This window comes from Wolffia australiana, chromosome 5, assembly GCF_029677425.1.
Source record: "Wolffia australiana isolate 7733 chromosome 5, ASM2967742v1".
NCBI classification, from domain to species: Eukaryota; Viridiplantae; Streptophyta; class Magnoliopsida; order Alismatales; family Araceae; genus Wolffia; species Wolffia australiana.
In genome coordinates, this window is record NC_135839.1 from 21657842 (window position 1) to 21728791 (window position 70950).

At 40.3% G+C, this 70950-nt stretch overlaps 4 protein-coding genes and 1 long non-coding RNA gene across 10 annotated transcripts; 2 read left to right on the forward strand and 3 right to left on the reverse strand.

The window, feature by feature from the left end:
• Positions 1–2659: 2659 nt before the first annotated feature.
• Positions 2660–4377, forward strand: LOC144703870 (uncharacterized). The gene is made up of 3 exons (XR_013581655.1): positions 2660–2741; positions 3789–4108; positions 4204–4377. It is a non-coding gene; the product is annotated as an uncharacterized LOC144703870 (long non-coding RNA).
• EMB2753 (tetratricopeptide repeat (TPR)-containing protein) lies at positions 4353–23546 on the reverse strand. The gene is made up of 27 exons (XM_078576145.1): positions 23418–23546; positions 23266–23337; positions 22345–22423; positions 21854–21936; positions 21624–21773; positions 21231–21346; positions 20290–20395; positions 10995–11066; positions 10780–10895; positions 10422–10554; positions 10116–10193; positions 9832–9885; positions 9652–9722; positions 9511–9562; positions 9324–9419; positions 8738–8866; positions 8576–8658; positions 8263–8493; positions 7651–7783; positions 7461–7580; positions 6851–6982; positions 6526–6582; positions 5644–5741; positions 5509–5567; positions 5312–5423; positions 5141–5241; positions 4353–4819 (listed from the first exon to the last, which is right to left on the reverse strand). The coding sequence occupies exons 2-27, from the start codon at positions 23314–23316 to the stop codon at positions 4611–4613; spliced, it is 2721 nt and encodes a 906-aa protein (XP_078432271.1). The 5' UTR covers positions 23317–23337; positions 23418–23546; the 3' UTR covers positions 4353–4610.
• A 2648-nt stretch (positions 23547–26194) lies between these two features.
• Positions 26195–34882, reverse strand: ATXRCC1 (BRCT domain-containing DNA repair protein). 3 transcript variants are annotated; one of them, XM_078576149.1, is made up of 8 exons: positions 34779–34882; positions 31368–31552; positions 31043–31231; positions 30035–30146; positions 28753–28832; positions 27194–27304; positions 26993–27079; positions 26195–26538 (listed from the first exon to the last, which is right to left on the reverse strand). In XM_078576149.1, exons 2-8 carry the CDS (start codon positions 31524–31526, stop codon positions 26266–26268), a joined length of 1011 nt encoding a protein of 336 aa, XP_078432275.1. In that variant the 5' UTR covers positions 31527–31552; positions 34779–34882; the 3' UTR covers positions 26195–26265. The 3 variants fall into 3 exon arrangements, with proteins under 3 accessions (XP_078432275.1, XP_078432277.1, XP_078432278.1); XM_078576151.1 differs by having other exon boundaries at positions 34776–34875; XM_078576152.1 differs by having other exon boundaries at positions 26313–26538; positions 26993–27075.
• A 173-nt stretch (positions 34883–35055) lies between these two features.
• On the forward strand, positions 35056–45144 carry CENP-C (centromere protein C). 3 transcript variants are annotated; one of them, XM_078576146.1, is made up of 26 exons: positions 35056–35300; positions 35930–36105; positions 36256–36344; positions 36434–36536; positions 36739–36911; positions 37016–37387; positions 37465–37667; positions 37748–37834; positions 38442–38654; positions 38796–38921; positions 39101–39313; positions 39591–39746; positions 39842–39875; positions 40038–40237; positions 40348–40470; positions 40954–41118; positions 41207–41246; positions 41444–41646; positions 41735–41869; positions 41954–41993; positions 42302–42387; positions 42533–42572; positions 42914–42978; positions 44451–44550; positions 44645–44752; positions 44823–45144. In XM_078576146.1, the coding sequence occupies exons 1-26, from the start codon at positions 35148–35150 to the stop codon at positions 44951–44953; spliced, it is 3534 nt and encodes a 1177-aa protein (XP_078432272.1). In that variant the 5' UTR covers positions 35056–35147; the 3' UTR covers positions 44954–45144. The 3 variants fall into 3 exon arrangements, with proteins under 3 accessions (XP_078432272.1, XP_078432273.1, XP_078432274.1); XM_078576147.1 differs by having other exon boundaries at positions 38445–38654; XM_078576148.1 differs by lacking the exon at positions 40348–40470 and having other exon boundaries at positions 40038–40241; positions 40958–41118.
• An 11803-nt stretch (positions 45145–56947) lies between these two features.
• Positions 56948–58888, reverse strand: LOC144703874 (uncharacterized). Of its 2 annotated transcripts, none has more exons than XM_078576154.1 (5): positions 58736–58888; positions 58510–58638; positions 57972–58042; positions 57281–57346; positions 56948–57205 (listed from the first exon to the last, which is right to left on the reverse strand). In XM_078576154.1, exons 1-5 carry the CDS (start codon positions 58788–58790, stop codon positions 57011–57013), a joined length of 516 nt encoding a protein of 171 aa, XP_078432280.1. In that variant the 5' UTR covers positions 58791–58888; the 3' UTR covers positions 56948–57010. The 2 variants fall into 2 exon arrangements, with proteins under 2 accessions (XP_078432280.1, XP_078432279.1); XM_078576153.1 differs by having other exon boundaries at positions 58507–58638.
• Between the last annotated feature and the right edge of the window lie 12062 nt (positions 58889–70950).

Below are 70950 nucleotides of genomic sequence, written 5' to 3' on the forward strand. Positions count from 1 at the left end.
GACTAGGGAAGATATCAAAGTAGCGAGATGAGGCGCCACGTACGTTGGTAGTGTCACTTCTCTACACACTCGTCGGCCTTACCACTACACGCATGCCCTTGGGCCAAGCGCCGCGCGCTCGTGGGCATGGCTCTCGCCCAACAGCCGACTCATCCCAGCCTTGACACTCCACGCGCCACCACCACCCGTGCTGACACCTATTGCGCGTGATCCGTCCAAGCGTTGTCTTGCTAGATGCCTCAAGCTGGGCGTTGCTCGCCCAACATTCCCCTAGGGATGGTAGCTGCTCACGCAATCTTGACCCTCACTATGAGCCAATGCCTTAGTCTTCTAGCGGAATGTCTCTTGCCCTGTAGGATGCCACGTTCACACAACACACAGTTCACACAACGCGCGCGCAACCATGATGCTCACCCGTAGGATGCCACGTGCACATGAGAGATGCGTAGGCGCGCCCAGCTCGCACCCAGCATGCGCGGACCTCCCCTGATCTGCCGCGCTTGAGCACCGACGAGCACACACACCATAAGGGCAATTACTTTAAAGATCAGGGTCGGGCGTTACCACCCACACTGTGTGTTGTAGTGTCGCACTTAAGGACTCAGCCTTCAATCATGAGTCCACTACACGAACATGTCCCCCTAGTTATCACGCATGCCTCTATGGAGGAATGTCGCATACTTTGGGACCATGCATCAGGTCAAAGGACCAGTTTCAGAATTGTGGTCCGAATCATCCTGATAGATAGTTTGGTATAATACCATTTTAATATTCATGTGTCTCAATTCAGTGAACTCTAAAGAGTACCCGCTATCTATCTTTAGTGTCTCCGCACTAATGGCTAGGGAATCGTTCATACTCATCCAATGATCGGTACTAGACAATGTTATTCTATTCAGATACTTTGAATCTTTAAACATCTGTTCTAAATAGGAATATTTAGAACTCATGCTTAAAGACTAACACTCTTTGTAATATGATATCACCATAATTCACTAAATTAGATAATATATTTATGGACTTCATTATAAGCATCAAGGTCAATATAATGAATTTATTGCATTAATGAATAATGAATGAGATTTGGAATATGTGATTGGATTGTCAACCAAATTTATTTCCAATATTTTTGTGGGTTGACTCCTAGGATCTTGATCGAATGATACTTTATTCAAGCCAAAATGTTTGAAGAAAATTATTCCATAAATTCAATGCCAGTGTTCTCATGTCTCTAGACCAATATCAAATCACAACATTGGGAGGAGTGATGTAATGGATTTTGGAAAGATCAATTCCGATATTCATCTTTACTATTATTTGGGAACCAGATGACGATATCATACATCAGTTATAACACTACCAATTTTCAACACATTTATTTGTCCGCATATCTGCAACCAGTTTTGATTCAAGGGATGATGACATCAGATATAAGTGTCAATCATCAGTTTTTTTATATATGACATTATAAATTGAAATATAATGTAATGAAATTTTCATCTCACTTTCAAATATATATATATATATATATATATATCTCTTATTAAGCTATTTGACTTATATTAATTAAAAAATGTTCAATCAAGATGAAGAGGTTGAAATAATAGGAGAAATATCCATTTGAAGTCTGACGTAGCTGATTCTAAGTTTGGATAGACCAAATCAACAGCCTCTACCAAGATACTCCTTGAGTGCAGTTGTTTTCACAATAATTATGTTTGAAAGCATTTACATTTTTTTGTTTTCTTCCATATAGGGAAATACATTTTTAGAAAGTTATATCAATATCTAGATCTTAGATATTGTTCTTCAGGAGCCAATTTTCGGTATGGACCTCAATATTCAATATCAGGTTATTGGTTTCCAATATCCAGTATCAATCTGAACCCTATTTTGTATGTTCCGATATCCATCTGATATCAGATACCTGGTATCTGAAATTGTCTTGATTTCATCCAGATCTCGGACATGCGAACACCACTCAAGTCCTTAATAGTTGTAATAGGTGGACATAGTGGTTTGGGAAAAGGGTGATCTTCATCATCAGTGGAAATGAGGTGACTGATGTAAGAAGGCAATCACACCTGTGCAAAAGAAAGTTTAATCTTGATTTTTATTTTTTCTCTCCCTTATTCAAAAAGCTTGGTCACACTGACAGTGAGGATCTAGATCTGAGGGAATCCAGAAATTAATATCAGTCTTAATAATCATCCAAGCATGTTAATACCTCAAAAACATGTCAATCTAGAAAAAGAAATACCCCAAAAATATGTTTAAAAATCCAACAAAGCCTTTCTCATTTACTTTTCAAAAACTTTTTCTGGGTGTCTCAAAGATATTCATTTTTGCCCATAATTTTTACACTGTGTGATGGTATTAATACACTGTGTGATCAATCTTTTTGTCAAAAAAATTCCGCCCACCACAACACACTTAATATCAAAGTTCTTACCATGTTGTATCCACTCTGGCATGACATGTATTTAAGTTTCTGATTGTTTTCATATAGAAATTTCCATAAAGTTCTGACACAGGTTAATTCAGTTAGGAAAGGAGCAATATGCACAGAATCGAATAAACTAAGTCGTATTTTAAATAATAAAATTTACCTTTTGTGATCTTTAAGTTACCCGCCCGACTACTTATATGTCAATAATGTCATCTCTCTCGCTTTTCATGATCGCCAGGCCGCGAATCTAAATTTCTTGATAGCACATTCGGAGCTCACGACAAGAAAATCGGTACATACCCTTCTGGCCCAGTTTTTTTTTGCTTTTCATGTCAGAATTGTAGTTATCTTTTGGAATTTTTTCCGATGTGTACATGTGAACTGCGCTTCATCTTTTTGCTTTTCTTATCGTCGTATATAGATGATTTGGTTTAATTCTAGGGTTGTGTGGCTCTTCCGAAAGTTCGCGATTCCTTGAATTCCGATTCGTTTTGCCTCTTGTGATCATCTTTTTGGAAGTATTATGTCTGTATGAGTTCCTGATCTTCGCCATTAACCTCAGGCTTGCCAAGATTTTGATTGCTTCTTCATTATCGTGGTGATTACTGTTTATTTTTTGCGACTAGAATCCGGAGGATCGCATTCCTGTTGATTTTCCTTTTGCTACGATGGGTTGAAAATTTTGCGAGATATCATCACCTGAAAAGTTGAAGAAAAAAATAATTGTCTTTTCCATGTCCTTGAAATCTGTCAAATGCTGACGGAAAGATTTCATGAGAATTGGGGGTTAATTCCTAGAATTTTTTATCTTGATGATCTTTCCTGCCCTCGTCTTTGCTTGATTCTTGCAGCTTCGTTATCATTTTTATTAGCGTCTTATTTCTCTTTTTCTTTTCATGAACACAAAGAACCTGAAAATAATTGGAAATTTCTCGCGTCTTACTGCGGAAAAAATCTGATAGGATGAGAAGTTTTTTTCTATTTCTTCTCCCCGTTGCATTTTCAACCTGAAAATTGTTAGGAAGTTTCTGGTCAAAATTACAGATCTGTTGAACTCCGAAATTTCTGGGAAGTTTTTAGGGTAAAAAAAGCTGAACGAAATATGTTTTTCCCCATATCTCCCCTCGCTTTCATTTGAAACCTGATAATTATTGGGAAATTTACTGATCGTATGATCGACGTAGTCAGCTGAATGCAATCTATTAGACGGGCATGGACAAGTGATTCAAAGGAAACAAGAGGGACTAACAACCCTTTACAACTTTTTAAATTTTGGGTAAAGAATTAAATTCCAATAGACTGCTAAATTTTGCCTAATTTATCACATCATTTTCTGCAGACTCTGATCTGATTGATCCAGGTTTTCTCATGGAGAAGTCAGAATCAACCTTGAACCCAAACGCGGCGCCATTCTTTCCAAACACCAAAAACTCAACCGATCAACAGCACAGAATTGCTACCGATCTTAAAGAAGACGAAGGCAAAACAACCCTAATCTCCAAATCTAAACAACCCTCTGAAGATGAACACAAAGAACATGACATTGAGATGGACTACCTCATCTCTCAGTTTCCCAACTTCTCAGAGGAATCAATCGCCGGAGTAATTCAAGCCTGCGGCGACGTCTTCGAGGCGGAGAGACTGTTAATACAACTCGAGGCATGCACCGAATGACTCATTCATTGCCCACTAACCATGGTTAATTTTCTTCATAATCAACGCCATTAACCAGAGTTAAATTACTGGTTTAGCAGGGTGTTGACGCCAACAGCAGCGATGATGATGATCATCTTGACAAGGCGAGCTCCTCTCATCAGGCATAAGCTGTGCCATCAGATGAAGACCCGGTATGAACGATAAATGTGGCTTTCATTTCTTGTTTGTAGACCAGACAAAAGTAACAGATAAAAAACAAAATTTTTTTCCTAGATCAAGGAATTGCAGTTTAGAGATACAACAAAGGAATGAATACCATGAAAGTATCCCACATGAAATGGGTAGGTACTACCTGAAAATGAAAACTCAGCGCCGATTGGGGCCCTGCCAAATTTACATCGATTATGCCGATCAAAACGCAGGAGCCCGTTCTTGAATCTATTTCTTTCGATCTGAAGATGATGAAATCGGGGCTTGAACATTGGAGCTTGAAATAAATCGAAATCTACGCCTTCGCTTCCATGGAAAGTTGATCCAATTTCCCAACCAGGGAAGTTGGATCAACAATGTCAGTTTCATGATGGTGGTTCATCTCAGCAACCCCGTTCTCTGGTGATGTGGATAGCCCTTGATCTTTGTTGGCCACAACTGAGCTGAGTCTGCCTTCAAAGTAAGATGAATAGGGAAAATACTCTGCGCACCGAGCCTTCCATCCTGTATAGGCAAAGATGAGATTTCATCTCCAAAGAAAATAGACATTTAAAAAAAATAGGGGGTCAAGACATGGGTTTGTTTTTTAAGGAAATATTTGTTATTTTTCCCCCCTTGGAGATGATTTGAGGGGAACAAAAGCCCATGGATTTGCTGCATTTAATGTTTTAGGAAAGATATGATTTTTACTTCCATCCTGGAGATGCTAAAAAAGGGGAATTGGTCTCGAAATGAAGAGGACTTCTCGAATTTTTTTATGGAATAAGTCATGGGTTTGGGAGCTTGATATTATTGGAAATATTTGACTTGGAGAGTTATACTCACTTGACGTTGAATCGGAATCGTTGAAGACCGTTTGAAGCAGCTTGTGAACCGAGACGCAGTCTTCCAGATTCCATGTAAGAACCCTACCAAACGCTTCGTTTCTGATCCAAAACCAAGGGTTAGAGAGAGGCAAACCAACTAAAACCTGAGAGTAGCGTTGGAGAAATCTGCCTTTCGAGGGGCTTATTAACGGAGTCCTCAATCAGCTTAATCGCCTCCGACTTCTTGTGAGGTGCCAGCAAATAAAGCATCTCAGCAGCCGCAACTCTGTGCATCAAGGAATCTGCTAGTCGAGAAGTTTTGTGCATTAGAATATATTAGAAAATAATATCATATGATCGGAGTTTATAATTTTTCAGCATACAGACCTTGGTTTTTCTCGAGGAAGTCCTGGTTGGCTTGCTCCATAGACATGCCTTGCAATTGACTGATGACAATATTTTCATTCAGTGGAAAATATTACGAAATGAAGAGGAGAGAACAGGTAAACTGTTCAAGATCACCTGATGTTTGGTCTTTCTGCTTCCAAAACTTGCCAAATAAGTTTCTCCGCATCTGTATCCGGAGCTCCCATGCTACCCAGCTTATGGAAAAATTTTATCTGCAACCAAGAATCACGAAGGACATGAATAGGCGAGCACTTCATAAATCAACAAGTTTTTGAAAACTGTTATTTTGCCACAAAACGTTGCGATTTAAGTTTTTAAAAGCTGAGGTGAAATAAAAAAATCTGCCTGGAACTTTATACTGAACTTTCTGTTCGACGGGCAACACTTTTTAAGGAAAGCATTATATTTTAAACTAATTGAATGTAGATGCTATCGTTAATTTTAATTTGTTTGTCAAGAATTTTAGCGTCTCGTGCAAAAAGACTTTGGGATGATTTTCAACGGATAATTGAGCCGTTTACTAGGGCTTCAAATTCACTGGTGTTTCGATAAACGATGGAAAACATTTGACTGATATCAGCAGTTCATTGCTTAATAACATTTAATAACAAACTGAGTTACTTTGTTATTAAATGTACTCTATTATATTTTAGAGTATTTGAAAGGGGTAATGTAACGACTTGAATGGGTTACAGAAAAATCAAGGCCAACAAAATTCCCCCAAACAAGTAACTGAAAGACCAATTCAGACTGAATCTATGGATAACCAAGTGAAAAAGGAAAATATATCTGGACAAATGTAGGAGAAAAAATCAATTTCCTTTCCAATATTCCCATTATAAATACTCTGCCGTATAGATCTCACTTAACAAAAGTCTAATTTCTCCTCTTCCCTTAGACCTAACAAATATTCTAGTACGCCATCACATCGACCTTCTGCTTCCAATATTCAGCAAAATAAAAGACAAATTTTCAAATAAAAGAAGGAAATCTTACCAAGCAACGGTGCGAATCAGGATCGTTTGCATCTAAAGCTACTAAATGCTTAACAGCCTGCAGATAAAACACAAACAGGGTAAGAGCAGGACATAATCTATATATCTCAAAGTAACTTCTCAAAGAAAAATAATCCATCAACTTGAGCAGATTAAACCATCTTCCTCAGCAGTATATATAAAAGATTGGGTTAATCACCGATTTCAGTTGATTTTCCTCTTTTCTTCAAAAAAACTAACCTACTGCCGACATAAATAAGACAACAATGGTAAAAATCAAAATAAACTAAAATATGAATCTCAAACAGTACAAAGCGTCAAAATACCTGAAGAGCAAGCAAGACCTTCTGCTTTCTCGTATTCAACTCAAAAGAGAGTAAGTGGGTCTCCATGGACTTGGGAGAGCTTTTTTGAAGCAATCTTAAATATTTCGTACCCTCTGCTAATGGATCCTCCACCTGCATCAAGTCATACATGGATCTCTAAGTTGAAAAGACTTTTCACATTTATTATTCCCAAAACTAAGATAGAAATGACTTGGCAGGAAGACAATAGACGGCAAAAAGGTGAAAGGTAATCGAGGTGGCCCTAAGGAAGCACTTTGTCAGGATTCCTTTCTCTCTCTCTTCTTTATTTGAAGAAAAATATGGAAGATCAACCAAGATCGGTAATCAAATCCAAGCTAATAATATATATGAATGTAAAATGCACGAAAAACAAGATTTGTCCTCTTTCCAACCTTCACTCCTTCCTAAATCAATATGAAATAAAATTATCCACATCATCCAGGATGCTGTCAATCGAGACAGCACTTTGTCTCCCTTCTTATGTATCCTTCTCTCTATAAAGCTCTTTCTTTCGGGAAAAAGATTTATTTTTTAAAGAAGCAACCTAATAGCAAAAATATTAGCACAAAACATTAAGAAGAGCCCTCACCTGTACCAACTTCTCACCGCGAGGATCGGGATCAACAGGCTTTGCTTGCTGACGCTTACCTGACTTCGATACGGTAGAAGAACTTGATTCTTCATTGTGTTTTTCTTTTTCTTCAGCCTCCTGAATTACTACTTGTTATATAGCGATAGAAAATATGGATAAGGGTAACAGAAGGGGAATTTATGAATACCTTTTTGGCCCGAGCTTCTGCCTTTCGTTGTTTTTGCCTGAGCTTCTTTTTCTGAGAAGGAAGCATCTGCGCTGCCGCCTCATCCTCTTCAGTTGCGGATTTCAACGGTGAGTCATACAATTTCAAGTAACATCTGTAATGTCACCGCACAAGAATCTTAAGTATTATGACCCAACCTTGAATGCATGGTCAGAAAAGTGATGTTTTGTTTAAAGAGGTGGCCATGTTATGATAATGTCGGTTGAAGCCAATGTCTATGAAATTGTGAAATTGTGAGAAAATCAGATGAGCAAAGCTATTTTCTTGCATTCAAGTAGAAAAATGTACCATTTATTTTATTAGTTTCACATTTAAAATACAATTTAAAATAGGTAAAATAATTTATTTAAAAAAGGTAAAATAATTAATTCAAAAAAAGGTAAAATAATTTGTCCAAAAAGAGGTAAAATAATTTATTCAAAAAAAATATTACGTAAAATAATTACAACAGTTTCTTCGGGGAAAAAATTACAACAGTTATCTTGAAATTTCGAGAAAATCAGATAAGTAAAGCCATTTTCTTGCATTCGAGTCACAGAAAAGTTCTTTTTCAAAGATCACAGAAAGCTGTACCTAATGGCTCCGGCAGCAGCCTTGTGGAAATACGGATGCGAGTGCAGTCTATCTTGAAATCTCAGCATTGCCACATAGGATCGCAGAGTCATTTTACGTAGGCAGTATGAATGGAAGTCGAACTGGTCTTCTGTCATATCGGCATAGTGCTTCTCAACGGCCAAGTATTTCTTTAAAGCTTGGCCAAGTGAGCCTTGACGGAAGTAGCTCTCACCAGAGCCAATCTCGTACCTTTAAAGATTTTTTTATCAAGCGAATGGAAGCTACTGCACCAAATACTGAAAAATCGATGACACAAGGTATGATACCGTACCACATGCATTGCATATCGTGAAGATTATTATGCTGGTCCCCATCCTTCGTGAACAAAACCGCAGTTTTCTCCGCTTGGGCCACCTTTTTTCCCATGGATAAAAGTTTTAAAATATACCCGAATAAAGAATTAAGAGAAAAAAAATAAGAAAAATGTCCTTACTTGATCGGCTTGAAGCATCCTCTTTACACATTCACTGTTCAAGAAACGGTCGGCAAGGTCCATTGACCTAGCTTCATCGGCTAAAGCAGCACCGGCAGGTAAGTCACCCGCATGTTTCAATATTCTGCTCTGTAATGCATAATTTCAGATATTTGCTCTCCACGCAAAAAAAATTGAAAATTACAAATAGTTGCCGGTAATTTCAGAATCGATATCGTGCCTCTTTGACGGCCTTCATATTAAAGCATATATGAGAGGGAGAAAGACACAGCAAGACACGAATGTATCTTGAATTACGTAATCACTGGGAATGGGGTCTATGTAAATTCTACAATAGAAGGCACACTGGAATATAATGAAAATGAAAAATTAAAAATTAATAAAAAATGTGAGATGAATAAATAGTTCATGGAGCCCAAATTTGAATTGTGTCAAATGATGAATAAATGATAGGGAGAACTGACGCAGAATAACAAGAAATTAACAGAATCGATATCGCACAGATTTTACAATAGAAGCCATCCGCAATACACAGGATACCAAATCATAAAAAAAGTAATGAAATGAGAAAAAGAGGAAAAAATACTTTTGCTGAGTACAGGTCAATCACAGTCGGGGTATGCTTGATTGCCTCGTCAATTTTAGCAAGAGCAATATCATACTGGCCGCGCCTTTCAAAATGCTGCAGGAAAACCCATTAAATTCGACATTAGTTCATAACCTGAAAAAAAAAGAAAGGCAGAAATGAACGCAAAATAGGCCCGATGATCAACCTGGGCCAGTAAAAATAGAGTCCACAAGAGTGTTGAAGGAGGCTCCTGAGATCTGCAATTCAAATTAAACAGATGTTTCTCACGTTAAAAGGCAGCAAAACAAAGAAATAGTAGAAAAGTTTCTTGATATGTATATCTTACTCATCAGGGAACTTTCCAGAAGAGCGAACTGAACTTTCGATCTCAAGGAACACCTGCTCTAGAATGTCTGCCTGCGAAAATTTTGATGGAAAAAAAATAATATTCGAATTAGGTTCATAGAGAAAGAAAGATTGATATCATTTGTTTCAGACAACGTATTGCTTGAAACGCAGCACAAACCTTGTCTGGAATGTCATAAAGAGGGCTGAGATCAGAAAACAATGAGGGCACGCCCTGTATAAAAAAGAAAAACAATATGATCGAGACATGAGAACACAAACAACAGCTGAATAGCAAGCCAAACAAACAAAGAAACGCAAGTAAAAGAAAAAAGAAACGCAACAGCTGAATTAGCCTTACGACCTTCAGACTACAGGCCAAAATCAACAGCAGGTTGTACCAAGGTTGCACATAAAAGAATGATGGACATTTCAAAAATAACAATTGCTGAAGAAAATTTTAACCTTAGTTAGGAGCGGTCTGACATACTGATCAGCAGCTTCCCGAAATCGTTCTCCTTGGAGGAAATCAAGTGGAATTCTCTACACCAAAACTTAGGAGTCAATAAGAAGATATGTAAAACGCAATAGTAACAGCATATTCTTTTTTTTAGGAATTTTACGGCAGACTCTTTTAAGACGAATAATAATATGGAAATATAACACGATCAAGTTTTGTGAACAGCATATGAGATCCATTGATCCTACATGAACCCTTGGGATAAATTTTGAAAATAAGAAAGTAAATCATCGAGGGACCAGAAAAGTCACCTTAACAGCAGACGACCAGCTGTATTGCTCTCTAAGGGACTTGTACAAATCATCTAATCGAGCAATTTCTTCAGCAGTATAATTGTTGCTTTCGGAATATAATCCAAGGCATTTCTGCAAGCCAACATAATATCTGGCGAAAAAATAATCAATAAAATGATTAACAGTCATCTCCTTTAAGGTACAACCAAAACTACCCGTCAATTTTTTTTTGAAAGAAGAAGTGCTCACTCATCATGAACTTCCGAAATTTGAAATTGGAGAACTACACAATTTTCTTAAAGCTTTATACAATAGGAAGTAACCACAACCTAATAAAAAATACATCGGAACGTGAAAAGATAAACAAATAAGATACCTGTAATTGTCGGGATTCATGAAAAGCAGGGATTTGTACAATTTCTCTCCTTCACTTTGGCGGCCAAGCTTCACCACAATAGAAACCATCTGTTCCCTGAATGACAGTTTATCCACCTGGCACGATATGAGAAATCAGCAGTGGGGTAAGAAACCATTTCAGGGAGCCATAAGGAAGGAGTCAAGCCCGCAGAAAATAACGTCGTCTGCACTAACAATTTTAGCTTCTTTCTTGCACATTTCTTCAAGTGCTTTATCGAGAAGCCCACATTCTTCCAGCAAGGAAATCTGCATAAATGTGTGAACGATCAGGCGAGAGCAGAATAAATGCTAGGATTGCAGCCTTTAGCTAGCTCATCGTACTAAGATATAGGTCAACAATCTGGAAATTTTGAAACTTTTTTTTTGGAAGAAAGAAAAGTAGGGAAGACCACCCGGAAACCGGTGCTCCACCTTCGAAATTTTGAAACTTATTACGACTAGTTGTAATTATGAAATTTTGAACATCTTAGCCTTATTTTAATTTTGCAACACACCACGACAGATTCTCCCTGTTCAATCACACAAACAGGCAAATGTTAGATGGCAGGATGAGAATGTTCAACTATACTATTCAAGTAGATCCTATGAAATTCTAGATAGATATAGAAGAGTCAAGGATTCTAGAAGGTTCTATACAACACCATAAATATGAGTCTAACATAATAACGAGGGATTCTGAAAGGATTGGAGGAGATTCTGATCCCCAAACTTAACGTCTCTTGCCCCCCCCACCTTCTCTCCTGTCTCTTCTTGTTAGTGAGATATTACGCCTTATCGGCTAATGGGCCCTATTCTATAAGCCCATTAGCCCTCTTATCATTCTCTCTCTCCTAGGGTATATATATACCCACACATGTACTCCATTGGAGTTATGTCATTATCTTCTCTCTTCCTCTCTTAACATGGTATCAGAGCTCCAGAGCTCTGACCTCTAGGGTTTGACATCACCCTCTCGCTGTTTAGCGAACCGATGCGTGACCGACGGATCAGCCACAGCGCGAGCTGTAGCCAGCCCGCGGAGCTTCCGGAGAACCGAGCGCCAGCCGCAGCCGCGCACAGCCGCAGCCGCCGCTGTGCGCCAGCCGCAGCCGCACGCCAGCCGCAGCCGCAGCCAGCAGCCGCCGCCGCAGCCGCAGCCGCAGCCGCAACTTGCAGCCACAGCACGAGCTGCAGCCCCAGTTACAACAGCAGTCTCAGTTACTGCCACGGTTCCGATGTCGGAGGAACTTTACTCCACGGGTCAGACTCGTCAACCGGCCATCACAGCCGACGGCTTCACCGATGCAGATTTTCAACGAGAACCCTTGTCACACAAGGTTACTCATTCCCTGCCGGCGGTTCCCGACTTGACGTGTCTCCAGGGCCCGAATTTGCTACAGTGGTGTCACTTTGTCGAGACCACTCTCAAGGCTCGCCAATTGTTCAAGCATCGTACGCAACCCCCTCTTCCACCGACCCATCCGCACTATGCGGCGTGGGAAGCCGAGGAACACTTCGTCCTTGGTTGGCTCTACACGACCTCCCTGGGACCCTCGTTCCGTGACCGGTTTCCTCGCTGCTCCACCGTGAAGGGCTTTTGGGACCAGGCCAACACCTTTTGCGGCCGCGAAGGGGACAACTGGCGCCTCTTTATGCTAGTGGCCAAAGCCAGCAACCTTCGCCAGGGCACACTGTCCATCTCGGACTATGCGCTGGAACACAAGAAGCTGTGGGACGAGGTGGACTACTACTTGCCGACGGATGATCCGACATGCAAGTCATTCCAGAACACTCTTCGCCTCCGCTTCTTGGGGTTTCTTTATGGTCTCAACAAGGAGTATGACGACACTCGGCGCCGTGCCCTACATCGCAAGGACGGCCTTCCGTCCATTGACGACTTGGTGAAGGAACTCCAGGAAGAGGAGAGCCATTTCCATGTTCTTGGCACTCTCTCCCCGCCCGTGACTCGACTGCCCTCCTCGCCCGTCCTCCCTCGCCCGCTCCTGCTCCCACCGCGGAGGTGGCCCCCTCCGTGCTGATTTGCTCCTACTGCAGCAAGCCTGGACATCTTCGTAAGTGGTGCAAGAAGCGTCAGTACGACAACCGGGAAAAAGGAGACTACCGACGGGAAAGCTATGGTCGCATCCTCCTCTTCCCCCTCTACCAGCCCGGCGACTATCGAGCACCTCCAAGCTGACTTGGCCCGTCTCCGTGACCAAGTGGCTACCATGCAGACTCCGACTCAGTCCATGGCACACTTAGGTGGATTTGGTGCGTTCTCTCTCTCTCCGTCTGAACAGTGGTATTGTGGTCACATGGCTCCCCACTCGCCTCTCATATCGGATACGAGCTGGGTTCTTGATTCGGGGGCAACCGAACACATGACCCCGTTCAATGACCGGTTTGTATCCTACGAAAGGCATAGTGGGGACCGTACAGTTCTTACAGCCGGTGGTGGACGGTTGCGTGTTGCTGGAATTGGGGCAGTTTTTGTAGACGGCCTCGGAGTGGTCAGCAATGTTCTTCATGTCCACGCCCTGCGAGCTATCCTTATGTCTCCTCAGCGTTTGGTTGACAGTCTGTCCTGTTCCTTTCACCTCTAGCCTGACGGGATGTTTCTGTCTGACAAGGTGGGTCGGACTACACCGATTAGGCGGGAGAACGGGTTGCTGTTGTTGGACGATGGGGGACGCTCTCGGTGCTTCCTACTTCACCGCCAAATCCGACCGGCGGATGTGCAGCGTATGGGAAGTCTCCAGTTGGCTCACCAACGGCTGGGTCACCCGCCATTTTCAGTTTTACAGCGTCTTTTTCCTTCGATGTGTACTGGATTGGAACTTCAGACTATTGTGTGTGAAGCCTGTCAGTTGGCAAAGCACCGTCGTTCATCTTTTTCTCCGTCCACCTCGCACTCATCCACTCCATTATTTCGCATCCATAGTGATGTTTGGGGACCCGCCCCGCAGGCCAGCCTCAAGGGCCACCGATACTTTCAGATCTTTGTTGACGAGGCCAGCCGCTACACCTGGGTTTACTTGTTGACCGCCGAATCTGAGGTTGCTCCGACGGTCCGTCACTTCTGCACCATGGTTCGTACTCAGTTTGGCCGGGGTATTCAGCGGTTCCACTCCGATAACGCGCGGGACTTCGTCAACACCGAGCTGGCCACGTACTTTGCTGACCATGGGATTCTCCACGAGTCCTCCTGTGTGGCCACCCCTGAACAGAACGGTATGACGGAACGTCGGATCGGGTATGTCACGTCGACCGCCCGTACCCTTCTGCTGAACTATTCTGTTCCGTGGGCGTATTGGGGTGAGGCGGTCTTAACGAGTACCCATCTCGTAAACCGTCTCCCCTCCCAGCCCCTCAGGTTTGTCAGCCCACTGGCTCGTCTCCCCACGGCTTTCCCCCATCTCTTGCTGCGGACTGGACTACTCCCTCGCATCTTCGGGTGCACGGCGTACGTCCACGACACGGCTCGCTCTCGCACGAAGCTCGATGCTAGAACTCTTCGGTGCGTCTTCGTCGGGTACGCTTCTCTCCAGAAAGGTTACCGTTGTTACCACCCTCCGTCTCGGCAGTTTTTCATCTCGGCAAACGTCACCTTTGCCGAGCATGAGTCTTATTTTGGTGACTCTACCTCGTCACGCCTTCCGCTGGATGAGGCTTCTTCGACTCCTTCCTTGGAACCCTTTCCATTTGTGGGACCCATTCCTCCACTGTCGCTGTCTCCCGCCACGTCCACTTCTCCCTTGCCCCCTACCGCCTCATCTCCCGGTGCACCGTATTCTCCTCCTAGTGCACCCCCCTCCCCCGGGGAGTCCTTCTCTCACCCCGGGGAGCTACCTTCTACTCTCGGTGCACCGTATCCTTCTCCTAGTGCACCTCCTTCCCCCGGGGAGCCTCTCTCTACCCCCGGGGAGCTAGCCTCTTCTCCCCCCTTTGCTTCCGCTCCTCCGTCGGACGATGCGTCTCCCTCGCCTACTGATGATGACGCTCAGTTGGGATGGCCCATCGCCCTTCGAAAAGGGGTTTGTCAGTGCACTCGCACACCTCTCTACCCCTTATCTCACTATCTCTCTTTTGACCGGCTAAGCCCTTCCTACCGGTCCTTTCTTTCTCACATCGAGTCGCATCCACTTCCTCGTCGCCTATCTGATGCTCTTGCTTCTCCTCATTGGAAAACGGCGATGGATGAGGAGATGCAGTCCTTGCTCAAGAACCACACTTGGGAAGTCGTTCCACTTCCTCCTGGCAAGAGGGCGGTGGATTGCAAGTGGATTCATGCCAAGAAGCATCGTGCCGATGGTACTCTCGAGCGCCTCAAGTCTCGACTTGTGGCTCGGGGGTTCACTCAGTCGTATGGCGTGGACTATTTCGAGACATTCTCTCCTGTGGCGAAGATGGAAACAGTCCGTCTCCTCTTGGCGCTTGCGGCTCACTCCGACTGGCCGATACGACAGTTTGATGTGAAGAATGCATTTCTCCACGGTGACTTGACGGAGGAGGTGTACATGCAGCCACCTCCCGGGTATACCCTTGGTCCTCCGGGCACCGTCTGCCAGCTGCGGAAGTCTCTCTATGGACTGAAAAAGTCACCGCGGATGTGGTTCGGTCGGTTCTCTTCGGTCATGAAGACCAAGGGTTACACTCAGAGCAATGGGGATGCCTCCCTATTCTTCCATCACAGTCCCGCGGGTGTCTCCATCTTGACCGTGTATGTCGACGACATCCTCATCACGGGGTCCAATTCTGCAGAGGCCGGCCGCCTCAGCTCTGCGTTGGCCAAGGAGTTCGAGATCAAGGCCCTCGGGCCTCTTCGCTACTTCCTCGGCCTTGAGGTGGCCTACTCCCCCCGGGGGATCTTTGTGTCACAGCAGAAGTATGCCGTCGACCAACTGGCCTTGACAGGCATGACCGAGTGTGCGCCGGTTAGTACTCCCATTGACCCTAACGTCAAGTTGGGTAAGGGGGAGGACTCAGCACCGGTGAACGCATATCAGTACCGGCAGGTGGTGGGGAAACTCCTGTACTTGACCCACACCCGCCCCGACATCAGTTTCGCCGTCAACCTCCTCAGTCAGTTCATGCACTCTCCGCGGGAGATCCATCGTCAGGCGTCCAACCGGGTACTTGCGTACCTAAAGGGCTGCCCCGGGAAGGGCTTGTTCTTTCCTCGGAGTATGGAGCGGACCGTGAAGGTGTACACTGATGCGGACTTTGCCGGCTCAGTTGTGGACTGTCGTTCCACCACGGGGTACTGCACTTTTGTCTTCGGCAGTCTTGTCAGTTGGAAGAGCAGCAAGCAGGACAAAGTGTCCCGCTCCAGTGCTGAAGCCGAATACCGGGCACTTGCCGATGGGGCCTCTGAAGGCCAGTGGATATACGGGATCCTCCATGACCTTCATGTGGAGTATTCAGGCCCAATCCACTTCTACTGCGACAACAAGTCGGCAATCGCTTTGGCAAAGAACCCTGGCCAACAGGGACGAATCAAGCATATGGAACTCCACCGCTACTTCTTCAAGGAGCGCGTGGACGAGGGCATCTTTGACTTGGAGTTTGTTCCATCCGCTGATCAAGCTGCTGATGTCCTCACCAAAGGACTATCTTGCCCTCTCCTAGTGTCCAAGCTCGGCATGGATGACATCCACACTTCGCTTGCGGGGGGGGTGTTAGTGAGATATTACGCCTTATGGGCTAATGGGCCCTATTCTATAAGCCCATTAGCCCTCTTATCATTCTCTCTCTCCTAGGGTATATATATACCCACACATGTACTCCATTGGAGTTATGTCATTATCTTCTCTCTTCCTCTCTTAACACTTCTTCAATTTCAAAAACGATAATTGCTGCTTCTAGAGCGGAAGGGAAAACCTAAAAATCGGGGATCTGGGAAACGGCCACTAGATGGACAGAAAGCAACATGTCTGATCAAAACAGCTTGCCATAATATCTTTATTTGAAAGAAAGCTTGCAATAATATCTTCCCGGGCCTTGGTCAGTCAAAATGTTAATTCATTTCATTTGTATGAGAAAAGAACCCGATAAATAATTTTTTTTTCTACCTAGAATAAACCTTACAGTTGCTGAAATCTAAAGGGAGATACGAGGACGTTCGAACAAACATCCCACTCTTTCGCGGTGCTGGTGAACGGACGCCCCGAAGGAGGTTGGATTCAATTGCAATGAGGGGTTAGACAAGGATGCCCTCTAGCCCCGCTACTCTTTGTCTTGGCCGTGGATGCCCTTGTCATGAGCACAATGGAGGCTTGCTCCAACCGCCTGCTGAAAGGTTTTCAGACCCCTAGTTTCCCGGCAGGTATTCCTCTTCTGCAATATGCAGACAATACCACTTTTTTCATAGAGGGTGCTGAGGAGGCTAAAAATCTATCCATCCTGCTTGATCTTTTCACAGACTGCTTGAGACTGCACACTAACCACGCCAAATCAGCCTTTGTCAGTTTTGGATTATCGCAAGAGGAGGAAGCTCTCTGTTCTATAGCCTTGGGGACACCTAGTGATACACTTCTCATGAAATATCTGGGTCTCCCATTGACAGAGGGTCATATCAAATCTATAGACTGGCATCTAGTAGTAGAGAAGATAGAGCGGAAGTTGGAGGGATGGCAAAGCAGAATGTTATCAAGGGGAAGTTGGAGCGGAAGTTGGACGGTTGGTGCTACAACGCCACGTGCTGTCAGCAATACCTATTTGCTACCTCTCAGTATTAAAACTACCAGTGGGGACAACGAAGCGTCTCGAAAGTATGATGAGAAGATTTTTATGGAAAAGTTCAGGATCGGAGGAAGGGAGGCGGATATCCCTCATATCGTGGGATATAGTGTGCAGACTAGTTCGCTCGGGGGGACTGGGAGTACTGAAATTGCAAGATCTCAACCTAGCATTACTGGCCAAGTGGGTGTACAGACTTAAGGGCCACAATACATTGATGGCTACAATAGTTTTGAAAGACATGTATGGCTCGAGCTTGAACTAGGAAGTTCATGGATATCCAGTCTGAGCAGCCTCGGCATTCTGGCAAGGGTTGAGGTATGTGTTTCCTTAAGTCTTTGTTTTCTTTGAAGCCAAGCAAGGAGATGGCACAGCATTCCGGTTTTGGCTAGACGCATGGTCCCCCCAAGGCACATTGAAGGCAGAAATCCCACGCTTGTATGCCTTTGTAAGGACCCCTCATGCCACAGTGAGCGAGTGTTGGGATGGCACATGGATCCCATGCCTAGGCAACACCCTATCTGACCAAAGAATGGAAGATTATACAAGGTTGCAGCAAACCCTAATCCACCTACACCCGCTAGGAGGGACACAGGATGGGTGGAAGTGGATAGGCACATCCTTCTCTGTTCGAGATGCTTATGTGAAACTCAGTTGCGAACAAGCAGGGAAGGAACTGAGGGTCCTCTACACACGTTGTATCATATGGCGACAAAGGTTCCCCCATAAGGTGAACATTTTCTGTTGGCTGCTCCTCCGACGAAGAATAGTGATAAAGATTTTCAGAAGAAATGGCTCCCAGAAGCTTCAGCATTGTGTGCTCTGTCCACAAACGATGATGAGGATTGCGCTCACCTCTTTTTGATTGCTCCTTTGCCCGAACGGTATGGACCTGTGAGCCACTCAAGGGGGTGGATATTGCATCAGAGGTGACATTTTGGGACTCGATACAAAGTGGACCACCTAGGGAGCGAGAGGGACAGGTTCGATCCTTCAGTACTTTGGGCACTATGGCTGCACAGGAACGAAGTCATCTTCAACGAACGGGAAGCATCAACGGACGCGATGATACAAACAGCTGCGGGTTTTACCATTGCATGGTGTAAAGGCCCAGGGCCACATCCCTGGCCGGCCTTTTAGGTCCAACATGTACTTATCGATAATATATTTTTATCTCACTGGGAGGGTCACCGACTTTGTGTGATCTCTGTTACACGATCAAACAGAGTGAAGAGAGAGAGACTGAGGTGAGGAGAGAGAGCTCCAGCCTAGGGCGGCGCCTTTGGAGGAAGACAACACAAAAAGAAAGTTCCACTTTTGACGGCTAGGGGTTTGGGACCCTTTAAAGGGTCCCAGTACAGGGTCACACGTGAGCTTTAAGTGAGAATAAAAGAAAAGGTTTCTCCCCTGTGGGCCACTTATATCATGTGGCCCACTTACACTGGAGATAGAAGATTAAAGAGAGATAGAAGAGAGGAAATCTTGTGGGCCATTTATAAACTATGGCCCACGTACATTCAAGGAAGAAAGAAGATTAGAAGAGAGAGAGAGATTCTGCAGGAGCTCAGTCCAACAATCTACCCTATCCCTTTTTCAGAAAAAAAATTATGTTAGCAGAGGGGCTTATTTATTTCTTCCAGTTTTTATTTCTTTCTTTCTTTACTTGTTTTGTGTAAATGTGGGCCCCACATATAAGAGGCCCACTAACTCGCCAATCCGCTCATGTTTTTACTTGTTGGCCCAGCCCATTTACTTGTAAGTCTCTGGGGTTTAAACCAGAGAAACCCTAAGGAATAGAGTTAACGAGTTTTCTTTCTCTCCCGCCTCCTCTTGCTCTGACTGGCGGCTAGGTCAAATGTTGACCAGCCATGGAGCAACCTAACACTCCCCTATCCTTTTTTCAGAAAAAAAATTTCCACTAACAGTTCTACCAGGTCAAGAGACATATTTTTGAAAAAGACACAAATATGCAAATGGCAAAGAAAAATGCAACAATAATTAGCTATCAGGTGAAGGAGCAGTCAGTCATATTGAGATAGCCTCTACAGTACATCCTTGCACGCCTCATGACCAGGCAAGATCAAAGTGTCTAATTTCGCTAGTTTTTTAAAAATATAACAGTGAACACAACACGATTCAAAATAAATATTCTTCAATATGACTAAAACCCAATTAGATGACCAAAGTACAGAGGGGACATAAAATAACCCCAAAAATAGAGTAAACGGGCAACAGCTGGATAGAAAGCCATAATCTATGAACTAAGGCGGCTCCCAACAGATTGGAAAGTTCATCGCTTTTTCTTTTCCTTTCTTTCTCATTCCAGATAGTAAATACATAATTTCCACGGACTTATCATCTGTAAATGCCTTTCGAAAATATTCTCATTCAGCTGAAAATGGTAACTGTATGATTCTGGACACCGACAATCAGACAGCTAACAAAAACAACAAATTGAAAAAATTGCAATAATAGATTAAGAGTATGCCCTTAAATGCATCTGATGTAAAGATTATGATACACGTGAATAATATCCGTACTTTTTAGTTTCCAGAATATGAAACATAAATTCACATAAAAACATGGAGAATGGAATCTCGATGACGTAAAAAGAAATTCTAAATTCAAAACAATCCAAGTTCTTTTCAAGCTGAACAGTTAGATTACTTGTCACTTGAACACCCAAATGTACATGACTGAAGCGTAAAATAAAGCCAAATATTTGATCACTGAAACACAGACGATAGCTTACCTTATACAGAAGCATCTCACTGTGCTCACAACGCTCATTACTTGGAGGGTAATCATCTTCTAACGTCCCTTCATAGGCGTCCAAGATGTCAACAGCCTTTGAGACACTAGCACAGAAACCATGATTTTGGGTGAGATAAATAACTAGAGACTAAAAGCACAATAATCATGAATAGGACATGCAACCTATATCTTGTATCCTAGACTCCTCAAGAGACAATGACTCAATTCAAAGGAGTTAAATAAATGACTGTTTTCAATATATGAAGTTGACTTAACCAAATTACACAATATTGCAACACAGCACGCCTAGATGATATAGAAAACGCTGATTCTACAAGTTAAGCAAGTGATTCTCGCTCAGCATGCAGCTTTTTTTCTTAGAGCAAAAATGTTGTCTAAGAATCCTCGCCAAGTAGGCAACGCCAAGCCATTTAAAGACAGTCAACATAGTTTGATCATCGTTTATTGTTATGATACAAATAGTCCAGCAGTCTAACAAATATGATCCACCATCGTTTACTATTAAAACAAAATGTATCAAAATAAAGCAAATGCACCAAGATCAACAAAATGACTCATCTAATGGTTTGCATACAAACGATTCAGTAAGAAATAATTTATCTCTTCTCTTTATACAAGCAGAATATTAAGTTGCATGTTAGAAACTGAAATACAAGGATGAAATGAAAGTCCCAAAATGAACAAAGAGAGACAAGAAATACGGGATATAAAAACTAAATAGAGGGACACATGTGCATTGGTATATATTTCACTGTCGAATGGGGCAGTACTAATTAGTGTGAAAGTAAAATTTATTTTCCGAATAAAAAATCTAATATTTGAATCAAAAGAAGAATAGTAAATTGTACTTTTTTATCTAAAAAATGCAGCGAAGAAGAGGGACACAACCAGTGAAAAAAAAAAATTACGTAAACATACTCGTTGTTTAAATGATGAGCAACAGCAAAGCCAATCCAGTTCAACCGATGGTTGGGTTTCAAACTGAGAAGCCGTTGCCTTGTCTCCACGAATCCTGCTAAGTCTCGCATTTGAGCCTGGAGAACGATATACAAGACCTTATTTTCAGTCAATGGCCAAAGTAAACTCCATGAATATGATTCATGAAGACGATAATCCTATTTCATAGAATTAAATCACCACCTAGAGTCGGTATCAACTAATTGGGAAAAGATAAATATTATGTTCACGAATCGATTCCAATGAAATCCCTCATAAACCGGATAATTGACCACCAACAGTGACGCAAATAAAATTTTTGTAACTGAAACATCGAATAATAGTAAAATATAATAATACTGAATAATACGATACCTGTAACAGAGACAGATCTCGCAAAATTTCAATATTGTCTGGATCAATCCTCAGTGCATTCCGGTAACACTTAATAGCTTCCCTATATTCCCTATCTGACCGATAAAGCAAGCCATACACATGCCAGCAAACATGGCTCTTGAGGTCATTCTGCACAGCCAAATTACATATTATTTTCTATGATAAGCCAAAGAAATGAATCAAACACCGATGAAGTACAGGCTTACAACCTTGAGACCACGTCTAACAAGATCATATGCTTCCGTCTTGCGGTCCATACAATTCAGCGTTAGCCCTTTCATGGATAATGTCTCTACAAAGATAAAAGAAGAAGAAAAACCAGGAAGAATTAAAATGCCAAACATAAAGATCTGAAATGAAGTCACGGAAAATTTTTTGATTACGGAATTTCCAATGAGATCGTGCATAAAAGACACTGGAGTAATCCTGTCAGTATCGATTTGGAAATGTATAACCAAATGAGAAGTCACAAGAGGTCCAATAAATGGTTTCACCAAATGACATGAAGCGATTATATCTCCACAACATATTAACCCATAAATCTATAGGTCAGGCACAATGTTTTAAATATAGCCAAAATACTCAGGCCTTAAAACCGTACAATATTCTCAAAATTTCAAAACTAGAGCTGGAAATTCTGTGAATATTCACGGTTTCCATAATTATTAAAATAGAAATCTATCGTTCAGAGCTCTCATACCCCCATTGTCTGGAAACTTCTTCAATATCGCATCAGCAGCCTTAAGGCCCTTCTTGTATTGTTTGGTCTCATAAGATTTCTGCGTTCAAGCACAGAAATGAATAAAAATGAGCAAACTTTATGGAAAAACGCTGAAACATAGATGAAGATTCATAATAATCGCTGAAAAATCATTTTCAGGTTTATCTCCCAAAGAAAATTGACAACCTAAAAAATGAAAATTGCAATTTTAAACAGTTCCCATAACTCAAACATTGGACATGACGACGTGGATTGAGGCCATAAGCACAAATTTGGAATAAACTTCAACTCACGAGAGATACAGAAATAACACCTATGCGATAGCTTTACCAAATTAAACATGAGGAATAGACAACTCTTGGACGAATTTGATAAGGATTAGGGTGGCATAAAATGTATTGATTCTGAGGAGGCTTTTAATCCCTTCTTGGATTGTTTGATCGCGTAAGATTTCAGCATTTGACCAGAGAAATGAATAAAAAAGGAGAAAATTAATGGAGAAACGTAGCAGCGTAGATGATAAAGATTCTTGAAAATTGAATAAAAGCTCCTTTTGAGGTGTCTACACTAGGGAACTGTAGAATTACTCATCCCCGACGAAAATTGAATACCATAAAGATGAACATTGCATATTCTAAATAGGCTAAATTATAAACCATGCCTTACATAACGGGCACAGAGACGCGAATAAACAACGCAAACACAAAAAATTCGAAATCAACTTCGCCCAAGGGAACAAACGGAAACACCAAGAACACAATAAAGTATGAGAATTAACAGCATAAAACACTCAAAGCTACCATTTGCGACAAGACGACACATAACGCATTGATTCCACGGAATCCGTGAAAAAAAAGAAAAACCCACTTCAGAACGGAACAAGAACATCGAAAAACTTACTACGATGATCTTAAATAGATTGCTCTCCTTCGGTGGGAGCGACGACCCCATTCTGAAAGTCTAAACTGACCCCTGAAAAGAAAAACGCCTGAGATTGCTTGAACAGGAGTAGAAACAAACAGAGAGAGAACGAGAAAGAGAGAGAGATGAACCGAATCCGAAGATATGGCTGCCGCGGATAGCGAACAAATGTGGGTTTTAGGGCAGCGCAAGTATGATGAAAGAAGAACGAAGAGATCAAGAGCGTAAGGTTGGTCTAGACTATTCAGCTTGGTTACTGCGCAAAAACCCCTTTAAATCCTAAAAATTGCTCTTTAGCCCATCTCTTGTATAAACGTCTAGGAATATTCATCCATAGTCCCAACATCCTGGATAATTTAATGATGGATAATTTAATATGAATTTTTAGTTGTCTCAGAATATATGAATCTCGTCTCCCGTATTTGCTTCCGGAATTTTTTTTTATTTTCTTGAATTTTTTGAGAAATTTTCGCTCTGTGTTTCTTTTAGGTTTTTTTTTCTTTTTTTTCGTGCTGTTCATGTTATGGAAAATTATAAATGAATTTCTGTGATCCTGAACACACAGGAATTTCGTCTCCATATTTACCGCCGTTAAAATTTTAATTTTTAGATATTGTTTGAGAATTTTTTCCTGTGCTTCTTTTTAATTTTTTTTTTTTAATTTTTTTTTAGCTATATTTGTGTTTTGGAGAACTAGATAGGAATTTATATGTTTCTGAATACATACCAATTTCGTCTCCCACAAATGTCACCCGAAAAAAATTAATTTCCAGAGCTGTTGAGAATTTTTTGTCCTGTGCCTTTATATTTTCCACTTTTCTCGCCAAATTTATGGAGAACTATTTATTAATTTCTATTTTCCCGAAAGAAAAAAGAATCCATCTCCCACATTTGTCGGCCGAAAAATTTTACTTCTCAAAACTGTTGAGAAATATTCGCCCTGTGTTACTTTATTTTTTTCTTTTTTTCCTTATTTGCCATATTAATGTTACGAAAGAACTATATATGAATTTCTATGTTCCTGAAAAAACATGAATTTCGTCTTCCACGTCATCCAATTTTCTTTTTAATAACTCAATTTTGTTTAAGAATTTTTTCGTGTATTGTTCATGTCTTTTCACCTTTAAAATTTATGTCCTTGAATACTGCCCCTTAAATATTGGTCAGTATTTGAAAGCCCATTTAACTTAAAAAACCTACACTTATGACATCCATTGAAACCCATTTAAATTTTAAAACAGCTCAACAGCAGGGAAATTTTCACCTTGACAACGTCGCTTGAGTTCTAAACAGGAACCTAATTACAAATATATAAACATGAATTTTGTCATACATGCCAATAAAATCAAACTTTTAAAATTTCTAGATATTCCAGAAATTTCAGAAAATCCCTCCCCTACGTCTAAGTTACCTGTCATTAGGCCAATATACTAAATTATTTGCATTTCATCTTTGAAACGCTCTTGACAACAGCCCTACACTCTCTATCTCTATATCTCTCATTCACGCACACAAACAGTTTCTCTCTCTCTCTTCATCTCCTCTCTCACTCAAACAAATAAAACTGCCAATCTCGCCCTCTTTCGGTGTCTCTCTCTCAGGCTCTCTGTCCAGTCTGCGTCTCTCTCCCTCTATGGGTCTCTTTCTATCTCTATCTCTCTACCACTAACCACCTATAAACTAGAAAGATGAAAATTTAGAGGGAGAAAGGGAGAGATTAAGTACAAAGATCCCTCTATCTTACCCCCTTCTTGAACACCATTGGATAAAATGAAGACTACCTGATTATCCCCAAGTGTTGTCTTGGGAAAGGAAAGCCAAGAGAAGAAGAGAGAGAGACGAGAGATAGATTGATAGACAGATAGATAAAGAAGTGGATACAACGAGAAGGGAACTCTAAAGTTAAGTATGATGTGGGAGGAACAATTCGGGATGGATCCTACAAAGGTAAGAAGCAGCAGTTCTCGTCTTACGAAATGGGGAAAAAGGAGACTTGGCGGTAAGACTGTCGTCAAGAGCTCAGAGAGAGAGAGAGAGAAAGAGCTGGAACTATAGTGCAGGGACACCAATGGGATGATTTTTTCGTCCCGGGACGAAAAATCGTCCCGTCCGAGGATGCGGACAAATTTTGGGGCGAAAATTCGTCCCGGGGACCACCGGATGGGACGGTTTTCGTCCTGTGGAACGAAAAAACCGTCCATCCGGAGGTCTCGAACAATGGACGGATGATTCTGGACAGAAAACAGCCGGATTCACATCCGACGGTTGAGATGTTGCCACGTGGCCTCACAATGACAATTTGCATCAAAGTCCCTATATTTTTACATGCATGCAAATGGACGCCACTCGGAAATAATTGTACATAAGTCCCTTTGCGTTCTATCTCCTCAGTAATTCCCTAAAAAACTTGAAAAAATCTATATTAATATATTAAAAATATAAAATGGGTTTTTATGTCCGGGACGAATTTCGGGACAAAAATTCGTCCCCGGGGACTGGACGGGACGAAAAACCGTCCCGGTATGACTGGACGGGATGGTTTTTTATCGTTGGACGAAACCGTCCCGTCCTTCGTCCCTGAACTTACTCTGGACATCGGACGGGACGAAATTTTTGTCCCGTCCCGTCCATCGTTCGCGTCCGGGACGATCCGGAACTATAGCTGGAACGGTCATCAGCAGAGGGTGGTAGGCGGCATGAAGAGCACCATAAGAGAAGGAGATCTGAGAACCAACAACTTCCATTTACTTGGCTGCCCTGCTAAAGAGAGGCAGGCCTATTTAAAGAGGAATACATGCAGAGTGGAAATGACAGAAATACTCGTAGCGGGTAAAATGGCGAAACATCCCTGGATACGATGGGGGTCGTATCAGTCCACCACGCGGAAAATTTTGTGAAGAATAGGATAGAACCATGCGAAATGATGAACTGGAATTGAAAATAAAGATAGATGTCAGTAAGTTATTCAACAGCAGTAAGTCAAATAGCCGCAAACTCCTTGAAGGCTAAGTCAATTTCCTCCTCGGTCATCTCAATCGTTGACTCAGAGTCAAACTCCTTGTCCACGTCTTCCGTCTTCTGATCATCCAATAACACGTAGAACTCCGCCTGATACGCATGCTTGCAGTCAACGGCCAATTTCGTCAGTTCTTCTCTGTTGACTACTCCTCTACCCTCTCCCGTCTCCATGTCAACCAACAGGTTGACCACTTTGGGAACAAACATCCACTTGTCAGCCACTGATTGGATTTCCTTTTTACATTAAACCATGCCGGGGGTCAAAATGACATCAGAAGTTGTTCAACATTTATAATAATGTAAAGCCATGAGAATAAGCTTTGTCATGATATGATGAGAAAAGCCCAATATATAATGATAGATAAACATCAAAATAAATGCATGAAAAGTTCTACCAAGAATGATATGATGAGCTAAGCCCACGATCAATAACCATCAATACATGTAAATAAAAAGCTCAAGTTTGCATGGCGTGATGAGCCAAACCTAAATAAAATGATGTATAACAATCTGAGAATATGCATAAAAAGTTCTTTTTTGCTAGATATGATGATGCCTAACCATCAGAATAAGAGAATAAAAAAGTTCTTCAATTTTGCATTATACGAAGAGCCACGATAAATAAAAAGTTCTTCAATCATCAGAATAAAATATAATTAGCCAAGTCCAAGATATGATGATGTATAACCTGGTTACACTCAAGAGCTTCAATGGCATCCTGCAGACAAGTGATAATCCCTTCTGCAGCAACAGTCCGGATATCATTTGGCTCTGGCTGTCAACCATGCGCCATAGATGGATTTTAAAAGTGTGATTAGAGGGGAAAACTAGTTAAAACATCAAACTACCAACATTTTTAAAGAAAGAGGATCGTCTCATTAGAACTCACTTTTTCTTCCTGTTTCTCAAGCCACAACACAGTCTCAGTTAGATCCTTGAGAGCCAACCCTTTCAACTTGGATGGGGAGAACTGGTCAAGAGCACGTCCACGACCTCCCGGCTGCAGATAGTATGAGATGATCAAATACAGAAAAATGCAATTGAAAAGTTTAGTAAAATGCAAGAATAGAAATATATAACGAATTATGAGAGACGTCTCTGATACAGCGGATAACACCAGTAAATTTGTAAGTTGAAAAATATAATTGGAGGGAGTCACAAATTAGTGGATCTGAAGCCATAACATTATTATCACCATCACACATATCTACACAATAACGACACATCAGAATAAATGCAGAAGGCAGTAACATTATTATCACCATCACATGTATCCACACAATGTCGAAACATCAAAAGAAATGCAGAAGGCAGTAAATACAGAAAATCAAACTAATGCAAAACCCAAGTAAAAATTGGGGAGAGGCCGGGAAGGGAGAGAAAAGACGCAGGAACGGTCATTGGCATATGGACAAGGAATGCCGGGGTGGACTTCAGCAAGACGAGGCAGGCGGAATGAACATCTCCTAGTGGGGGGATAGTGGGGATTACATAATGATTGAATGACTACAATGCCTCAATTGCGCTCGAACGACGAACTTGACCTAAATAGGGGATCGTATCACAAATCTATCATGAAATAAATGTGAAGGGAGTTTTTATATGCAAGAGAGTTCTGTTGACCATTGCTCTCCCAAGTCAATGGATATATGGTACCAAAGAAAACCATAACTTCTTAATCGCATCAAGATGCGAACAACCCAACACACTTGAGGAAGAATAAGAAGCGGCTGAGGAGGACGGCGCGAGCAACACAAGGGCCTCTTTGAATGGGGAGTTTTGGCAGGGAAGGAGATCTATAAATAAGACCCTTCTGCTGCAAGATATTCAAGAAGAATCTGACACAGTCCTATCAAAGGCTGATGAGAGTTACACCCGTCTTTAGGGTCAAATAAGGGCATAAATACCCTAAATGTAGGGAAAGAGGGGTAGGAACTCATTTTGCTCATTTTTTCTCATGTCGCGAGTCCAATAAGTCTGCAGCCGACTTGTATCAGAATTATACCTGACTGTCCAGAGATGCTCCAGATCCAGAGGAGATATCTGGCCAATGCAGCCTAGCTTCCCACTCTACTTTTCCCTTTTCATGATTTCCACTCTCTGATCTCTCCCACTCTTCACTCTCTTGACTCTCTCTACATTCATGAATCCCCCTATTTCGATCTCTGTTCCTGCCAATATCAAACCACGTAGTACGCATCTCCTACTGAAATACAAATTTTCTTTACTGGAATCATAGCACACCACCTTTTTATTTAGTTTTCCCGCACATTTGCATTAGCTACATACAAGAAAGTACATGAATTTCCACCAGAAAAGATTCATTGTGGAGATCACAGTAAGCAAATAAATTTCAATTGTTATCAGAGATTATTCAGTGTCTGAAAATTTTTGAATATTTTATAACTTGACAGAGATAACATGCACATGTTGTCCGTTCAAACTGACCTCAGATCTTGAAGATCCGCCAATCTTGTGGTGAGATCTTCTCTTAATATTCTCAGACACTTCTTCAGGCATACGGTTACCTTGAAGTTCAAGACTTTTTGAGACTTTACACACCAATGACTGAAAAATATGTTATAAAGCATTTTAAAGTTAAACAGCAGAACGATATTCCAATTTGTCCCTCAGAAATCAATGCCAATTAGATTTTCGGACAGAAAAAGAGCAGCAGAATTTTATTTTTTTTTGTAGATGAAAATATGTAGACAGCTAACTTCTAATGGCCCAGATTGATCTGTTTTTAGAGTCCTGATAAAATAACCGATTCTTGGAAATCGTAGGGCTAGAAATACCGCGTTGTAAGGTCATTAGAAGGACCTTTTGATGAATGATCATTTTGTGGTTTCTTAGTACGAGTAGCTGTATCCGGCTGCCATGAGGGCAGGAACTCCCAATTCGGATGTCCTTGAGGGTTTGTTCACTGATCTCTCTCATCTTCTCCCTGACCTCTTTCATCTCTCCCACTCTCCTCTCTCTCCCTCACATTTCTTGATTTTTTTAGATCTTCATGGGAATAGTAACAACCTACTTGGAATGTCAGTCCCAAATGGGTTGTGCTGGCCCCACAGAAGCTTCCAGGAGTGAATGTGACATTCAAAGAGGCCTGCTGGGAGAAATGGCTGCAGATTGGATTTATGGGAAAAGCTGTCTTCACAGACAGCGTCCAGCATGATATGGAGAGTTCGGGCATATAGACAAGGCGGCACATGCAGGGGGCGAGAGGGGAATGGATGACCCTTCCTATTACTCTGGGCATTATGGCTGCACAGGAATGAAGTCATCTTCAACGGATGGGAGGCATCGATTGATGCTGTCGTACAAGAAGTGGCGTGTTCTACCCATTGCAGGGAACGGGATGACAGTGTAGGCTATTTATGTACATATTTATAAATCACAACAGGAGGGTCACCGATTTTGTGTGATCTCTCATATAAAAAAAATCAAAAAAAATAAAGATACTAAATCAATATGTTTTAAAGAAAGAGCCGAATTCATGCAGACACCGTATTACCACACAAGATTTCTTGTAGAGTATCTAAAAATATGAATAAGGTTGGTAACAACTGAAGAAAACATAAATGTAACTTTGCTAGAGACACGCAAGTTTAAGAAAGGATTAACACCTTTTTGATGGGCCAAAAAATTCAATTCTCCCATCCCTCGGGAACCATCGTTTAGTTTTAACAAATAAGAAAGGTACATCAACCACAAGCTCCATAATTACCTTGATTATCCCTGGAGTAAGAATCACTTCTTCGCCATGGCCTCCCAACATGCATCAGAAATTTCTCGATTTCAACAAGTTTTTTCTGATTGTAACACTCGTTTATCCAATCCTTCAAGAGAAATTAAAATATTAATTATTTCACCTCTAAGCAAAAGCAAGCATGTATACATTTTTGAAAGGAAATTCAAGCCAGAAAACAAAAAATTGAGAAAAGGATGGCTGGACGACCAAAGACCGCTGCATAATTATACAGAGCAATATTTTATGAAGTGACTACAACGTTTCAGAACTAGCAGGACATGGATGGGGAATAAGTATTCTGGCCAGATGATCAAGGACTTATATTTCAACACATCTAGAATAAATCCCTTTGATAGCCTTTGGTGTTCATCCGTGTGATCTTAACAAGGCTTCAGAAGTTATTGGGCACATATTCATTCAATTAAGTTTTCAACAAATTTTAATGTCAGAACACTAAAGGCAATCCAGTCTGATGCATCTTTGGAAACCACCGATAGTCCATTTCTTTAAGAATGTTTTCCAAACTTATGGATTTCATGTTGGATCAATAACAATATGGTGGAAGGGAAATGAACTTTCAAGTAACACATGCCAGCATGGCAAGGCTTGTTGAGCCAGCCCGCTTGGGGTTTAGTGGAGAACAACATTCAGTACCCCAGATGAGACACCTAAAATAAGATCCATAACAGCTGGCATATCCTTACCAGACAAAGAGCAAATAAAGGAGATGAAAAAAGAGTTTTCAAGTTATCAATCATTTAACATCATCAGGAGCGGTCAAGCTGAAGCGGATAGCCACTAAACAAAGAGAGGTAACAAAAAAAAACAGCCATGAAACACACTGACTAACAATAAAGCAGAAGAAGTGTACCGTGGACAGTATACAACATTGCTCAGAATGTATAACTACATTGGATAGAGGTTAAAATTGAAGAATAGAATGGTAATCAGGGTAAGAAATTGAGAGGAAGTGTCCTTCCGAACCTTTGACACAATTGTACCCCCGTCAGTTTCAACTTGTCTAAACTTTGGGGTGTTTGGAAAAGCACAAATAAGAAGAGAGCAGTCTGATGCCCAGTCAGGTTGATAATGAGCGCCCATAGACAAAGCTTTTGATCTGAGATTATTTCGTTCAGGATTTACAACTCCAGATAAAACAAAGGTCACGCCTTCCTGTAAATATCAAGAGAGAACTATCTTATTACTCATCATCCTTAAACTTATATAATAATTAAAAATAGAAGAAAATCATGGATGGAGGATGCGTTTTACATAATGAACTTTTGAAGTCACTTCAATGTCAAATTACCAGAAGTTTTGAAAATTCAGATGAATCACCCGGCTGACAACTTGCTTCTGTTCTCTTATCCCCTAAGCCTTCACTGGAGTGTTCTTCTGAGTGAACATAATCATTCCCCTTCTTTCCTTGTGACTTAGACACCAGGGAATGCGGCTTTTGATCAGACATTGTTACAGATCAAAAAATTACAGCTTCTGCCACATTACACGAAAAATATTATATATTAGTCAATATTTCCAGATCCAAAGAAAGAAGAGTATGATAAAATAAAACATCACTTAACCATAAACTTCATCCAAACTTGATTAACACTGTTTGACTTAGAAGAAAGCGTAGAATAAATTTTGACTTGTCATGAGTCAATAAAAGGTTTGGCATAGCAGACTGCAGCAGATCTCGACAAAACCAAGTGTTATCACTGCCGTTGACTTGGCATTGACTCTGTGTGTTGACTACCACATGGATCACAAGTGTTGACCGAGGTGTCAACCTTGCCAATGAGAAATGGGTTGACTGCATTATTGATCACAGTTGACCACAGAGGAGACCGTGACATTGACCACAGGTTTGACAGCAGAAGAGAACCTCAGCATCAACTGAGGAGCTGGCCGCAGTGATGACCACAGGAAGACTGGTGGTTTGATAAGGGATTTGACCACAGTGAGGACTACAGTGTTGACAGTAGATACAATCTTATGGCGTTTGCCATAAGTTTGATCGCACAAAGACTGCAGTGTGAGCTGCATCTATCACTGCAAGTGTGACTAAGGAGGGAGCATCACAGAGTTCCAAATCAGCACCAGAGGAGCACCAAATCAGCAGGCAGCATAATGTGAATGGTATGAATGGTATAACTGCCTGTCATAGCTGGGCAGCAGAGAAGCAATGTCAGTAGCAGCCCCACAACAGAGGCAGCTAAACATCTGCAGCAGCCCCAACCACTTATTTAAACTCAATTTAGAGAAAGGTTCTGAGATCACAAAGAGATTACCCAAAGCCACAACTTCAGAAGTGAGTTTAGAAGCAGACGTGTGAAGATGAAATGGATTAGAAGCTCTGAGGTTACAAAGAAATAGAAGAAGGCAATGCTCACGTTATCGGGAGGACATGAGACAATGATTACGACTACTCCCATCCTAATTTTTTTATTTCCCAAGTCACTCATCTGAAGGTTCCAAACATTCAACTTTCGGTTATTCATATCCATAAGCAAGTCCATGGCCCCATCTTGCAGCATATGAGAGTCGTGACGAAGGCAAGCCGATGTCAATGAGTTTGAAGACAGAGGATTCAAAATTCTAAGTGATACCTACAGTTCCCTCTTCAAATTCCACGAACTTCCCCCATTACTTTATCAAGACCTGAACACGAGAGGATCAGCCACATCGCCATATGAAGCCACACTAGCGGATCAGCCTCGTCCAGGGAAAAGCCGCGCCATTTGTGGATGGTCCACATCATCTAGTGAACCCCATGAGTGGGTGTCCCCAAATCAGAAAGCAGTGCAATGACAACGACCACTGCCACATCAGCAGGTGCGGACATGTGATTTGAGGTGCCTTATCAGCGCACATTTTTCTCTCTGCGCTGCACTAAACAGCCAAGCTGGCAATGAAGTACATCATTACCAGTTTGAAGGGGGTTGCAGCCTGCAGGGTTAAAATGCCACTCCCTAATTTACTAGGAAGCTTTGCATAAGAGTGTGTGCGTCTATCTGCCTATTTAAGGCAGAAAGAGTGAAGTAAAACATAAGCAAGTCTACTATTTTACAGGTTTTATCCCTGCTCCCAAGACGGCAAGCGTTGTTAAAATCCTCACATAGATCTAAAAAGAATCAAGAAATGGGACAAGGGAGAGAGGAGAAGAAGAGAAGAGAGATGGAAGAGGTAAGAGAGAAGAAGGGAGAGAGATAGGGGACCGAACTCCCAAGAACTTCTGAATCAGGAGTTCTTGCCCTAGCCACAGTCGGATGCAGCTACTTGTGTCACAAACCGCAAAATGATCATTCATCAAAAGATGTCCCAGATAACCTTACAAGGACGTACTTATAACCCTAAGATGTTCAAGAATAAGTTATTTTTCCACCAAAAGCTCAGTTGTTTACTAAGCCTTGTTGACCAGGTCTTGTGTGATGAGGACCCTTTGTCTCCCCCTCTTAAGATCACCCAGAAACCAACTCAAAAATTTGACACCTGCCGTACTAATCATATAATGTGGTATTTATAACATTTGGGCGGAAATGATTTCCCGTCAATATCAAATGTGCCCTCATGAGGCTTGTTTGAGCCTTTTGTGACAAGGCCTAAGCATGACTCTATCACAAACGTACCAACACAAGCAATATGGGAAAATTTTGAGACAAATCTTCTGTCAGCTGAAAAGGTATCCCCAGGATTATCGCTGTTTCACAGAAAATACATGTTTTTCTTTCCTCCACGGACTGAATTTCTCCCACCCTGAGGAACAGGAAATGAAGCTTCCACAAGAAAAAACCTGATATCCAAAGTTTGATGTTGAAAAAATGCAAATTACAATTCGTAAATAGTAAATGTAAGATCTTATATTATATATCGTAAATTTTACATTGCTAGATTTTACATCACCTATATCGTAAATATTTCAATTTATAATGACAAAAAATGACTAATAGGATCTGCATCCGGAAGATAAAAAAACCTTCCCCACAGCCGTCTCTGTTTACTAGTTTTTTTTTTGAAATTTTGAACTGTGATCACATGCCCATGCTGTGGTCACCAACGAGGACTTCCCAGGTACTGCTCTCGCCCAAGCACGCTTAACATCGGAGTTCGAATGGTATCCGGTACAGTAGTGTGCTGATACTAGTGCAATCTCTGGTTAATAAGCAATTTACTGAAAAGTTTTCTAAATTTTGAATTTTTAGGTTTCCATTAAAAATTAGACAACGACTCTGGGGTTCTTTCAGCGAACATAAACTACGGATACTTAAAATTTTCCCCGTCCGTTTTACTGAAAAAAGAATACGGATCTCGTACAAGCTATAAATGTTTTATCGCACTTCTTCACAATACAAGACATGGTGGACCACTGTCATACAATTGCATCATTCATTAGGGCCACACTAAAGGTAGCAATCAACCGAGTAAATCTCTACGACGGAATCGATTTCCGGACAGCAAGGTCGAGAGTACTAGACACATTCCAAATCAATTTAAACATACAAAAACATCAGATCACGGCTGCCGCGAGAACACAGCAATCCACAAGATGTAAAAGGGAAACAAAGCTAACGCTGAAAAAATCAATCAACAGAAATGTTCACAACGGAATAATAAAATTATATTAAATCACCTTAAACGAATGTAACAAGGTTATGATCCTCCGATGCCGTCACAAAGGCTACGGAAAAGAAAAAACAAGAGCAAATCCGAGTACTACTACCTCAAATCCGGGAGAATTCCTTGCAGAGGAGGAATTCAAGCGCGCAGGTCGTCTCTCAAGAAGAACCGGACCTCAGCTCAAATTTAGGAATTCCAGAAACACTAAACAGAATTTTTATTTATACTGAGCGAGTTGTTATTGGGCCGGGTGAGGCCCAATAACGCAATTTGAAATGTAACTTAGGCGCGAATCCCGAGAACTTTCCAGCGTGGCACAATTTTCCCCCTTGAATTCCCTTTTTGCCCATAAATTGAATCTGCAGTCTCTCATCGGCTAGTTTTCTCTCTCCCGTTGGAGAGAAGAAAAGAGCAGAAACTAGAGAGAGAGAGAGAGAGAAAGAGGAAGAGAGGGAGTTAGAGAGAGAGAGCGATGGCGGGCGGCGGTGGACTCGCCTGCCTCGACGTGCACGTACTTTCCTTGCTTCCTCGAACGCTCGGATCCCGGTTTGATTCAATCGCTGCCCCTGGCGGAGATTCGGAGGACAAAGAGTTCGATTCTATCCGGTGTTTATTCAAATCTATGGTAGAATTCAAGCACCTGTGGGTCGATTAATGATTCTTTCGCCGTCTTTCATTTTTTGTTATCTTAAATCGATAAGATTCCGTTTCAGCTTCTTAGGATATTTCAATTTTTTTTGATCCTGAGCCGATGACACGCCGTTTCAGCTTCTTAGTGTATTTCAATTTTTTTTATGCTGAATCGATGACATGCCGTTTCATCTTCTAAATGTATTTAAATTTTTATTTTATCCTGGATGGATTACGAGCTGTTTCAGCTTCTTAGCATATTTCATTTTTTGAGGGCGAACAATGTTTATATTTCTTGTGAGTTACTTTTCAGATTAAATTTTCATTTGTTTTTTTGTGCTCGTAATTTCTTTTATCTTCCCATTTAGTTCCCTTCGAGCATTTCAATGTGGTTCTTTGGGGCGACTCTATCGTTTGTAGGCGTACTATTTAAGGGACATTCCGAAATAGTCTGTCTATTGATCACTTTTCCTATCGTCACCCATCTTATCATGTGTTCTAGACGTTAAATTTATCGGCAGAGGGATGATCGTAACCATTCTTATGTTTTCTACTCTATGCCCTATCATCTGATATGTGGAATCTAATTATCCGGAAGTTAATTCTCCATGCCCTCCTTGTCAGATATCCCCGGACTGTGTGGAACCTTCAGAAGCTAGAAGACGAGTTACAGTTCCTCTGACCACAACTGATGAGGATCGCAATGAAATTGAAACTATAAATCCCGTGGATCAAATGCAAGAACGACGTGAAGCATTAGGGCGCAAGCGGGCGCGTTTTTCTTTCAAGCCTGAAAAAAGGTTTGTCATGTTATTGAATTATTGTTCTATAAATAGTTTTTTTGAAAATTATATACTAGAAATAGAAGGTTTGAAGGATCGTTGTATTGTTTTGCATTTTTAATGAAGTGGTTCGGTTGGTTTTTTTACATAATTGCTATGGACCTGCAGTGATCCACTTTTGCGAGTGGGAGCAACATTGAACGTCGATCACATTAAAGACCCAGACGAATTCTTCTCAGCCATCGAGAAAATGGAATGTAAGCCTTGGTGCCGTGCTGCTCCGCAGCTTTTATTTCACTAATCTTCTGATGATCGAGCTGTTTATTTCTTCTCTTTTTTGCTTCAGATGCTGATAAGGTGTTGAAGAAGATTAGAGGTCACGTTGTAAATGAACCGACTGAAAATCCACAGGGGAATTTATCAAGGAAACGCCGCCCGAGCATCCTGGGGTCATATTCTGGATCCAAATCCTATTCATCGATGCTGAAACAAAGACTTACTTTCATCAAACAAATTTAACCTTTTGCACTAGTCAAGAAATCATTCTTTTGTTGTTCATTTCTCGCACTGTCTCCAGTGCTTTTATCGGTTCCTATTTTCTTTGACTACACATTTTGGTCAGAATTTTGACAATCCAGTTTAATTTTCCAGGAGAAGAGCAGGTTTTAAGCACCATTTTAGAGTACAGGCCGAGTTATCAGAATCAACTTCAACCTCTCAATTTGAAGATCATGCTTTAAGCCCTTTGAAATGTACAAAGGATACAAAATCCAGTCCCATTTCGTTGCCAACTAGCCGATTAAGAGAATTAGAGCAAGAAAAAGGTGGGGGTTATTTTTAATGCTCTTGATTTACTGGGTTCTGGGACTTGCAACCTTACTCGACATATTCTTCTTCATTTACGTTTCGATTTTATTCCTCCCAACAGGTTCTAATACCACAGAAGAGGGAAATGTTGACCAAGTTTTGAACAAACTGCTGTTTTGCTTCGAGGACATTGATGAAGGTGAAGAAATAAAATTTCTGGAAAGGAAGTTGCAGGTTGATTCAATCAACGTAGACAGGATATGTCTTCCTCCGCTGGATAGATGCCATGGAAACAATATTGCAATTACAGATGGTAAAAAGACCGGGGAAATTTTGGGCTCAACTGAAAATATTTCAAAGAATGTTAGGCGCAGCCCACTGGCCTCTATTGCCATATTTAAGAGGCGCATTTTGCAGAAAGATCTATTTATGGATTCTTTTGACATGGGGTCTCTTAGTGATTCATCTTCAGAAAACTCTTCTTTAAGTAAAGGTATAAGTGTGTATCATTTCGTCCATTTTTTATCTCAGCCATCTCAATGGGTTGTTTAAACAAGGTGTATTCCCCAGGTTCACTACGTTCCTCAAAGTCGAAAAGCAGATCGCATAACAAGAGAAAATCACAGTCATCAGCGATTGAGATTCAATCTAGGATGAGAATGTCACCCAATGGTTCATTTGCAGACTCTGAAGGATTTCATCACCAAGAAAGCAGATCTGATGTGGCAAATGATGGTTCATCCGGAGTGATTCAAGCCAACTTCAGGGATAAGGCATAAATGTCCCACTTTATCTTGGATGTTATTTGTAGGTCAATGGCTTTCAAATGGTAACAAAAAAGTTAAATTCTCAGGTAGATGACTTGCTGCAGGAGGCTTCAGTGTCAAAGAGGGCGGATCTTCCCAGACCGGAATTACAATTTGGAGCATCCTTTGGACTGGTAAATACCTTATTATCAACTTTTGAGTTATGGGTGAGGAGATTAGAGAGAAGTTCTGTTAAGACTCCAAGAATGTATATAGAATTCGTGGATGAAATATAGAGATCTCACACAATCACCAATATCCAATGCGCTAATTCAATCACAATTCGATACAAACAGATCTGACAAATCGGGTCAATACTGAAGAACAGATCCAGATCTGGATCATATAGGAATAGATCTAAGCACGAACAGGGAGTAAGCTACTTCCTGTCTAGATCGTGGAGGCCGAGGTCCGAATCGGGCAACACAGCAATCCATGCTGGGAGAATCTCCTTCTTGAAGCTGGATGATCGAAAAGTCCCTTCTGGAAGAGAACCCGCCTTTATTTATAGGGCCGCCTCCCGCGCTTATTTGAATGTTCCCACGTGCACCTCAATTCCCACGTGCGGCGGAAGCTTGGCGTTTCTTCTTGCTCTGATAAGTCTTTGTCAGGGACTTATTAAGTTCCTATCTTTCATTCTTTTCTATCTGCCTCAAATATGCAGATAGAATATTTCACTTTTGCCTTAAAACCCCTCTAAAATACTGAATGATCTATCTCCCTGTTGTCTGACACTTACAGCAGGATGCTTCAGTATCAAGTGGAGTGGATCTCCCCGAACAGGTAGATAACTTGATGGAGGATGTTTCAGCGTCAAAGAAAGTGGATATCCCCGAAGAGGTAGATAACTTGGTTAAGGAGGCGTCAGCATCAAAGGGAGTGGATATCCCCGAAAAGGAATTGCAGTTGGGAGGATCTTCTGGACACGTCGATAAGTTGCTGACAACTTTTCAGGTATGTGTGAGGACATTGAAGAGAAGTCAAGAACATAAGTTTGGGCAAAACCCACTATTTTGAATTCTATTCTCTGTACCTAAAACACACTATTGAAACACTGAATGACGGTTCTTCCCTGTTGTCTGACACTTACTACAGGAGGCTTCAGAGTCGAATGGGGTGGATCTCCCTGAACAGGTTGATAACTTACTTCAGGAGGCTTCAATGTCAAAGGCCACGGATCTCCCTGAACAGGCATTGCAGTTGGGGGCATCCTCTGAACAGGTACATAACTTAATGCTAACTTTTGAGGTATGGGTAAAGAGCTTGGAGAGAAGCTAGGACATAAGAGTGGGCAAACCACACTACATTTGATTCCATTCTTTTTGCTTTAAATGAGCTAAAAGTAGATTACGATTTTGCCAAAAACACCATATTAGAACACTGAATGACACTTACTGCAGGATGCTTCAATATCAAATGGGGTGGATCTCCTCAAACAGGTAGATAACTTCCCGAAGGAGGCTTCAGCATCAAAGGGGGTGGATATCCCCGACCAAGAATTCGAATTGGGCACATCATCAGTTCTGGTGGCAAGCAGGTCGCCCTCCAATAGTACCATTGACAGTACGCGTAGAACACTTTCATTTGAGACTGGTGTTGAAGCTGATAAAGAGGCAAGGGATCTTATCATGTTACTGACCATCGTAGTCTGCATTTTACTCAAGATCATGAAAACTAATTGAAGTAGATGCATATTATTTGGATCTCTGAGAACAAATCACAGTATACGACTACATTGTATCATCACATGTCTTTTGCAGTCATTGATGGTGACATCTAAATGCACAGACATGTCTCTTTATGTTTTGGTGCCCGTTATATTTATCGGTTTTATCTTTTCTAGTTTTTATTTTGGGGTTATTGATGGTAAATTATAATGCTTATTTTCAGGTGGAGGCTTCCGTTGCAAATGAGGGGTATGATTTTGGCAATAGGTTGCAATCGGAGGGTCCTGGGATATCGAATAGAATGTCAGATGTAGTAGTCACTTTTGATGTCACAACCAGTGAGGTCACAGCTGATCCTGGTGCTGCAAGAAATACCAAGGTAAGATATTTTGAGAGTGAATTCATATCCAAATCTTGGAATTGGTTTCTGGAAACTACTCAAATGTCTTCTTATGTTTGTATTGAAATTTTCAGATGGATGATTTCCATGAGGCACATGAATCACAATGTAAGAGGGACATCACTTTTAAATCCTTATAATCTTTTATAATGAGAATATTCAACCTATCAGCTTTTACCAACTAGTAGATTCGACCATGTTATTACTGAATCGTTTGATTTTCTGCAACTCTGCCTGTTTTTGTAAATTGAAACCTTAAATATGCTGCAGATCTGGAAAACACCTCTGTTACAGATAACCAAAAACAGATGACTAGATCTTCACTTTCCGGTAATCAACAACAGAGGAGTAGATCATCAAGCAAGAGAAATTTCGACGCCTTTGGTAGTTACACTGAGGAAGATAGCTCAAACTCCAAGGCCTCTATCTTGGGAGCTAACGCACCCCTTGACGCCAATTTTGGAGAGAAGGCATGTTCATCCAATTTTCATCGCTGTTTTGCTTTTATTATTCTACAATGGAAGGGTAGAAATGGCGATGGGGCATATTGATTTGTCATGACATGACAAGTTATTATCAGGAACTGAACGCTCTAGTGGAGGCAATAGTTGCAGACAAGCCTGATGAGGAACTCCACCCAAGATCCCCTGAATTAGATAACAGAATCATTGGAGGTCCACCAGAAGATCGTTTTGGAAAGAAGGCAAGCACACCCTGTTTCATTGGTGGCATCTTTTCTTGTCTTTTATTCTGGAAAGACGACTGTATTATAGATGATAGCAATGACACAAATGTCATCATAATCATCATCCGCAGTTTGAGTGAGATGATGATTTTGTCATTGTTGTTTTCATCATCATCATCCTGGTCACGGAGAAATAACAATGGCACTGACAATTTTGCCATCCTTTCCCTTCATCTGAGTGAGACTAATGGAGGGAGAGTGACTAGAGGTCAAGATAAGACAAAATTGGCGTCTTATCTAGGCAAGGACAATTTACAATGACGTTGACAACTCATCATTGGAGAGAGGAACATTTTGGTCGACTTCATATTTCATGTTCATTCGCATAATGAAATTCAGGTTGACCACCATTCACGGGTGATCTCTTCTTCAAAAAAAAGTCATTGTCATCTATGATCGCAAATATATAACAGTTAATAACTCGTATTTGCCAAATTTCAGGTAGATAATGCTCTTACAGAGCCACTAGCTGCTGATGAAGTTGGACATGAGCTGCAGTCAAACCCACAAATCTCTGACTCTTCGCAGATCTCAGGAAGATCCTTTAAGAACAAGGTCTCCCTTGGTAGCAATTCTAATAGCCAATTGGCTGGAGTATGTGACAAGGCAAGTGATATTTTGATTTATTCATGTCCATGTTGTTGATGTCGTCAGGCGAAATTTCCTTGACTTAATTATCTCTTTGATTGTTTAGGTCTCAGATACCCCACGAAATTCCATACCAATCGACAAAGGTTAGACAAGCATATCAACAGTGTCCAAGAATCTTTGCTGTATATATCTTTTTATGTTTTATCTTGCCACTAAATCCATATTTTTTTATTGTGCCTATGATTTATATTTCCTACTTTAAGATTGGATGTATGAAGAGAGATATTTTCTTTGCATTTGTGATTTTCTCACTGAAACTCAATCGCCTGAGATACAACAGGTTTCAATGTTGTGCCCTGTGCCGAGGCGACTGCAAGGTCCAGCAATAGATTAACTACTCGAGATGAACAATTACAGCAAATGTTTCATCCCAGCATCGTGTCCTGCTCGGGCAGAAATGGACTCAACTGCCAAGATGAAGTTGAAGTTGAAACCACCAATGTTCTTGTCCCAACGGCCCTAAAATTCAACTCTGAAGATGAGGTATGGTGCCTTTCTATATTATTCTTTTACTAGTCACTTTCTCATCATTAATTTATTATTATAATTTTCTTTCCGTCGTCAATTTTAGAGTGATGATGAGGCTGCTGAGGCATTCTTTCCAAGTGAGGGTGATTGTGATCATGATGAGACCCCTGAAAAAACCTCATTGGATAATGGCATTACAGCAGAATCTCTGGAGGCTGCTGGTGACCCTAAGAACAAGGCGAGTGATTTTCGATGGGAGTTGCTTAAGTAGTTTGGGAAGTATTTCTTTTACATAACTGAGTCATCTTTTTCATCTCTACAGGTTTATAATGGCCCAGTAGCTGATGAACCTACAACTGAAGGTAGGAATATTGACTCTTTGTCTGTCATTCAACTGTTAAAGGGGTGCTTGAAGGCCCAGAAAGTGTCTGTCATTCTTTACGAATTATGTTTCTTAATTTGCCTTCAAATAAATTAGCCGGACTAAAAATTATAATGGCAATGTATGTTTTATTGGGCTTCTGTTTTTTCACGGCGAGCTAGAATTTTTTCAATTTATAAATTTTAAGAATGCATATTTCTCACTCAAATCCTAGGAGGGGGGCATCATTGTGCCGAAGTTTTTTTACTACTGCGAAACCAATTCCTAACTTTTTGTCCTTTGGAACAGATCAATCTTGTGCTGATGCATTTTCAAGTGAACCAGTTGCAGGGGTCCATTTAAATTCCACCGTCATTCATGGACATAGTTATGAGGTGGACTTCTATTCTGCTTTTTTGCAACTGTCCCGTTGTGTTACTGGTTCTTCTGTGTCGATTAATCCCTTTCAATAGATGATGTTTAAGTAGTTCAAGAAAATATTTTCTTTACATAACTGAGTCATTTTGCCCATCTTTACAGGTCTGTGACGGCCCAGAAGTTAATGAGCGTGCTAATGAAGGTAGGATGAAAGGTGCTGATAGATTAATGTGTTTGTTGATTGCAATGTTGTCTAAAGTATGTTTTCTTGTCGTCTCAAGTATTAAAAACATGCATGATCACAGAAAATGCGCTCTACTCAGGCCTGAAAAACTATTCCCAATTCTCCATCGGAATAAGTTTGTTGGACTGGAAATTGTTTGTTGATTTTTAACCTGTCATAAAATTTTATATTTTTCAAACCTTGCTTATTTCCTTAAACATAAAAGTGTTGAGTCAAATGGTGGGAGCAAGGCGTCAGTTTACCCTAGTATATTCACATTTGCGGTACCGCTATCTCTGATTTTTTTCCTTTGGAAATAGATCAATCTAGTGCCGATGCAGCTTCGAGTATACCAATTGAGGGGATCCATGGACATAATAATGAGGTGTCTGTCAATCTTTCTCTCACAGCTTCAGTTTCTCTCTCTCTCTCTCACTCTCGCTCACTTGCTCTCTCTCACTCTCTCTCTTTCTGTCTCACTTTCTCTCGCTCACTCTGTCTCTGTCTCTTTCTCTCTCTTCCTCTCTCTCTGTCTCTTTCTCTCTCTTCCTCTCTCTCTGTCTCTTTCTCTCTCTCTCTGTCTCTTTCTCTCTCTCTTCCTCTCTCTCTGTCTCTCTCTCTCTCTTCCTCTCTCTCTGTCTCTTTCTCTCTCCCTTCCTCTCTCTCTGTCTCTTTCTCTCTCCCATCCTCTCTCTCTGTCTCTTTCTCTCTCTCTTCCTCTCTCTCTCTGTCTCTTTCTCTCTCTCTGTGTCTCTTTCTCTCTCTCTCCCTCTCTCTCTCTCTCTCTCTCTCTCTCTCCCTCTCTCTCTCTGTCTCTTTCTCTCTCTCTGTGTCTCTTTCTCTCTCTCTGTGTCTCTTTCTCTCTCTCTTCCTCTCTCTCTCTCTGTGTCTCTTTCTCTCTCTCTTCCTCTCTCTCTCTCTGTGTCTCTTTCTCTCTCTCTTCCTCTCTCTCTCTCTGTGTCTCTTTCTCTCTCTCTTCCTCTCTCTCTCTGTCTCTTTCTCTCTCTCTTCCTCTCTCTCTCTCTCTCTCTCTCTCTCTCTCTCCCTCTCTCTCTCTCTGTGTCTCTTTCTCTCTCTCTTCCTCTCTCTCTCTGTGTCTCTTTCTCTCTCTTCCTCTCTCTCTCTGTCTCTTTCTCTCTCTCTTCCTCTCGCTCACTTCCTCTCTCTCTCTCTGTCTCTTGCTCTCTGTCTCTTTTTCTCTCTCTTCCTCTCTCTCTGTCTCTTTCTCTCTGTCTTCCTCTCTCTCTCTGTCTCTTTCTCTCTCTCTTCCTCCCTCTCTCTCTCTGTCTCTTTCTCTCTCTCTTCCTCTCTCTCTCTCTCTGTCTCTTTCTCTCTCTCTCCCTCTCTCTCTCTCTCTGTCTCTTTCTCTCTCTCTTCCTCCCTCTCTCTCTGTCTCTTTCTCTCTCTCTTCCTCCCTCTCTCTCTGTCTCTTTCTCTCTCTCTCTTCCTCTCTCTCTTTCTGTCTCTTTCTCTCTCTCTTCCTCTCTCTCTGTCTCTTTCTCTCTCTCTTCCTCTCTCTCTGTCTCTTTCTCTCTCTCTTCCTCTCTCTCTGTCTCTTTCTCTCTCTCTTCCTCTCTCTCTGTCTCTTTCTCTCCCTCTTCCCCTCTCTCTCTCTGTCTTTTTCTCTCCCTCTTCCCCTCTCTCTCTCTGTCTCTTTCTCTCCCTCTTCCCCTCTCTCTCTCTGTCTCTTTCTCTCTCTCTTCCTCTCTCTCTGCCTATTTCTCTCTCTCTCTCTTCCTCTCTCTGTCTATTTCTCACTCTTCCTCTCTCTCTCTAATCCCCTCCATTTCTAGTAAAACGTTGCATGCAAGCCATCATGCAATCATGGATTAAGATGACATTCTGGTTGTTCTGCAGCTTGCAAGCCAACCAAGATCGTCGCCTTCCTTCGAGCAGGAACTGCCTCTAGAGCAACAAAGCAAGCAGAAGAAGGCTAATCGGCGACAGAGCCTTGCAGGTACTAGGCCCGCACATTTATCCTAAACATATATTCCTCCTCACTAACTATCACCCGCACGACCTTCTTAATTCAAAATTCGCCCCGTCCCCAGGTGCTGGCACCGCGTGGCAGTGCGGTCTCCGTCGAAGCACTCGAATCAGAACCAGGCCACTGGCCCATTGGCGCGGAGAGAGGCTCCTCTTCGCCCGCATCCATGACAGTAAGTTTCTCGTCTTCTTTTTCTTGGGGTTTGTGTTAAGTATCGTGATGACACGAGCGTTGACTTTCAGCTCTCCCAACAGTCATCGGGGTGAAATACGCCTCCCCGGCGAAGACTAGTCGCGAGGGGGCAGCTCTGAAGGTCAAGTCTTATGTGTCTGATGAGTATGCAGAACTCCTGCAGAATGTTGCCCTGCACTGAGCTCCTATCAGGTTTGACCATTACCCATCCTCGTTTGACTCCAGCTCGGAGATCTTATCCGTTGGATTCTGCTATGTGAAGATCTTGTCACCGAGAGTTTGACCGTTGACATGTTATGCTCTGGTCAAAACCTCCGATCGTGTCTAACTTGTAAATATTTGTTAGCCTCTTTTAAGAAGTTTCATCTTGAATTTGTTCTCTTGTGTACCTTTGTTCAAGATTAGAGTAGGGAGTAAATTTCAGTGGAAATAGATTTGGGAAAGAATGAGTAATTAAGATATAGTAGATTACTGGAGACTTTGGTCAGCGTCATTCTTTGGGAATTTTTTTGGGTCAAATTATGGGAATTGTATGGGATCAGGGTGATCTAGTATAGGATAATGACGTACTTTGTTAGGTGGAAGGAATGATTGTGGTTTATATTTCAAAGACCATTCTTGCAATTATAGTGGGACATCATCTGGTGGGACATCAGTATTTTCAGAAATAAACTGAGTTTTGCAATGATCATCAGTGCTGGGATATAAATGAGATGTAAAAAATTGTAATTTCTATGTCCCTCAAGCGTAATTTTCAATTATCAAACATGAAAGATGACTTGGTATATTATAAGGTGCCATAGAAAGCATGAGATCCAGTTTAAATTCATTTAACATGAGTTTGCTCGAGTTGTTAAAAATAGTTTTCATATGCTCGAGTTGTAAGTCATTCATTTGTACTAGTGATTTACACATCGCCAAGAATTATATTTATAGACGGGGACAAGGAAGATTCCTTTATCCATATTTAAACACATGTTTTAACTAACTCCAATGACATCACAAGGGGAATAGGCTTCCAACTATATTTCTACAATTCCGCATTAATGGAATAAACTAAAGTAGTCAGCCGATGGAATATCCTACATTGAATAAAGAATAGAAACCGTAGTTCAAAATAAAATACTAAATATTACTATAATCATGTGGAGATTAAATAGAGATATGAATATCAATTATATGATTCTTGGAGTTTAACTATTAAACTGGGATACTAAACTTGGTGTATATTGGATTTCATCTCAATCTTTTGTTTTGCTGATCATTCCTTTTGAATTGAAAGAATAAGTGGCATTTAATTGCAGCTTGAGTTGACCTAGATTAACACATGTTTTTCATGATCAATTAAGATGATCTTTCAAGATACCTTGATCCTGAAATATTCCTTCTTCTGGCTTGAATCAACTCATCAGCATGGTTTGGAGTATAAAATTATGATTTATTTTACTTGTGAAAAACATATATTTATTTTAGATGGTGTACATAATATATAAAAGATACGCAAAAATATGAAGAAATTGAGAATGCCTAAGTGAGAATACCAGGCTTAGAAATTTATGTAGCCCATTACCATGTGGGCAGCCAAGATGGGCATTCTTCTAGAAGCTGACAAAATTTGCAAAAAAATGCCTAGAGACCCAAATTCTCTAACAGATTTTTCCTTCGCCAAAATTCTCTAGCATAGTCTTCTTCTACCAGAATCTATAGATTATCTCTACTACACCTTTTCATAGGTTCATATCTTATGTTTTATCTTATCAAAATATTATTGGGCCACACAGTATCTCCTCATATATTCTAGAGGCCTCAAAATCTGCATAATATCTCTGCTCAGGCCATTTCGGGCTTTTGATGTTCTGTTTTATCTTGTCGTTGATGGTTATCAGTCAGGATCCATGTTTAATCATGTTGTCTCTCCTTCTCACTTTCTATTAGCACTTGATCGCTAGGGGTCTTAACAAAACATAAATGAAAAAAACATCCTTAACTGACTCATCGTGGCATGTATAAACATGGGTTTTATTGTTGATGGGTCTGGCATAATAACAAACCTTTAGTAGCCTCATGGATAGTGGGCTTACCAAAGGATGCTTCACAAGTATATAACAAAAAAAAAGTTAAAGAAGCATATATAGACATAACTAAATGACTTCGGCTACCCCCCTCCCCCCCCCCCCCCACCTCGCAAGTTGGGTATATATATTAGCCATGCTGGCTTGGGCACTTGCCTGTTTACTTCTGATCCTGGTAGGCCCTTAGTGAAGATATCTGCTACCTGATCGGCATATCCAACTAAGGAAATAGTAATGATGCCAGCCTCGGCCTTTTATTTTACAAACTGCATGTCTCTCTCAATATGCTTTGTTTTCTCATGCTGGACTGGATTGTTAACGATGGCAATTGCTGACTTATTATCGCAATGAACTCAATTAGAGTCTGATTACTTTATTCTCAACTTTGTTAGGATTCCTCTAATCCGCAGGCCTTCACAAATACCTTGGGCAAGTGCTCTAAGTTTTGATTCTGCACTTGACCTTGAAAAAACTTGTTTCTTACTCTGCCACTTTACCAAACTATCTCCAATGAAAGAACAACACCCGAAAGTGGATCTTCGGTCCACAACTGACCTTGAAAAGTCTGCATCCGTATAAATGTTCACTGATACGTCCGTATAGGTGGCATGGACGCCCACACATCGACACCAAACGCGTTGCCAAAGTCAACCGAAGTCAACGCCTCTGCCACGAACAAGCCGCAACCGTCATCGAACAAAGTCAACACTCCGGCATCACGCACATCTCCATGCACGCACGCACATTCACGCATCATGACACGTCGCCAACGACAGATCCACAACTGCCCCTTGGTGTGACACGTCGCACGCCCCTCGTCTTTAATTTCTCGTCTTTAATTTCTAATCGTTAAGTCACATTTTCTCTTTCCTCCAAGGCCTATATGTATAGGCCATTGTTTCAAGAAACAGTTAAGCAGTCATTATTCAGGAATTGAGTTTGTTTAACTCTTCTTGGAGGACTGCCATGCCTCCCCTATCTCATCTCCGCTCCGACAGCCGCCGCCGCCGCTCCGCCATTGTCGTCGTTGCCCGCCACCCTCCCGTTCGTCTCTCCCCTCCCTTCATTCTCTCCCTCTCTCTCTCTCGGCCTCCTTGGGTTACCCTAGGGCAGCCCAAGGCTGCCACCCCAGGCCGCCACAGGCTACCACCCAAGGCAGCCCAAGGCCGCCACCCTAGGCCGCCCCAGGCTGCCACCCAAGGCAGCCCAAGGCTGCTAGCCCAGGCCGCCCCAGGTTGTCGCCCAAGACAGCCCAAGGTCGCCGCCCTAGGCCGCCCCAGGCTGCCGCCCAAGGCAGCCCTAGGCCACCGCCCTAGGCTGCCACCGCCCAGAGCACCCTAGGCTGCCAGCTAGCGCCGCACATGCTTGTGCCATCAACGCCGGTCGTCATCGACGCCGTCCGAAGCTTCAAGCCGCGCGTGCTCCGCGCGCTCTGGGTGCGCTGCACGCCTTTTGCGCTCTCCGTGCGCGCATCGGCGCTCCGCGTGCTCAGCACCCACGCGCACTGCTCTGCGCGCTCCATGCGCTCCACACACCCTACGCGCGCCTAGGGCGTTCAACGCCTGACTCTGCGACAACGACATCAACTCACTACCAGGGCCGTTCAATGCCCGGAACGCCCAGACTCTTCCTCGTCCAGTGGGCCACTCAACGCCCGGATTCGCCCAATTTTGCCATGCTCAGAATTCCCCGCAGCCTCTTCAAGCACTACGGTGCCGAGGTACACCTGAAATCTTTGGTATCGTCGTGTTCTTCGTCTAGTATTCGGAGAGAAGTCTACACCGCCGCCAGATTTGATTTGATTTGGATTTTCCAACAATTCTATTTCGAGAGTTTCTTCCGTGACGCGAATTTGGATATTGAATTTGGTGCTTCGGCACCATCGCGGTGGGTGAAGACAGTACTCCCGTCCTCGACCAGGATCGGAGCTGCACCACCAGTATTTCATCGGTTTTAAACTCTGAAATCGACCGCGTGGATTTCTGTGATCTGTTTATCCCTCCCTATCCAATCCATCCATTGCGTTCCATCCGTCTTGTCATTTCTCCATTTCCCTAGTCGTCCATTTCCTAGTCGTCCTACATCATTCTGACTCTGCCACTTTACCAAACTATCTCCAATGAAAGAACAACATCCGAAAGTGGATCTTCGGTCCACAACTGACCTTGAAAAGTCTGCATTCGTATAGATGTTCACTGATACATCACCAGTTTGGCAAAATAGGAGGCCTTGTCCCACAATTTTCTTTAGGTATGCCAAGACTCAGTGAGCTGCTTGAAGATGAATGTCCCTTGGCTCATTCATATGCTGACTCAGCAATCCCACAACAAAGGTGATATCTGGGCAAGTGTGATTAAGATAAATCATTCTCCAAATAAGTCTTTGATACGACTCTTGATTAACTAATGCGCTTTCCTCTCCCTTTCCCAGCTTCATATTGGGGTCTACAAAAATTTGGTGCTGGTTTACAGGCAATCATTCCAGTCTCCTTCAACAAGTCAAGTATGTACTTGCGATGTAAAAGAAAGAAAGATTCCCTCCTTGGAATGGGCAACCTAAAATTCTGAGAAAATAATGCAAATTTCCAAATTGACTTAATAGCAAATTCTTGAGATAGGAAGTTTCCCATTCTCTAATTCTCTGCCACATTGACCAATAACACAGTCAATTTCTCATATGTTCCATGTTTAAAGAACACGGTATGGTCCCCATTACTTTGGAGGTATTTGAGTTGCTTCATAGATCTTGTAAGCATCGTAAACAAAGCGTGAGGTGATTGGTTGAGTCCATATAAGGCCTTCTTTAGTTTACATACCACTTTCCTACCTTTTGATAGGTTGTAACCAAGAGGATGAGACATATATACTCCATCAAACTCGCCGTGTAGAAATCCATTCTTGACATCATATTAGTATATCTCCCAAGTGAAGTGAGCTACAAGTTCAATTAATATTCTGATTGTACTTAACTTTGCCACAAGTGCAAATGTCTCAAAGTAGTCTATACCAAACAATTGAGTAAAGCCTTTTGCAACCAGACGTCCTTTAAACCTTTCTAGTGTTCCATCTGAATAATACTTTGGTGGGAACACCCATTTAAACCCCACTACCTTTTTACATGTTGGACATACCAAATCCCATGTATGGTTGTCTCTCAAGGCCTTCATCTCCAGATACATGGCCTCTTTACATTGCTTCATAGACATGGCCTCCTCTACGGACCGTGGAATGACCACATCCATAAGGTTCATGAGGAAAGCTCGATACTGAGGTGACAATCGGATATTGAGCTAGATGATTGGACGCCAGACAGGTTGTCCTTTGTTTACAACTCCTTACACTTTTTTGTAAGGCTATACGCCAATAAGTCTGATATGTCTGGAGTTTGAATTACCTACACATTCCTAAGGCTCAGGTTGAGACTCCTAGTGATCATCATCAACCTTCTGACTATCTTCAACTCCTTTTTCGTCTTATTGAACGGATGGAGATTCAACATGTACAGGTTGGTTGTGTCCAGGCTTCGCCATGTCCACATTCACTTCTCTAGATAGCACACTTTCTTTTGATGCATTTGTGCTTGGTTGAGGTCCCCATCTCAACACTTGATAAGGACTGCCTTGACAGTTTTTTGTTATCTTCAAGTGCCTTTGAGTTGTTGTTCTGAAAAAAAAATTCCATCTCATTAAAAGTGACGTATATTGTTATTAAAAAAATCCCAGATGGAGGATCAAAACATTAGCTTCCCTTATGAGATATGGAGTATCCAACCATGGCCCATTTAATGGCCCTCGGGTCAAATTTAGCTCTCGCTTGACTGTGGACACCGACATAGGCCACATAATTAAAAACTTGGGGCTTTAATCCCTTCCTCAGATCAACCTGTTTGTACGCCTTAGAAAGAAGTTCCAATGGATGCTGATAGAGAAGTCCCTTTGAACATATTCTGTTTGTCTGAGGAACATAAGTAAGCACTACTTTGCCCCAAAGGTACTTAGGGACCTGATGATGGAAATACATTTGGTTGGAAAGTCAACCACACATTCCATATATCGTTTCGTGTTAATTGATAGTGCATGTGTGATAGTGCATGGACTTATAATGAAGTCCATGAATACATAATCAGATTTAGTTAATTATGATGAAATCATAATACAAAGACCACTCGTCTTTGAGCTTGTGTTCTAAAAATTCCTATTTGAACGATATTCAAGAATGACATCAAAGTATCCATATAGAATAACAATATACACCCTCAATCATATGATGATTATGGCCGGTCCTATAGCCATTAATGTAGAGACACTTAGGAAAGACAACGGGTGCTCTTTAGTAAAAAAAAGTTCACTCAATTGATCTGTACAAATCCCCAAGTGGTATTATACCGAACTATCAATTAAAAATATTCAAGTCACGGTTGTGCAAGTGATTCTTAGGCCTGAAACACCAAATATGTTTTGTGGATAAACAGTTGTACCTTAACTATGAACTATGAGTCTCTAATATAGGGATCCTAAGCAATCTTAGTTTGGGTGCATCAAGACATTCATAAAAACAATTTAGTGGTCTGATAACATGATAAATGAACCTATATTTGCATAAAATTTAGATGTTTTTAGTATTATTAATTTATAATTTATCATGTTATTGTTTGAATTAACCAAATATTTATGCATTAGCTAATAATTCCAACTTTTGCACATTATGATTATTTTTCACTAACTTCATTGACTTCTATGAAGTCAATCAGTTTTATTTCTGACGAGTATTTTATAGTTCCAAATGTACAGAAATTTACAGGAATTAGAAGATATCATTATGAGAAAAATTGGAGGATTTTGGGAGCTTAGTGATTATCAAAATGGGTTGCAAATGATGAAACAAAATTGTGGGATTTTAAAGGAGAGACCAGAGGGGCTTGGACCACAACCTGACCTACATATTGGGCCTGCAAACACATTACAAAAGAAACAAACTGGAAATTACAAGGCAAAGCTCTCAACCCATGGAGAAAAAGAGGCAAAATGGCAAGAAAAGAGAATAGATAATGCCCAAAGGGATATTTTAGTAATTCTCACAATGTATAAATAGACTTTTTCTCCCTCATTTTCCCTCATTCTGGACGTGCTCTAGCAAGTGGCTGGCCAGCAGGACAAGGCATTTTTCAGAATCCAGGTTGTTCAACCTGCTTAATGTAAGTTTATTGAAGTTTTCTCTTAATCTCGTCTCTTGTTTGCATTGAAAAATGCCTGATCCTGGCGAAATATAAGGATACATACTTGAGAGGAAGCATTGAGGGCTCAGTAAACTTGCATTGAGGCTTTAGGATCTTAGATTTCTACCTTCTCCATCATTTCCCATCCATTTACCCTTAAAATCCATCACTTTCTCACTCTAAACACTAATTTTCTCCACTTTATCTCTCTAAAATAATTTTTTTCTCTCACTAGACCTTCATCTATATCCATAGTTACTCCCCTAAAAATTTCATAAAAAATCTTCTTCATTTGCTCATCCAAATTCTATCTCAAACTCCTTCTACACTCTCTCTTAATTTTCTCTCTCTATCTCCTCATTTCGGCCCTTTATCTCTCTAGAATCTTTTATTTCTCTCTCTAGACGTCCATCCATATCCACAGTTCATCACCACAAAATTTCAAAAAAAATCTCCTTCATCTACACCTTCAAATTCCCTCTCAAACTCTCTCTACACTATCTCTTCATTTTCTCTCTCTATCTCTTCATTTTCTCTCTCTATCCTCTTATTTCGACCTTTTATCTCTCTAGAAACATTTTTCTCTCACTATAAAATTTCTCCCTTTATCTCTCTAGATCCTCCTGCATTCCCTACTTCGAATCCCAAAAAAAATTGCATTGAAATATCATTTCTTATCCTCTCAAAGCACTTATTTTTTGTCCTCTAGCCGCCATCGTGCGGTGCCGTGCGGCGCCGTGTAGTGCCTGTGCGGCAGAGACCGCCCTCTGCCCGCCGGTCCGCGCGCAGCCAGCGCACAAGACCGCAGGGCACAGGGTTGTCCGGTGCAGGACTTAGCCAAATTCGGCTAAGTCCTGGCCATTGGGTTAAGCCCAATAAGCTTAAGCCCAATTTGGCTAAGTCTTGACTTAGCCAAATTGGGCTAACCTTAGTGGGCTGACCGACTAAGGAGGCCAGCCCTCTACGGGCCAATCCAGGCCCGCCGGCCCATTCTGCCGCTCCGCCGCCGCCGCTGCCACCGCCGCTCCGCCGCCGCCGTCGCCGCCGCTCTGGCGATCGCCGGAGTATGTAAATTTCACAATTTTCATATTTAAAATTAATTACAAAATCGGAAAAAATTGTTTTCTACGTTAAAAAAATCCGAAAATTTTTGAAAAAAATCTAGAAAATTAATATAAGCTATTTAAAGTCATTTTAACACCTAAAACATTTCAAAAAAAATCTCTATTTCTCATTTTTAATGCTAATAGTTGTGTGTTTTATGTGAATTAATCCCAGCAAATTCTAAAAATATTCATTTCTGATTAATTTGCTAAGATAAAATAGAAAAATTAGTTTAGAAATTTGAATTTTGTGTTTCTCCTTGTACTTTGGCTTAATTAAAAACATAGGGAATTCTGAAAATTACCAACAAATCTAGAAACATCTCTTAATCTAAAAAAAAATATAGTATTTTTCACGTTTAAAATCATTTTCTTCATCCCAAGCTTGAGAAAGAATTCTGAAATTAAATTTCTGCCTCTCCGTGGATTGACCCCTTACTTGCCCTATATTAATTATAGAGTATTTAAGTGGAAATTTTCATAAATATTGTTGGCTAAGTCTGAATCAAAACAACGACATAAAACTCCTTAAATTTGGACTTATCATGGTCAATATGGGATTTTTTGCCCTCTGCATAAGACGATATAGCTGAAGGAAGACAATACAATGAAGTCCTTGGCTTATGCAGTGAAATATCATATAAGAGTCATATAAGGATTTATGAACGCATCATTACTAACTTGGATGACCGATTAGGGTTTGATAGTTGATCATACCCTAAGTCACCCTAGGAGCATCTAGAAGATGAGGGACTATACATACAGAAATACTGTCTACCAAAATGTTTGATGAGTGAGTCAGTACACATGCTTTGTATCTCTTAAAGCATGAGGTGTTGCTTAGCACCCCACGCGGTTGAGACTCAACCTATCGATTGGGTGAAATTGATCCATTATTAAATAATCTATATGATAATATTTTTTATTATTTTGGAAGGCCAATAAAGGTTATTAGGCCATTAGAGTTGTTATCTAGACTGATACAATGGCAGAGAGGGTCGCATGCAAATAGCATTTTGGACATCAGAAGATATATTTAATGTTTGGGGTTTTTTATTGAAAAACACCTAGTTAGTATAAATAAGGGAAATGAACAAAATTCACACAGGCCAGACTTTTCAATGATCTTCCCCTTCTTGTCCCTTCTCCCCTTAGCTCCTTTATGTACCTAATGTGATGGGGACAACGTAACAATAATGTCGAAGTGTGAGCGAAGCTAGTCTAGGTGAAGTAGAGGATTCAATGTGCTGAAGATCACACGGATACACCTAGAGGCTGCACACATGATCACCTCGATTCGTCTCACTCGAGGATCCAAGGAATCACAGATGTGATCCATGCGCATGTGGTTTGATTTACTATTTTGTTGATGCCATTACAATTATGTTTCAATCTTCCGTTGAGAATCACTCTAAGTTTTCATCCAGATCAAGGCCCTAGAACCCAAAATTTATTTTGGGATATATTTTTTCTATGTCCATCCTTAACACTTATTAAGGAACATAAGTAATCACTATACAAAAAAAACTTAGCTTAGCCAAGGCCATAATTAATTATGGGATCAATTTTTACTTATCTGAAATCTAGTGTCTCAAATATGAGTAATATAAGGAGCATAATTTTATAAAAATAAAGGTATTCAAATATTATGTATTATTTTGTGGAGAAAAATACTATTTTGCATTATCAAATCTATTCCTAATGCCATTTATATTATGAAACTATGAAAATCCAAAGTATAGAAATCCACGACACGAAGACCATTTTAGTTCAGCATAACAATAGTTTGCATACATATCATGCCTTTGCATCTGACTTGTCATCCTCTTTGGTATATGAGATATTTAATAATCTATGGTATTATTTAATTCTTAAATACTTGTATTATTCAAGATTTGTTAAAAAAATTACATTATTTAAGACGAGTGAATAGAAAATACTATGCACCAAATGAGTTCCAGAAATCATAGTGGGAATTCCCTAGATTTATAAGAATTTTCCCCAAATTTGGTTGTACTTATTTTCAGAAATGATTTTTTTGGATCTGTTTATCATGTTTTCTTCACACAATAACAGGCTGATCAGTCTGACCCCCCAGGTGAAAAATTGGCTGAGTTGACTTAGGCCAGACTGAGTCAACCTGTATTCTAAGAAACATCTAGGTGCAGTCAAGTTGACCTGAGTGTTGTTAAATCTACCCTATTTTAGGATGGTGGGGTTATGTGACCTCAAATTATTAGCCCACATCATATGTGACTGCTCAAAGCATGGTTATTAGATAGGAATCAGATGAGAAGCCTCATTTGTATTTATCAGAATTTATATTAATCTCTCTTATTTGTAGGGTGGCAGACTTCGATTCATGCAGACCTTGTGAAAAGTTATTGAGAGACACTGCATGTATTTCTGTTCATTGAAAAGATGAGATAGGTAGGTCTAATTCGGAATTAAATTTCTCACCAGCTATGATTTTGAGTGCTACAAAATTTTGTCAAAGCAAGACCCAATTATGATTTGAGTACTCAAGGCTGATGTTTGAGTGCCAACTGATTCATGATCAATTTTGAACCCTGATTTTGCTAGGAAAGTGGTTAGAGTAGTGGATTAACCTCTAAAGTAATAATTTCTCATTGTTCCGACATTCTTGACTTTCCAGTGATTAAAAGACCTTTAATTGCCATTTTTCAGTTTTCAGTCAGACTCCATCCCTCGCTCATCAACAATCTCCTCCCAACAAAAATCTGACCATAAGCAATGATTTGAAGTCAAATTTCTCTATTCAGTAACTTTAACTTACCATTTTGTAAAATCATATTTTTCTCAAGTGAATTAAGACATTAAAATCTCTTATTCAAGTTTAGTCTTCTTGCTGTTAAACTTAAATAATAGAATTTTATATCTTAATTCGCATAAATGTAAGTGAGGTTGATCAGTATCAAGTAATCAAGCACCATTCTTTCATAATCATTACATTACAAAGCCTAATGACTTGAAAGGCCACTGGTTCCGTGATGTTTTGTGAATCATCAAATCATATAAATGGATACCATTTACTTCATCCTAGCGGGGCCTTGGTACTGGCTTGTGACCCTCTAAGAATTGTTTAATCTCAAAATTTGGATGTGGAAAAGAGCAGAATTTCTAAAATTAGGTCTAGGTAAAGAACTCAAAAAGCCCTTCCTGTTGGACTTGCATTAAAACTATCTTAAGAAGCCCAAAAGTAGAAATCCATAGATCTGCCCAAGGCCCAACAATCACAGGTCAAAATGTATTAAGAACTTGAATAAATAAGTCATTTACAGTTAAATACAAAAAATCCATTGGGCCACATTATAACTAAAAGCATTATGTCCAGGCTGTCAACGCAAAAGCCTTTGGTTTAAATTAAAAACTAGACTATGTAGACATAATAATGTCACAATATTATCAACAATGAATTTGAAGAGTAGAATTGTGGAATGAAGAGGGTAGAGAGAACACAGAACCAACAAGGAGTAAGAGAGAGAAACGGCAGGAAGGCAGGGAACATAAATAGGTAAGAGGAGAAATAGAGAGAGAGAGAAGTAGAAAGAGAGGGAAGTATTAGTATTGCAGAAGAGAGGAAAACATGGAAGAGAAAGAAAGGAAGAGGCAGGAGAGAAAAGGAGTAATAAAGCAGAAGAGATGCCAGAAAAATATAAGGAGAAAGGAATGACATGAAGAGAGAGAGGGAATGACAACGGGTGAGACAGAAAGATATAACGAGAGAAGAACAAATAGCCAGAGAAAGAAAGAAAACAAGAGAGAGAGGGAAAATAACTGGACTTGCTCAGCAAAGGAGAGAGAAAGAGACCAAAATTGGTTAGTTTATCAATCAAGCACCGTAATTTTCGGACGCTTCTCCACTCTGCCTGGGTTATCCTCTTCATTGCTGTCTTCTTCGTCAGAGCTCGAAGAGCCCTCCTCGGCAAGGGTAGAGGGTACGCACCGACCACCTCTTGCGGCGGCCTCAGCTGCCGCCACGGCTTCCGGTGTATGAAGATCTGTCAGACCCAACAGCAGATCCTGGAGAGAAGACTAGATGAATCCTTGACCTTTAATAAGAAAGAACAGTTCCAGATAAATTCCCTGCGGATTTACCAGTTCAATGTACTCATTTTCGTTTCCTCTCAGCACCTCAATGTTGTAATCCTCACTGCAAGATTCCTGAAAATTAGTATACACATCATTTTCGTAATCCTCTCGCCATGCTCGGCACGTACAGGCCACAATGATGTGTGTCAATGACAATATCTTTCATGAGTGATGGAAGTTTTGTCCATAACGACGTCAATGACATCGTCACAAGTCCGACAATTTATAAAAATTCCTTCATCCTCAACACCAGTCGATGGTGTCGATGATTAAAGTGCGCTTATGAAGACAGATCGGTGAAAGCGTTCTGGGGCAAAAAAATTGTTCTGCACCACCCAGATGACATAGGACTGATGGAACTTTCGCCGCAAATTATAACCAAATAATAGGTGACAGTTCTACATCTTCAGCTCATCATACCATCCAGAGAGAAATGGATAGTGATTTAATGAATTTCATGTTTGTTAATGCATTGTATGGGATGAAAAATTATTTGACTTTGAAGGTTAGAGAAGAGAGAGAGAGAAGGCATGGCGACGGGAGCAGCCCGCTGCCCAGGAGCAAGGGAAGAAACCCTAGAAAAATCAGTAGAAAAGTTCATTCGCATTCCCGTTCAATCCACTTAAAATAAGCAGATAAACCATTACAATTTTACATGAAACTTTTAAATGAATGAATAGATTAGAAGGAGATGAACCTGAACAGCATTCTGGAGCTTCTCATTGGCCTCTGCCATTGCTCCGAGAAAGTTCTTAACTCTTCCAAGAACTGCAACTCAATCAATTCACAGTCAAATGAAAGTACAGTGACTACTTCCGCCATTAGATAAAGCCTTAAAATAAAATAAAAAAACGATTTTGACGGCCGAAATTAGCACAACCCAGAGTTGAAGAAAAAACGGTTACCAACGGACAGATAAATTTCTGATATTTTCTAATTTGAGATCTATAATTGCATTTTACTCCGACGATAATGGAATTAAAGGCAGATATCCATGGACAGATAAACTTCACGAACAGAGAATAATGATTAAATTACGATTCTTACGGCCGAAATCAGCTCTACCTCAAATCTGATGTCGTAACGCTTACCCGTTGAAAGAGATTATAATCTAAACACAAGGCCAATATTTTCTAATCCGCAGATTTTTAATGAACTTTTAATACCTCGAAAAAGGAATTAAAAATCAACTATGAGCAAAATGTATTAACTTTAAGAACAGAGGGTAATACCACCGCTGGAAGAGATGGCGGGAACGGTACGTAGAGTTTCTTCGCTGCGAGACTCTTTCTTCTGTCGTCTGGTTTTCCTCCTACCTTCATCGGCCTCTGCATCTCCCCCTTTACAGACGAGGAGACTGGATTCTGATATAGAAAAAAGGCAGTCAGACATAAATTCGACCCGAAAAACGTATAGGAGATGAAAATATTTAGAAATAATCATGAAATGAAAATCACGCACCAAGAACATCAGGGATCTTCTCCATCTGTAGCAAATCCTTGCTGGGTTCTTCCATTCTTCTATCTTTCTGCGCGGCCGTAGCGAAGAGAAAGAGAGAGATAGAGAGAGCGGCGGCAGTAGAATTTTAGAAGAAAACCCTGAAAATTGGCGCGAGAGGGGTCAGCGTAGGTTTAAGGAGGGGTTGATTTGAAGCCCAATAAGGCCCACAAAGCCCAGGAAAGTAGGTGGGTTGATTTGTAATAATTTGAGGTGGGGGGGTAAGGTAGGGTTTTGGGTATAGATTTTTTTTAATTATCGGCAAAGTCACGTGACGGGTATGACCAACCCAAGGGTTGTGCTCGTAGACCGATCTAGCCGTGCCCTGGACACCACCCAAGGGGTTTATATATGTAAGGGTTTAGTGTTTGTAAGAGTTTATAGACATGGAGCGAGCAGAAATTATACACGGATCGTGCTCGCCCACGCCCATCACTCAAAACAAAAAGATACAATGGTAATGCTGTGATTTGCCGTGGAGGATTTCTCAGGCCTGAGCAGCTCGTTATGGTCCCTCAAAGTTGGTGATGTATGGAGCAGGTGCCATCTTCGTGCTTGTTGGGTGTCATGGTGGTGTGCCATAAAGAGTAACTCCTTGGTGGGAGGGTGTTCATTTGTGTCCCTTAGAGTTGGCGACGAGTTAAGTAGGTATCATCTTCATGCTCATCAGGGATCATCTTAGAGCTCATTAGGGTTTAGGGTTTAGGGCTTGGGGTTTTGGGTTGTACATATGAGGTGTATACACTGATGATAAATGGAGTGGGACGGAAGTTAATCAGTCATCCAAATGGAAATCATAAGTCATCTCATTTGTCTAAGATTAAGTACAAGGTCACTGAGACAATCAATGCCTTGTAAGCTACACTAACACGCTTCTTCTACTTAAAGCATCTATATCCAAACTAGAGAGCAACTAACCTGGTTCATCCTCTCTGTTAGGAAAAGGATTTTGATGATTTAATATAATAGATATTTAATGAAATTAATTAAGTAGTTGAATATAGTAGTAATATATAGACATTTATTAGATAAATATGTGATGGAGTATATTAGGGATAATAAGTTTATAATTAAGGTAGAAGCCCAATAAGACAAGGAAAATTGGGCCCAATAACAGTTGAAGGCTATAAATATCCAATGTAGCCTCTTTCTAAGGTATTCTTTTTGGTGCTCATTCTCTCTCTTCTCTTGAAAAATCGTGATCTCTCTCTTTCTCTCAACTGAAAGTTATTGAAAGTTCTGGCTGGTGGTGAGGAAATTCAAGACTGGTGGACGTCATCATCTGCATGTTTGTGATTACTGATTCTTCAAGAAAATCCTGGTTAGATTGTTCCATATCTTGTTGAAGGTTCTTGATACCAATTTCTTGATTTCTGTTGAAATTAATTGACGTCATCATCTGCATGTTTGTGATTACTGATTCTTCAAGAAAATCCTGGTTAGATTGTTCCATATCTTGTTGAAGGTTCTTGATACCAATTTCTTGATTTCTGTTGAAATTAATTGACGTCATCATCTGCATGTTTGTGATTACTGATTCTTCAAGAAAATCCTGGTTAGATTGTTCCATATCTTGTTGAAGGTTCTTGATACCAATTTCTTGATTTCTGTTGAAATTAATTTGAGAGTTCTTGAAATTCATTGACTTTCGTAAGTTAGAATCTAAAATCGAAATTTGAACATTCATAATTTGAAAAACTGATTTTGATCTTGGATTTCTGAAATCTAAATAACAAGTTGTTTTTGGTTTCTTGATTATGTGAAATCAAATATAAAATCTAATTGAAATCTTGATTGATAAAGATTAAAGATTAAATCACTTTTCACTACATAGTTAATTGATATAAAATTCAATTCGATTTTGATGTTTGCAATTATTTGAAATCATATAACCAACTTTCTTGGACTTCTTGATTATTGAATATATTGACAGCTTTAAATCTATTTGAATTCTTTGATTAATTCAAATTAGTTTTGAATTCGATTTCAAAATACTGGAATATTTTAGGCACCCTAATTCTAATTGATTTTAAGTAACGTTCTTGAAATTCAGTTTTCTTTAGATATAAGAAATTCAATTCGAAAATTATTCATTCATCTTGTAAACTTGAATTTGAATTTTAGATTGGATGAAATTTAAATAACTATCTAAATCGATTTCTTGAATGCATTAACTCGCAAATTCAAATACATTTGATATCTCCCATATATATATTCGATCATGATTGATATACCTATTGGATTTGAATTGATATATCTTTGTTATAACTGATCGGATTTGATACAAGTGTTTGATTTAAATTGATATCATCTAACTACATTGGATCAGAATTGATATAAGTGTTTGATTTAAATTGATATCATCTAACTACTTTGGATCAGAATTGATATAACTATTAGATTTGAATTGATATTTTCTAAATCACATTCGATCAGGATTTACACAGTGAAATTGTTTGATTTAATTTGAGATTTCTAAATCACATTCGATCAGACTCACTATAATTACTTTATTTGAATTGATATTTGTTAAATCACATTTAACTTGAGTTAAGACAATTGATCTTTAATATTGATTGATCTGATTGTCTACTTTGAATATTTCTGATATTAGTAAACTTCAATTGATCTCATTGGACTATCTTATTACAATTGAGAAGAATAATTACCAGTTGATATAAGTTTAGATTTTGACTGCATTTGATCATATCCATTGGTAGTTGACATCAATTGACATTTGATACACGATTTGTGACTTGAAAGTTGAAAAACAGAATTTAGGAGAAAACTAGGGTTAGGAGAAAAGTTGACTTAAGGTCAAAAAAGATATTGTCATTATATTGCTTTTTAGGGAAGTGCACTAACAAGAGAAAGATCACATCCACTTGAACACGGGATGGTGGCCTGAGACGCGAGGACTTCGTCAGCACAGAGTGGACTGAGGAGAGGCTCAGAACGTCGCTGGAAGCTGAGAAGGTACTCGATTGAGGTCGAGGAAGACGTCGGCACCGAGCAAGTGTTTTTAGTGTGTGATTACTTGAGATCAGTGCAAGCAATTGTACATCGCGAACAGTTTTTCTCACTTTGCATTTGCCAAAGTGATTAGTGGAGTCAAGGTGACTCCTCGGGCGAGGCGCGGCTGCAGTAAGGGCACATTAGTGCCCCGAAGCAGGGTAAAAATTTATTGTCCCTTGAGTGAAGTAAGAGAGAGTTAAAGAAGGAATCTATATAAATAAAAGAAGTAGAACTAATTCACCCCCTCTTAGTTCAACACTCTCCAAGCTCTACCACACTCCATCTTAAATATTCACATAAATTTGACAAAGTTCTTGCTACGTGGAAATATATGTCCAGACTTTTTATAAAATCAAAGCCAAAGTTAAAAGAAAACAAACTACAAGCTCAAAACATATCGATCAATGGTAATCAATTCACCACTTGCATGATATTAACATAGCTCATTAGTATCAAATTGGCATCCATCTACTTGCCCATTCGTCTATACACCCTTCAAAATTCCGTAAATAAATGTGTGGATGGAAATATATCTATCGAGAAAGCCAATCACACATTCCATATCTTGTTCAATGTTCATTAATAGAACATATTCTATATAGTGCACATGTGATGCTTATAATGAAGTCCACAAATACATGATCTGCCTTAGTGAATTATAATGAGATTGTAATTCAAAGATCACTAGTATTTAAGCATGTGTTATAAATATTCCTATTCAACAGACACTAAGAAAGACATCAAAATATACGGATAGAATAACACATATCTAGCCTCACTCGTATGATGAGTATGGCCAGTCTCATAGCCATTAGTGTGGAGACAATAAAGACATAGAGTGGGTGCTCTTCAGTGGAAAGAGTTCACTCAATTGATCCACACAAATCTCTGAATAGTATTATATTAAACTTTCAATAGAGTTGACTCATGTCATGGTTGTGAAAGTGGTCCTTAGACCTGAGACACCAAAGACGTATTGTGGACGGACACTTGGTACTTTGACTATAACCTTTGTGTTTTTAATCATGGAGGTTAAAACAGTCTTAGTTTGGATGCATCAAGAAGTTCAAAAAGACAATTAGGTGTTCAAGATGGGATAGTTCGACTTTGGTATAAGAGGAGACATGACGTAGGACGACTATGGGATGGACGATTTAGGGCGGATGACGAGGCTATGGGTAGGAATGGGTAAGGGATAAAACAATCCACAGAAATCACTGTCGATTCTCGGACTTAAAACCGATGAAATCTGGTGGTGCAGCTCCGACCCTTATCGAGGGCGGGAGTACTGTCTTCCCCCACCGCGACGATGCCTAAGCACCGAAATCAATACCTCGAATTCACGTCGCGAAGAAACACTCGAGAAAAGGAGAGAAGAAGAGGAAATCCAAGTCTAATTCTGACGGCGGTGGAAACTTCCCGAGAAAATACTGAGCGGAGAACACGTCGACACCACAGTGTTCAGGTATACCTCAGCACCGTAGTGCGTGTAGAGGCTGCAGGTAATTCTGCTCGTGGCGACGGCGGCGTGATACTGAACAGGCGCTCCGGCGTTGTCCGCCCTGGTTGGCGTTATGAAGCGGACGCCGGGTCGGGCGCGAACTCCCGCGCGAAGGGTGCGCGAGTGCGGCGGAGCACCAGCCAGCCTTGGCGCTTGAGGCGCCGCCGACGGCGCGCAGCGCGCCAGCGCGACGCGGCGCGTGGCGGAGGCGCACGGCGGCGCGGGGATGGCACGCGGTGGCGTCGCGGTCGCGGCGTGTGACGCCGCGCTGCGGCGGTGATGACGACGGCGGTGGCGGCGGTGGCGGTGGCGGCGGCGGCAGCGGTGATGACGACGACGACGACGGAGACGACGGGGAAGGTTAGGGCAAGATGAGGGGTAGGGCAATCCTCCAAGAAGAGTTAGAAAGAAAACTCAATTCTTGAATTATGATTGCCTAATGAGTTCTTGAAACAAATGACCTTATATAGGCCTTGGAGGAAAGAGAAAATAACTAGAAAATAAGACACGCAAGGGAAAACGTGCATCACGTCACGCTAAAGGGAAGTTGTGGATCTGCCTTTGGCGTCGTGTCATGACGCGCGTGGAGACGTGCGCGGGTGGTGACGTGGCGGACGACGGTTGTGGCGTGTTGACTTCTTCGTTGACTCCTGTTGACCGAGGTGGGTTTACTTCTGTTGACTTCATCTTTGGATCCGTAACGTCTGTGTTGACCCCGACTGCCTGCGGTGACGTGTCCCGGGCTGATGCATTGGCGTCCTCGCCATCAAGACAACCCAAGGAAGATGACGCGATGAAGTCCTTGGCCAAGCTAGTGAAATATTGGAGAAGTTTTCTTCGATGATTTTCAAACGCATCATTACTAACTCAGATGACCGATTAGGGTTTGACAATTGACCACACCCTAAATCATCCTTAGAGCGTCAAATGGATGAGGGACTATACATACATAGTAAATGATGACGAACATGTTCTATGAGTGGGTTGATACACACTCTTTTGTATCTTCTTGAGCATGAGGTGTAGCTTGGCACCCCATGTGTTGGAGACTCAACTTATTGATTGTGTTAAATCATTCTGACTTTACTCAATCTATATGATGATATAGTTAATTAATTTTGAGGCCAATAAATATTATTACACCCCTAAAGTTGTTAATTAGACTGATTCTTGGGCCTAGAGGGCCGCATGCAAATGGTCTTTGGATGTCAAAAGATATATTGAAGTTTGGGGGAGATTTATAAAAAATACAGACTTAGTATATATAGGGGAAGGCCCCAAAAATTTAAACCAGTCCAGAGTTGTTTAGGGGCCTTCCCCTTATTCTCCCTTCTCCCCATGACTCCTCTCCATTCCAGATGTGATTAGGATGACATAATGACGATGACAAAGGTCGAATAGAGCTCATCAATGTGAAGAAGGAGATTCACGTGCTGAGGACCACTTGGATACTTCTAGAGGCTGCACACATGCGCAGCTCCATGCAACTCATTTGAGGATCAAAGGAATCAGGGATGCAATCCTTGCCGAGGTGATTCGTTTGATGATTTTGTTGATGCCATTACAATTTGTTAAACTCTTATGCTGCGTATCATTTTGAGTGGTTTGTGCCAATCAAGGCCTCCAGAACCCAACACATGCACCATCTATTCACTGTCTATTGATTCATCATCCATCAAATATTTACCACACACCATCCAAACACATGAACCATATGTCCATCCATATATCGCAGTTGATTAACATATATTCCTCCAAATACAATCATCCATCTGTTGTTCATCTCTCTACCATGCATTTCCCAATTTTAGAGATGCAATAAATTTTGTCATGGTAATATATTTTTTTTCAAACCATAAAGTATTAAAAAGATGGAATGCATAAGTTAAACCATCAAAGTGAGCGGGGGATGGCGTAATATACATAAAGATAATTATAAAAGGGAATTTAAGGTAAATGATAGTAATGATGATTGACGGAGAGTCAGATGAAGGTAATGGTAAGTGACAAGAAAAGAGGCGGGGAGGGGAGGGGTTGTGGAAATGTGCTGATAATATACAACCATGGTGGAAATATAAAATGATATGGAGCGTGAGAATGGAAATTATACTTACATTGGTGGCAAGTTATATTGGAGGATGTAAAAACATGAATTAAAATGAGAACTTATTGATGGAATCTATGTAATATCTAAGAACTAAAGAGTGCAAGATGTTGGTCCCCCACTTCATATACTCGAATTCCCCAATGTCAACCATTTTATATTACATTTATTTGGATGAAACCAACACTTTTGAGCGATAAAAGTCTTATGTTTTTTTTAGAAACCATGCATCTTTTGTAATACACTATCAGTTAAAATAGCCTTTTGATAAAGCGATTTTTGGTAGTAAAAATATACACATTTTAGAATTATTACATGCATCATTTTATTAATTTTATCTTTATTTTACAAGAAAATTTCCCTCCATGCATTAATCCTTGAAAATATTCAACATGACCACTTCTTCTCATTAAAATTCTATCTAGTACATGAAGAACATTTTTTATTCCATTTAGAAAATATTTTCAAATTAGTATGGCATTAAACTTTAAGTGGATTCATTTAAGAAAAAATATAAAAGTTTTTAAGTGGCCAGCTGAAGGAGGAATTGGTGGCACTCAAGCCAGCTACCAACCAATGAGTGTACAACGCTCAAGCTGGCTAGCAGCCGGCAAGCACCGCCGCATAAGGAGCCCGACCGCTAGCACACTAAGCATTCAGAGAAACCCCATTGAGTCCCAACAGCATGTCCACAAAGGCCCATAGAGAAGTTCGATCACGCACGAGAGAGAGGTCAAATAATTTCAGAAGTAAGAGGAAAATGACATCTATATTGTATGTTGTAATTTTGATTTCTCCAATAGGGGATAAATGATGATTTGTTACTTTCAGATCCATTTCGGGCCAGGCTTACAAGTATTAAAAGCAATCGCGGCCCAAAGAGCCATTATTTTAAGAAATAAAAGCACAAACCATGACTGGGCTTTGAGCCTACCCGGCCCAAAGCCCATGTCATTTCAGGCAATTTTTTAATTATATGTACATGATCTCAACCTTCTGAGTTTCTTAAGGAAGATTGGATGGTTAGATATTTTTGTCACATCTAATCGTTTTCTTATTTCTTTTCAAGGGTTCTGATTGGCTCTAGAAGTTGACGAGGACAGGAAGGACCCATCTACAAGCGAATTACGCACGTGGAAATTGACGAGGCAATCAATTGGGCAGCTGACGTGGCAAAAAGGGTGCACCATAAAGAATGGGTCCATGATTTGATTTAATCACAACCGTTTAACTCATTCTAAGAGATTGAACAGTTGGGGGGGCAATACCATCTTTCTCTACCACCAGCCATCATTGTCATCAGGTGGCCGGCGGAGGCCGATGACGAGGGGATCACGTATTGATCCAATAGCCCCTAGAGAGCCGTTGGATCTAGCCTGGTCCTTGAGGGGTGTAATACCATCCTTGTCACAAGAAGAAAGGACGACAGTGGAGGTCCTTTTTGAGGTTTGAAGCACGTGGCGGTGTCGTGACAGCTTCGGCAGTGAGCAAACAGCTCAGGGAGGATTTAGGGAAGGGCAAAGAAGCAAGGACTATTCACCAACAAGTAAGAGAGGAAAGGGGAAAGAATCACACGGAAGTTAGGGAGTGGCGATCAGCACCCCCACCCTCGTTCCTTGATTCTGGGTGGATCTTGTAATCTTTTTAGCTTGATTTCATTGCGATTGAGTAGAAAAACATCATATATTTGATTCAAGTAATTATCATCACTCAGCAAGTTTGCTTATAGAAAAAATCAATACCCTGATTTCATTCAATCAATACGTCGAGTGCCTAGTGGACACTCGAAGTTTCTCATCAAATAATATAAGTCCCTCTTGATTTATACTTATAAAACATAATATATATAACAAACCGTATTAACACATTACTGTATTTCAGCCTCTATGAGGTATTCTGTCAAACACCTCCAAGGTGTCAACAGAATTACCTCCAATCCTCCCAATTTTCAGCCATAAAAAATTATATATATATATATTTATAATATATTATACACATAGATAACTATATAGTTATTACAATATCTATATTTCGTAGCCTACTATTTTAATCAACTTAGTAGTAATATATATTCAATCTTAATATTCTTTTTTAGTATTTTTACTTTCTCATAATCCCCCTCTATTTTCTCTTTACTACCCTGTTCATTTAATATTCTCTAACTAAAACAAAAATTAACTCCTCTAACCCCCTCTATTCTGACATTTCTAATTAGTTCTCTAGCTAATTAAATAACCTCTATACTTCCACTTATCTTCTCTACTCTTAAAATTTCAGCATACACATATATATCTTCTCGTCTATTCCAATCTATCATTCAACTTATAATACTCACTTTCCCTTATTTTTTATAATACTTATTCTCTATCTTTATTCTCCTTCCTACCTCTTACTAAACTAACTACTATAAACTTATTCGTTATCTCTTATTACTATAACCCCTTATTCGTTATCTAGTTAAGTCTAAATATCCATTATTGTTATACCTATCACCTATCTAAGAAATAACTTAAAATTAATTAAATAAATAACCTCCTAGCTCCTATTCATAACATTTTACTATTCTATATACCTTATTAACCTTCTCTACTTCTTCCACTACCTATCCTAATATCATCTTTAGCTCTAACACTATTAATCCATTTCAATATCCTACTTTCTTATTATCTTTAATATCTGAAACTATTAGAAATAATATTTTGTATTCTGTATCTCATATCTAGTCCTCTCATCCAATTAATAGTTTCTCACTTACTAACTATTAATCACTTACTATATTCACCATTGTCATTATTATTATTATCATTGGCCCTTAACTGCTCAACCATTAAATACAGCTCTAAAGGCCAGACCCTGTGGAGGCGATCTCACTCCAATTATAAATTTGAGTGAGTTTTTATTTGTATCTAATTTATTTGGTTTTAGGCAAATTAAAATTACAACAATATTATAATTACATATGTAATTTTCCTTCACCACCTTTAGTGTAATTTTATGATTTTTCCGTATTTTTTAGGAACATTTACAATTTTTTTACTTTAGATTGATTATAAAAATTAATTGATCAGATAAATTTTTTGAATTACTTTATGTATTAGTGATTTATTTCTTGACTTATCTTTTTTCAGAATTTTCTGACTTTTGATTGATTAAGTAATTGATTTTCAAAGTCAGATAATGGTTGTTGTGAATTATTTAAAGCATTACTTTTTTACCGTATTGTTTGTGTATTCCAGAACTTTCAGATAAAATTCATTAATAATTAATTATAGAAGTCTGGAAATATACTTTAGATTTAATGAATGCATTGACAGATTTTAATGATCCATTTCATCATTGTTTTATTGATCTTTGGCTAATGATTGGCCCAGCCAATCCATGGAATACTATTTACAGGCCATAGTAATCTAATATATGTGTCATTTGCTTAAACTTAAAAAGATAGGTCATAACTTTCAAATATCTCTGATTCTAGAATTAAATACATTTTAAACCATATACATGCATGGACAAATACAGAAAAGTGTTGCTCTTTTTGGCCTGATAAATGCATTTATGTGCATTCATACATGGCAGAATGAAAAAATTAGGCTCGTTTTTGTGGATTTAATGTGACATACTTTTCTAGAAGATTTTGAAGTTTGAAGGAAGCCTGGCATGTTTTCATTCATTTTATAGTCAAAGCCTTGTTGTTTTTTGAAACTCCATCGAATGTGGTAGCACTTAAATGGCCAAACAAGACACTTTGATGGTGATCAAATCAGCACCATAAGGGCGCTAAATTTTTTTAAAATTTTCTCATTGGTTTTTTGGCGCGCAAGACTCATGGCATTGGGTCGTTGATCGGTGAAGAAAAACATGAATCAAACTGTGGCCTTCATTACACGTAGAACCTGCATGCCAGAGAGAGAATAAAGATCCAATAGTTGGAATTGAGAAAATACAGACCATTTTATATTGAGATCCAACAAGATACTCAAGGTCAAATTTGATTGCAGCCTCATCTTTTGTCCCTCAATCCATTCATATGGTTATATTACTAGAACAACAATATGAAGAGATAAAATATGATGAAATTTCATCTCAAACCTAGTTGACATAGAGGGATACAAAAGCTTTTATAGTCGAAAGAAGGAAAGGTTCCTCATGCAAGAAATGTGACTTAAGATCAAACCAGACTCTTTTATCTATCCAAACGAGAAGAAGGTGTGAGGAGCATGAGCAGGACATATGATGAAAATGAATCATTGACGTGTGTGCTACAGTAAGATCTGCTGCTTCCAATTTAGGTGGAAAAGAACAGGACCCAGAGTTAGTTTCCATGTTTCTGTGATTGATTGTGTACGTTTTTCAAATTCCCTGCTGATCAATTTTGAAACTCCAAGGCATGGGAAAAATGTAAATGCCCTTGGAAAAAAGAATTTGATTTTATTCAAGATCAACGTAAAAAGTTAAAATATTTTATTTACCTCAGGTTGCCATATCCATTTATTTTCATTTAAAAGCCAAATTTTTATATCTATGTAATTAATTAACATTATTTACCTCTCTATTTATAAAATTTATTATTCTAATTATTCTATATCTATCCCATCTTGCCCTAGCATTTCACAAAAAATCGTGTCTTTACCTTCGATTTGAGTTTCTATTTTTTTGTATTTAGAACCTTGAATGGATACTGTGCAAAGTTTCTAATCAATATGTATTTACCTTCGATTTGAGTTCCTAATCCCCTTTCCTTTCTGAAATTTAATTTCGGTTTCAGCTGAAGCTTGGGCTTAATTTTTTGTACTAAATTTTATGAACGAAAATAAAAATCAATGTAATTCCTATAATTGTCTAAAATTGCTTTAAAAATAATTTAAAATTGGCATTTGTTTATTTACCTATTTGAATTGCCTCATTTACTATTCCTTAATCAACATATAAATTTATATTTTTCTCGATAAATTGTCTCCATTTGGATAAACCCTTCTCATCATATGCTTTCGATACCTTAAAAAGGTCTTTCATAAATATTATTGTATAACTCTAAACATCCCAACACAATTAATTCACATGAATTAGACACCAATTTTAGGTTCATCATTTATTCCACTCGGATCATCCACTTGATGCTCATTGGACGACTTAGGGTATGGTCAACTATCAAACCCTAATCAGTCATGCGAGTTAGTACTGATGCATTCGGAAATCATCGGAGAACTCTTCTCCGATATTTCACTGCCTTGGCCAAGGACTTCATTGCATCGTCTTTCTTGTGTTGTCACCTCTTATACCGAGGGAGGATGATCCCATCTTGACCACTCAATCGTCTTCATGAACTTCTTGATGTACCCGAACTAAGACCGTTTAGAATCCCTTGATTAGAGGCTCTTTGGCTATAGTCAAAGTACTCTACTAATCATGCAACTCAAAACGAGAAGCATGTGGCTCGTGATCTATTCAATAAGACATTAATAAATACAGGCTTGCAATAAATAGGTCCACAAAAATTGATTGATGTTTTAAAAGTATTGGCCTAATGGCATATGAATGATAACACTACTGAGTGGTTTC

Excerpts from the sequence above, each read along its gene's own strand:
- CENP-C (XM_078576146.1), top strand. The coding sequence starts at position 35,148 with ATGGCGGGCGGCGGTGGACTCGCCTGCCTCGACGTGCACGTACTTTCC. Across the intron at positions 38,655-38,795 it reads AGTTGCTGACAACTTTTCAG|GAGGCTTCAGAGTCGAATGG; the intron begins GTATGTGTGAGG and ends CACTTACTACAG. Across the intron at positions 41,870-41,953 it reads CTGGTGACCCTAAGAACAAG|GTTTATAATGGCCCAGTAGC; the intron begins GCGAGTGATTTT and ends TCATCTCTACAG.
- EMB2753 (XM_078576145.1), bottom strand. The coding sequence starts at position 23,316 with ATGGGGTCGTCGCTCCCACCGAAGGAGAGCAATCTATTTAAGATCATC. Across the intron at positions 9,563-9,651 it reads TCTGGAAAGTTCCCTGATGA|ATCTCAGGAGCCTCCTTCAA; the intron begins GTAAGATATACA and ends TTTGAATTGCAG. Across the intron at positions 6,583-6,850 it reads AGGTCTTGCTTGCTCTTCAG|GCTGTTAAGCATTTAGTAGC; the intron begins GTATTTTGACGC and ends TTTTATCTGCAG.
- ATXRCC1 (XM_078576149.1), bottom strand. The coding sequence starts at position 31,526 with ATGTCTGATCAAAAGCCGCATTCCCTGGTGTCTAAGTCACAAGGAAAG. Across the intron at positions 31,232-31,367 it reads CTGAATTTTCAAAACTTCTG|GAAGGCGTGACCTTTGTTTT; the intron begins GTAATTTGACAT and ends TGATATTTACAG. Across the intron at positions 30,147-31,042 it reads GGGGTACAATTGTGTCAAAG|GATTGGATAAACGAGTGTTA; the intron begins GTTCGGAAGGAC and ends TTTCTCTTGAAG.
- LOC144703874 (XM_078576153.1), bottom strand. The coding sequence starts at position 58,790 with ATGGAAGAACCCAGCAAGGATTTGCTACAGATGGAGAAGATCCCTGAT. Across the intron at positions 58,639-58,735 it reads GAAGATCCCTGATGTTCTTG|AATCCAGTCTCCTCGTCTGT; the intron begins GTGCGTGATTTT and ends TTTCTATATCAG. Across the intron at positions 58,043-58,506 it reads CGCCATCTCTTCCAGCGGTG|TTCTTGGAAGAGTTAAGAAC; the intron begins GTATTACCCTCT and ends ATTGAGTTGCAG.